Source organism: Acomys russatus, chromosome 14 (assembly GCF_903995435.1).
Source record: "Acomys russatus chromosome 14, mAcoRus1.1, whole genome shotgun sequence".
In the NCBI taxonomy this organism is placed as follows: Eukaryota; Metazoa; Chordata; class Mammalia; order Rodentia; family Muridae; genus Acomys; species Acomys russatus.
In genome coordinates, this window is record NC_067150.1 from 61,171,860 (window position 1) to 61,242,237 (window position 70,378).

General features: G+C 45.4%; 3 protein-coding genes across 6 annotated transcripts; 2 read left to right on the plus strand and 1 right to left on the minus strand.

Annotated features, from left to right (window-relative positions):
- Nucleotides 1–3,777: 3,777 nt before the first annotated feature.
- On the plus strand, nt 3,778–23,051 carry Bnip2 (BCL2 interacting protein 2). 3 transcript variants are annotated; one of them, XM_051156741.1, is made up of 11 exons: nt 3,778–3,982; nt 10,221–10,327; nt 10,924–10,991; nt 12,291–12,467; nt 14,227–14,403; nt 16,522–16,624; nt 17,385–17,492; nt 18,918–19,004; nt 19,108–19,206; nt 19,899–19,934; nt 22,962–23,033. In XM_051156741.1, exons 2-11 carry the CDS (start codon nt 10,278–10,280, stop codon nt 23,011–23,013), a joined length of 957 nt encoding a protein of 318 aa, XP_051012698.1. In that variant the 5' UTR covers nt 3,778–3,982; nt 10,221–10,277; the 3' UTR covers nt 23,014–23,033. The 3 variants fall into 3 exon arrangements, with proteins under 3 accessions (XP_051012698.1, XP_051012697.1, XP_051012699.1); XM_051156740.1 differs by having other exon boundaries at nt 3,781–3,982; nt 17,385–17,516; nt 22,962–23,051; XM_051156742.1 differs by lacking the exon at nt 19,899–19,934 and having other exon boundaries at nt 3,781–3,982; nt 17,385–17,516; nt 22,962–23,036.
- A 5,636-nt stretch (nt 23,052–28,687) lies between these two features.
- Gtf2a2 (general transcription factor IIA subunit 2) lies at nt 28,688–41,731 on the plus strand. Of its 2 annotated transcripts, none has more exons than XM_051156743.1 (5): nt 28,688–28,836; nt 32,385–32,503; nt 33,875–33,979; nt 38,073–38,199; nt 41,428–41,731. In XM_051156743.1, exons 2-5 carry the CDS (start codon nt 32,432–32,434, stop codon nt 41,451–41,453), a joined length of 330 nt encoding a protein of 109 aa, XP_051012700.1. In that variant the 5' UTR covers nt 28,688–28,836; nt 32,385–32,431; the 3' UTR covers nt 41,454–41,731. The 2 variants fall into 2 exon arrangements, with proteins under 2 accessions (XP_051012700.1, XP_051012701.1); XM_051156744.1 differs by lacking the exon at nt 28,688–28,836 and adding an exon at nt 29,233–29,336.
- Nucleotides 41,732–54,320: 12,589 nt separating this feature from the next.
- Nucleotides 54,321–56,579, minus strand: Gcnt3 (glucosaminyl (N-acetyl) transferase 3, mucin type). The gene has a single exon (XM_051156745.1). It carries the CDS (start codon nt 56,361–56,363, stop codon nt 55,059–55,061), a length of 1,305 nt encoding a protein of 434 aa, XP_051012702.1. The 5' UTR covers nt 56,364–56,579; the 3' UTR covers nt 54,321–55,058.
- Between the last annotated feature and the right edge of the window lie 13,799 nt (nt 56,580–70,378).

The following is a 70,378-nucleotide window of genomic DNA, read 5'->3' on the forward strand; positions in this document are numbered from 1 at the left end:
CCTGTACTTGGCTTTGTGAGAAACTTTCTTATTCTAATAGATAACCCTGATTTTGCCACACGGAGGCAGGAAGTACAGGAAGATCAGGGAAAAATGTGTGAATATATATATATGTTTTTTTTTTTTAAGATTTGTTCTCTTGCTGCACTTTATGTATGTTTTAGAACCTTAGGAAAGGGCCCAAGATCTCCCTCTTTAGGTGATTTCATTTGCTTCTTCATGGCCCATGACGCCAGCTGAGGTTGTTAGGACAAGAAGGCCAAACCTACAAGCTGGGACCAGATCATTCTGCCATCTTCCTGGTTCTTTGAACCCCACCTCAAATCTGGGGCTGACCCCTCTACCTTTGTTTAACCTGCCTGTGAGGCTCACAGTGATTTTCTTAGCTCTGTGAGCGTCGATGGCCTCAAATTTGCCAATGTAACCATGCCTCATTACTGAAGTCAGGGGGCCAGACAATGACTCTGGAGAATGGCCCGATGAAGGCTGGTGAGGGCCCGATGAAGGCTGGTGAGGGCCCGGTGAAGGCTGGTGAAGGCCTAGTGTTTGCCTCTCTTTGCAGCACTATTGACGCTTGAGAGCATCAGTTGGGATTTTCAAGCACAACCAAGATGGCAGTGTGGAAAGACTACTTATTTTTAAGTGTGTGTGTGTGTCTGTGTGTGTGGGTGTGCCTATGAATGCAGGTACCCATGGGGGCTAGAAGAGAGAGCTGAATGCCCTCGAGCAGGAGTTATGGGTGGCTGTGAGCCCTGGACTTGGGAGCTGGGGACAAAGGCAGTGTGAGCACTTATCCACCAAACCATCTCTGTCACCATTCACAAAAGCACTTTAAAGGAGTACAACATGCCCTTTTAGAACAGATTAAAAACACATCCCGAGGGGAGAAGGACCAGTGTCAGGAACAGGAAAGCGCAAAGGGGACAGAACACTCTGAGACGCTGCGTACTGCACGGTGGGTATGTCACTCACCCCGGCTGCCCTGGATGGGATGGCCAAGCAGAGAGGGGAAATGGACAGAAAACGCATAGACCAAGATCCTGGGGCCGGAGAGACGGCTCAGCAGTCAGGAGAATGTGCCCCTCCTGCAGATGACCCGGATTCGGTGCCCAACATACACACACACACACACACACACACACACAAACGGCAGCGCACGGCCGTCTGTAATCCTTGTCCCCTGGTATCTTATGCCCTCTTCTGGCCTCTGTAGGAGCCAGACACACACACAGTACACAAACACGCAGGCAAACACTCGTACACATTAAATGATCTTTTTAAAAATACATTAAATATTGCCTCCAAGGTTTGTGAACACCGGATTGAAATAGTATTTAATACTGTTTTAGGTTAACATTTGGATATATTGGTTTAAACATATTATATGTAATAAAAATACATTGAACATATTGTCTGAAAATGCAGCTGATGTATTATTTGAAAATAACTTAGCAGTCCGGTGTTTCTGATTTCTGAACGTTTTTGAAGTGTTTTTAACTAGGAAAAACGGAGTTACTTAAGTGTTGAGTAAAGGATGAAAATTAAGCATGGGGAGGAAGATTAGGACTTCAAACCCAGGCTTAGCTTCATAGCAAGGTTGAGGCTAGCCTAGGAACATAAGACCTTGTTGTTTTTTTAAAGTGTGCAATAAATGAGTGAATAAATAAGTGTGATAAAATTTATTTATAAACATGGAAAGGAATTCCTGATATATTTACTAAACCAAAGGGAAAGGAGTGCTGGGGCTGGAGCTCAGGGGTAGGGTGCTTTCCTGAGGCCCTGGATTCAGTTCCAAGCACCATAAAAATAATAATAATAATAATTAGGAAAACTAAAAACACATTTAAAAATTTAAACAAAATAAATTATAAACTTAACTACATTATCTGATTTTTTTTAGAAAGACATGCAATTAATACACGTGTATTCAAATCTAGAAGCTACATAAATGTAACCCTATTCATAATGATTATCTTTTTGGTTTGTCCATAGTTTTTAATGTTTCAACAATAAGTAGGGATAGCTCGTGAGACGGGGATGAAAGGGAAACGTGGCACAGTGGCTTACTCAGAACCAAACATGGATCTAGCTCATTTCATAATGAAGTTACTAAAATGAAAACAAACTAAAGACCAGGAAAACCGCACTCCTCTCCAGGATTGCAAACGATTTCCTGCCACCGTGTGGGGAACTCGGCACACTGCAGACCTGACATAAAACCTGGAACTGAAAAGGAAACGGGTCCACGTGGCCCAAGCGGTTTAACTACAGCCTGGCTGATGAGTTTCTTCCCCTCCGGCAGCTAAGAGAACTGCGTGGGGGACAGAGCAACGCCTAGCACGCGTGACAGCAGCTGTCCAGGCACGCAGAAGGACGTACTGCTCTGTCCCAAAGCCCTGTGAGGCGGGCGTGACTCCCTCCCCGCCCTCTAGGTAAGTCACCTGGCACCTGACTCTCCGCTGACAGAGAACGAACCTGGACTGCAGCTCCAGAGTGCCGAGTTTTGGGTCAATTTAAAGGGTTTTTTGTTGTTGTTTGAGTTTGTTTTGTTTTGCTTTTTTCTTTTCTTTCTTTCTTTCTTTTTTTTTTTTTTTTTAAACTTTACCATTCCCTTTAGGACGAATAGAATTGCCCAGTTACCTGCTAGAGCACTGACTCATCAGGTACAACTTCTAAGAGGGGTGGCTATGTCCTCCAAAGTAAGAGTCCTTAAAGCTTCTTAAAAGTACAGTTCATATAACTGGAGCCCTTCAGAAAATTGTGAATAGTCCAGACAGAAAAGTACAGAAAGTGAGATCTTTTGAGGCATTATTACAACAGCCAATTTCAGGGCTATTGATTGTGGCAATAAAATAATTTATGTCTATTGACTTCATCTTTTTTTTCCATTTTTCTATGACATCAAGATAGAACCCACAAATAATTAGGAAACGCGTGTTTTAAAGTAGCGGTTCTCAACCTTCCAAATGCTGCGACCCTTTAATACAGTTCCTCGTGTTGCAGCGACCCCGAACCATAAAATTATCTTCGTTGCTACTTCGTAACTGTAATTTTGCTGTTATGAACTGTAATGTAAACATCTGATATTTCCAATGGTCTTCGACAACCCCTGAGGAAGAGTCGTTTGCCCCCCACCTCCCGCCCCCCTGAGAGCTGCTGTTTTAAAGGGTGAGCAAATGAGAGCTCAGTATAGTGCGCTTACCTAGCAGACGGGACGCCCTAGCTTGTCTCTGCCACCACCTAAAACAGCGTGGTAACAAATCATGTTGGTGATCCCAGCGTTCTGGAGGCTGGGGCAGAAGGATAAATTCAAAGTTATTTCCAGACACACAAGCGAGGAGTTCAAGGCCAACCAGGGACACGTGAGAGCCTGGGGAGGAGGAGGGGAGACTACTCCCAGAAGCAGTACAGGGTAGAAAAGCTATTCTCACTGGAAAATTCTATCAAAAGTAGATTCTTCTGGGACCTGGCTACCCTATATAACACATGGGCTGTTTTCCACGCCCTTTTCATTCATTTTGTATTATAGTTAACGTAATGTTACGGAAAAGCAAACGGAAGGAAACTACTGGCCCTTTCAGAGAGGAAGGTGATGTCCCTACAGAGCTTTAGAAGCCCCCACGCAGCCTCTCCCAAGCCAACAAGCCGGGTCTGCAGCCGCCTAAAGACAGCAAAACTCGCACAGCCGCGCGTGCGCAGAGAGGAGGGTCGCGGAGGAGGCCCCGCCCCCACTTCCTCCCTCTGCCGCGCCCGGCGCCGGTCCGGAGGTGGTCACTTCCGCCGGGGCGTGTGCACTGAATCCGGGTCATCCGCTGCCGCCGGGGCTGCAGCTGTGAGCGGCCGGGAAGCGCTGGGCCCCGTCTCCACCACCGACCAAGGGCAGCGGGCTCTGCCCGTCGCCGCTTTCTGCGACCTGGCCGTCAGCCCCACGTCGCCGGCCTGGAGGGGCAAAGAGGACGAGGGAGCCGCGGCTTCCTCCGGGGTGAGCGCGGCCGAGGGAGCGGGCCCGGCTAGGGCGCAGCCCCGAGGCCTGCGGGAGGACCGGCGGGGAGGGCGGCGGCCCTGGGCTGGAGCGTTCGCGTCCCGGGTTCGAGCACTCCCGGGCCCCCGCCCCGCCCGCCTCGGGTGTGGGGACCAGTCTCGCGCCTCCTTCCTTTTCCCGTCAGTGGCTGAGCGCCTGGAGCGGAACCTCCCGGTTCCTGGCTTCCTTTTAGCCACGTTTGTTCCGTGTTCCTATCTGGCGTCAGTTCGGAGCAGAACAAAGACAGTTGGGCGTGTGGTGCACCCCGTAGCCTCGAGGGATGGACGCAGCAGACAGCATACACGGAACAGCATCCTATAAGTCATCAGGGCTCTCCTGCACCTTCCTGCGAGTGCTGTCCCGGGGTAGGGCGTGTACATCAATGCCCGGTGCCTGCTTGTTTTCAGACACTTGATTCATTTAAATAAACGGCCAAGAGACTTGGGATTTCTATATGCACCAGATGCCACTGAAGAATTCTCCCTCGGTCAGTTCACGTTCAAGTAGAAACTTACTTGATCTGTGTTACATTGCTTTGAAACTTTCCTTTGTCCTGGAAACTTTTTTGAGGACGCAGCTCTTGTAGTGTTTTTCAAGGTACTTCTAGTGCCTTCTCCCACTTGTGATCGCATGTATATTAGTGCTGCTTGCTTTAGCCTCACCTTAATTTTAGTTAGGATCTTTTCCCTTATACTTGAATTCCCACCCGTAATGAGACGCACGTTTTCTTAGGATTTATTTTTTAAAAAATCTTTTGTAATTGTAGAATTGTTTTTCCTCAAAAAGAAAAAAAAAGTTTAATGTGTCAGTGACGCTTGGTGTAGGTGACTAGCAAGGGCGTGGTAACCCCCTGGAGCTGGTGGCATAGGCTGGTGTGAGCCAGCAGGTATAGGTGGTGACAACTGAAATCGGGCCCTCCCTGGTCCTCACTCGTAGAGCTCTGTAATTCATCAATGGGTGTTTCTTCAAAGTTAGAATTGAAGTTATCTGGTTAAGTTATCCATACTTAAAAGTTTCCAATATTTGCTTGCCTTGCACATTTTTTGCTTGCTTCTTATGTCTTGGGTTGTTGTTTTGTGTCGTGTCCCCACCCCCCAACCCTCACCTAAATGCTGTTCTTCGTCTTCAGGTCTTTTATAGCTGTAGCTTGTTGTTGTTGGACTAAGAAGTGCGACGTGTGTGTGTGTGTGTGTGTGTGTGTGTGTGTGAGAGAGAGAGAGAGTGTGTGTGTGTGTGTGAGAGAGAGAGAGAGAGTGTGTGTGTGTGTGTGTGTGTGTGTGTGTGAGAGAGAGAGAGAGAGTGTGTGTGTGTGTGTGTGTATGGAGTAGGAACTAAATTACCGTAAACAAACATAATTACATTTTTAGGCATAACAGTGCCTTTGACACTAAGTATAACCGTATCTGGTTTTACAGACCTAGGTGTTTGTGGAGACAGATCTGCTGTAGATCTGGGAATCAGATTGTTGGGTCTGTCTTTTGCCTCTTGTCTAAGATAAAGGGCTGGTAACATCACGTTCTATCTTCACACATTTGTTGGTCATTTGATGCACCAGCAAATCATTAGTGATTAGTGGGTATAAAAATGGTTAGTACAGGTGAAAATACCCTTTGAGACAGTGGTTCTGTTTGTTCTGTCTGGAAGGAAGCTGGTGGGGGTGATGAGAGAAGAGGGCATCTGAGAACAAAACCAAGTATGTCTCTCTAGCCCCAAGACTGGTTTTGGCCGACTGCAGGCAGGTCTTTTGTTAGGCTTACAACCTATGAAGAAGGACAGTAATATTACCTAGTCCTGATTTAACATTACAACCAGCTTACAACAAAACAGACTGTTGGAGATCCCATGTTAGCTGTTAACCTACTCAAAGGTCTCAACACATCTCCAATATCTCTGCAGACTGATAATTTAATAAATGTGTTCTTATAGATGTGTATTTATCCTGTGCTATGTTTTCACAATTTTGAGAGATGTTAGCACCATTCTAGTTTGTTGATTTTGTGTGTGTGTGTGTGTGTGTGTGTGTGTATGTGTGTGTACACATTTTTGTAGGTGCCGTTCATTTCATTCTTGAAAAATCTACATGATAGTAATAGGAGAGTTGGCTCAGCCAGTTAAGGCACTTGCCCCGAAAGCCTGAACCCCTGAGTTTGCCGGCCCCGCCCCCCAACCCAAATAAAAAGCCAGCTGTAATCCCAGCAGTACTGCAGCGAGGAAGGAGGAAGAACAGGAGAAGCTTCTTGAAGTTCATGGCTGCCTCGCTGGGAGCATGAATCACGTGAGGACATCAGAAGAGAGACCCTGCCTGAGAATGAAGTGGACAGAGAACCACGCCTGGAAACTGACCTTGGACCTCCGCTCTCCCGCCAAGGCGCACACCTCTGACCCACTCACCCACCCACCTGTGCTCCAGGGTGTGGGTTTTTAAAAGATACGATTTAAAAAGAATACAATTGTACCTTTGGGGGCTGTGAAGGGCAACGAGGAAGGGCTTTTCTGGGGTTTTGTTGTTGCTGTTGTTGATCCTCAAGGGCATATAGGCTGCTCATAGTGAATGAAAATAAAACAGCAGGGCCTTTTATGTCCTGTTCTAGCAGCCGTGTTTAAACTCGGCGGTAAAGTTGTTATGGAGAGCTGCCGGTCACAGCCTATGGAGGTCAAAACAGGGTCTAATGCTTACTTTTTCTCAACTGCTAAACTGCTTGTGGCTTTCCCCCTCTTCAGCTTAGTTGGATTTACATCTTTCGCCCTCTCAGGTTGTGTAGGGAGGAGCCCATCATCTTTGATTTTTAAACTGACTAAGGTCAAAGGCTGTTGACTTCATTAGGACTGCCATAGACTTGACGATGTGCTGTCAAGATGTCAGATTATTTCTGTGAAAGTGCGTTATTTTGGCAAGTAGCGTATCAAAGTACTATTTCCCTAGTCTAACATTTTAAAGTTCTAAAAGCAAAACTGGGAACCGAGCAGCCTTGTGAGTCAGCGGCATCCGGGTCCTTCAGAGTAATTGTGCTTATTTCAAGTCCGGTAGTTTCCTGTCCCTGCAGCTGCCTGGTGATAAAGTGCTTCCAAGAACAGAACTCGATTGTTGACTTTGTTTTTATCTACCTAGTCTGCTGTCCCCAAAGTTCTCGGTGAAATGGTGTAGTTTCTGTTTCTGTCTGTCCTTTCTTTGCCTAACTAGCTTAGATAATCGTCCCCATAGTTAAAACTCCGTGACAATGTGTGAACATCACATGACTGAGAACATGGGAGTAAAACTGAGGAAGCTGGCTGCAAGGTCTCACGGATTTGGGCTCTCCGTGTTTGCCTGTGCTGCTGAGAATTGAACCCAAGTGCTGAGCAGGCAGTCTCTGAGTTTTCCTGCTTTATTCTGAGACAGGGGCTGACTCAGAGGCTTAGGCTGGCCTTGAACATGCTGCTGGGATCACAAGCCTGTGTATAGAGAGCTCCTTTTCTGTTGCTTTAAGACAGGATCCTGCTATGTAGCCCAGGCTAGTCCAGAACTCCTAGTAACTCTCTTGCTGTAGGCCCCAGAGTACTGGGATTACAAACCTGAGCTTCCATGGCAAAATTTTGAGGGAGTTAATTTTTTAAGCAATAAAGCAATTAAGAGCCATTTCACAAGAGAAGTATTTCTTCTATTAAGGAATAATTTTACCAATAGTAATTGAATTGTGTACATTTATGTTCTCACAAAGTATTTTCATAACATTTTTTAAGGGAAACTCATAACACAAATCCAATTTATGTAATTCAGAAAGCAGAGTTAAGACGTTGAGCAAAGGCTTCCCTGGTGAAGCCCGCCAGTGTGCCGAGCATTGTGCTAAGATTAACGCATCGATTGCCACTATTAGTCCTAGCTGTTATTTCTGAGATTTTTTTTTTTTTTTTCTGGTTATTTAAAAAAGACATCGAGAATGTTCTGACTCTCTCCCTACCCAGCAGGCAGGTGAGACAAGACCGTGGGAACTGTTCCAGCTATTGACCCAGCAAGTAGTTCAGTGACAGAAAGTTGGCATCTTATTTTTATTTTTATTTTTCTTCTTCTCATATTTATCACTGATAAATAGACTTACAAAAATATAACCCCTTTAAGGCCTTCCCAAGTATAAATAAGTACTCAAACTGAGAGGTACAGACCTCTGGTCATGAGAGGAAAGAATTTGCTATATAAAACTTAACGCTTGAGGAATTTAATTCCCCTTATGGTTTGTCTTTGGAATACCATTTGAGATGAATGAGAATGGTTCTTATTTATTCAGAATTTTTTTGTTTTTTGAAAGTTAAAAATGCCTAGTTTTAAAGATCAAGCAGTGCAGCAGGGCGTGTGTGTGCTGTGGGAGCATGCTCCCCTCTCCTGTGTGCCAAGCACTCGGAACTACTACTACTAGTACTTTATTTTAATTTACTTATTTTTGTAGTTGCAGTTATGCTCTGTAGCTTTTAAGAATAATGTGAAGGGGCTGGAGAGATGGCTCAGCAGTTAAAAGCAATGGCTGTTCTTCCAGAGGTCCCAGGTTCAATTCCCAGCAACCACATGGCAGCTCACAGCTCCTCTTCTGGGGGCTCTGATGCCCTCAGGCCTGCAGGCAAAACACTAATGTACATAAAATACAAATAAGTTAAAAAAGAAAGAAAGAAAGAAAAAAAGGAAAAATGTGAAGCTAAGCTTCCTGGTGGCCCATGCTTGTAGTCCCAGAAGGCGAGAGGAACAGGAAGGTCACAAGTTTGAAGACAGCCTAGAGTGACGGGCAAGAACATGCTTCAGAGATAGAGACAGAAATGTACGTTAGTGTTGGCTGGAGTGTGTTAGAGTTATTTTCATAAAACTGTATTTGTTTCTCAGTTTCTCTCTTAAACTGGCTGTCACACAAAAAAACTTTCACAATAAGTTCCACAGCACAATAACTGAGCATTTATTACTCAGGTTTTTTGCTTGGTTGGTTGTTGCTTGGTTTGTTTTGTTTTGTTTCAAGACAGGGTTTCTCTGTAGCCTTCGCTGTCCTGGACTTGCTTTGTAGACCAGGCTGGACTTGAACTCACAACGATCCTCTAAACTAATCTGGTTTTCTCACAGAGATACTGAGATAACTTAAACTTGGTAGCTTTCCTGCTCCAGTTCCTCTCTCCTGGTGTTTTCTTGGCCCCCTCACAGGCTCCATCCCCCACTTCCTCTTCTAGCTTCTCCTCCCCTGGCAGGCAGGGAGTCCAGCCCCACTCCCCCCCCACCTCACTGATTGGCTGTAAGCTGCTTTATTGGCATATCAGGACAATTGGGGAGCAGGGTTGACACAACAGTGAGACAGGAGATTCTGAGAACAAAGACTGTAACCAGATATTGGGGTACAGAAATCAGCATTTGAATTACACAGCAGCCTTGTGCCCTCCGTGGTAACTTGCTCTGTTGACTCCTCCAGTGTGCGCCTCTCCCTTCAGTGATTTGTCAGCTGTGCCTGTTGTGCTGTCTGCTGATGATCATCATGCTTTCTAAAGATTGGTGTATTTTTTATCCTATGTGTGAGTGTTCTGCCAACACGTCTGTGTGTCACATATATGCTGTGCCCTTCTAAGTCAGAAGAGGATGTGTGGTGCCCCTGAAACTGGGTGTCAGGTGGTTGTGAGCCATCATGTGGGTGCTGGGAACTGACCTGAGCCATCTCTACAGCCCCTCTTCATAGCTTCTTATATTGTACCTCAAACATCCATTCTGTCAGTCGGAAGGTGAGTCGATACGGAAAAACTAAAATTAAATTTTGGGGGCTTAAGTCAAACTATAGTTGCATATATGAAAGCACCAGGAACTAGAGCTCTGGACTCTGTGAGGAGGCTCAGCACAGCAGTAAAGCTCATCGGAGATTAGTACACTTCACTTATGGGCACGCTCCTGGATAGACCCGGAGGCTTAGGAATGGTGCCAGGGGCTGTGCATACTGCATGGCCAGGCTCTGGTGAGTGTGCATGCACGTGCCATTTACCAGTGCGGTTTCTAGAACCCACCCTGTCCACAGGACAGGAGGCTTAGTTATTATTCTGAGATGGATAGGGTCAAATTTCAACCTGGTGACTAGATTTCATAACCCGACCCGGCACAGCCTCTGCGGCTGCTGGGTGGAGCTCAAGCGTGAGGTGAGGCAGCAGCACCTTTGCAGCAGATGAAGGGCAAAGTGGAAGTCAGGCTGCTGTCCGTCCTTCTCCCCAGGGCCTCGGCTGCCTGGATTGCCAGGAGCTGGAAGCTGACATTGAGTCCAGGCTGAGGATGGAAGGTGTGGAGCTGAAAGAAGAGTGGCAAGATGAAGATTTTCCAGTGTGAGTAGTACTTTCTAGTAAACAGATTTGGAACAAAACATCACAATTGAAATGTCGGCTCACGAATGCTGGGTGTCTTTAAAAAGAAAGTTACAAGTGATCGCTGGATACTGGAAAATAAGTTATTTTCACCAAATATGAAGCTTTCGTACTTGTTTTAATCATTTCAGTTTCAGGTTTTTAGGGAGCTGTGCTTTAAGCTAAGGTCTTAGGTTTTTGGAGGAATGGGATCTCAGCTGTCTGCAAGTGTGAATAGCGTGCCACGCATGATGGGGAACACTGGGGACAGACACCAGACCCGTGGGACTCGCCAGCTGGCCAGCCTCAGGCCAGTGAGAGATGCTGCCTCAAATGGACAACAGCCCCTGAGGAGCATCTGAGATTATCTTCTGACTGCCTCAAAACACACACACACACACACACACACACACACACACACACACACACACACACACACACACACACACACTGATTTGTAGAGAGCTTAAGAAACACAGCTTTAGTCATAACTGTGAGTGATGTTTTTTAGTGGATCTTTGATCTTCAAAAGAATTATTTTTAATTTCTGGTTTAAAGAGCATGTCTGTGTCTTCTAGACCTTTACCAGAAGATGACAGCATTGAAGCAGACCCACTAGATGGAACTGGTCCAGACAGCCAACCTGGTGAGAGCTTCGTTTATGTTACGTTTGAATACATTTCTTTGTCGGGGTGGGGCGGGGGGCAGAGAAGCCAGCATTGAACTGTTATTCTGATAGAAGGAGCCAAAGGGAAAATTTTTGGAACCCTTGAAAATTCTAACTTTATAAAAATCTACCTTTAATTTTGGAAAATTTTACAAGGAGCAAAAGAGACCATATTTAAGAAGCAACTATAAAGTCGGCCTGTTGTTTAAAGGGACACTGGTGTGTGTTCTTGATCTCTTGGCAAAGAAGCAGTACTAAATCATTCCCTTAAGAAGAGGCTCTGCAAGCTGGTGTGGTGGCACACGCTTATGATCCCAGCACTCGGGAGGCAAGGGCAGATGGATCACTGAGTTCGAGGCCAGCCTGGTCTACAGAGTAAGTCCAGGACAGCCAGGCTACACCAAAAAACCAAAGAAAAAAAAAGAAGAGGCAATGCCATTCTCAAAGTTCACCTCCAACATCTCACAGTGCTTATAATTTCCAGTGTCCTCTTCTGGACTCTGTGGGCACTGCACTCGTGTGCACATACCTACACACAAGACACTCATATGCACAAATTTAAAAATAAAAATAGGGTAGTGGTGGCATATGCATTTAGTCCCAGCACCCGGGGAGCAGAGGCAGGTGGAGCCTAGTCTACAAAGTGAGTTCCAGGACAGTCAGGGCTGTTACATAAAGAAACCCTGTCTCGAAAAACAAAAAATAAAAGTAAAAGTAATTGGGTCTGGAGAGATGGCCGAGCAGAGCAGTTCAGAACACTTGCTGCTTCCGCAGAGAACCTGGGTTCAGCTCCCGGCACCCACACCCCGCAGAGGACCCGGGTTCAGCTCCCGGCCCCCACACCCTGCAGAGGACCTGGGTTCAGCTCCCGGCACCCACACCCCGCAGAGGACCTGGGTTCAGCTCCCGGCACCCACACCCCGCAGAGGACCTGGGTTCAGCTCCCGGCACCCACGCCCCGCAGAGGACCTGGGTTCAGCTCCCGGCATCCACATTGCAGCTCCCAGCCTTCTACAGCTCCAGTTCAGGGAGTCTGATGGATTCTTCTGGCCTCCTCAGGACTGCACACACGTGGTACACAGACACACATGCAGGCAAAACACATAAATAGAATAAAAATATATCATTTTTAACAAGCAACAGTAGTGGTCACAATCGAGTTTCATGGATTCTCCAGAATTTTCTTTTAAATATTTTTCTCCAGAGTGAAGTGACTAAAATGTTTCTCTTTCAACTGGGACATCTGAATAATCCAGTCTTCTTTGTGTTCAATTTCAGGCTCATTAGAAGTTAATGGAAACAAAGTACGTAAGAAACTGATGGCTCCAGACATCAGCCTGACCCTGGACCCCAGCGAAAGCTCTGTGTGGTCAGAGGACTTGGATGAGGGCGGCGAGGCTGAGCTGGACGGCTTAGACACCCCGTCAGAGAACAGTGATGAGTTTGAGTGGGAAGGTAATTTACTGGTTTTTACATTAGCCTTATGAGTGAATGTTTATCATGTATGGTGTTTGCCATGTTGTTCCCTTTAGGAAAAGTAGGATATGTTCAAATTTTAAACATAAAACCTGCTGAAATCCATTGAAGGGTTTTGTTTGAAATATGTTCCTAAGTTCGTTACTATAATAGAAGATTCTGAAAATACCTGAAGTTTTCAAGACTATAGATTGTGCAAGTAGCTTTTAGTTTAGTTTTGTTCTGTTTTTCCTTTTACTTGCCCAGTATTGTAAAGTTTTGATTTTTCATAGTTGCTTCAAAAGTATTGTCTAATATTCCAGGATATTCTTTTCAATTGGTCTCGTAAGGAAAAAGGTCTTCTAAAGAGATATATGGTGAATATCCTAAAAAACACCTAAGGGGCTGGGTGTGTGTGACCTCACATCCTTTCCACCCAAGCACTGGAGAGGCAGGAGGGTCTCCTGAGTTCTAGGATAGTCTGGTCTACGTAGCGAGCTCAGTGACATCCAGGACTCCGTGGATCCTTCCTCAGATAACAGCTACCTACTACATGAGCGTTGGCAGCGTGGGGGCAGCTGCTGGGGAAGCCGCTGCCTTGAGCCCAGCCTGGACTTGCTGTCCTTCTGCTGCCTGGAGGCCTCGGTGTGTGCTTTGCTTTGTGTGCTTTCTAGAACTAGGCAGTAGTTGATTGTAATGTTTAGACATTGTTAATAATATTTTTGTTTCATCTTTAAAGTGACTTTTGCAACAATACTGTACTAAAAAGCAGTAGGTAATAAAGAGTGATGCCCTGTATCTTCTGTCCCTCTTTTCCTTCCCTGTTTAACGGTTCAATAAGCAGCCCAGTAAGAAGCCATCTTTTATAAAGACACTGAAATGGTTTTCTGCCTATGTGTTTTGTCTCTTCTCTCCTTAATGCTGCTGTAGTCATGTCCTGGAAGGATATTTTGCGTTAACAGCTTTGTCTTGGAAACAACTAACATGCAGTAGGTTTCCCCTCCCCCCATCTTTTGGTAAGGATTATCATACTAAAGTTTTGAAAATCATTGCTTCATTTTAAATCAACTAAACTGCAATCTGCCAACATAAATTATATGCAATCGTTGGTGCTTTGGCTGGTGGTGATTTACGTAAATTTTTGCATGTGTTCTTCCGAAGTATATGTCTGCTGTATAAAACCGATCAGACGGAAAATGAGCGCTGAGTAGTTAACCACTTTCTATCTTGTATTACAGCGTTTTAAAATTAGCATATGTGCTAAAACAATCGGACGGTTACTTGGCGTAAGCTCTGTTAGTCGCACTAGTGGGCGCTGCCGTCCTGTATGGCTACTGGAAAGGCATGTGAGGCCAGCTAGTCAGGTTCTGATGGCTCTTGTCTTTCCTAAGCCTGATGTGAGTGGCACACTATAGCTTGGTGCTTTGTTGAATTGGGCAGTAGAAAGTTCTAGTAAGCTGATTTTAAAGACATAAATTGGCCTTACATAAGAACAAGCCTTTTGTTATAGAGATGATTGTTTCAGCTGGTATGTTGAAAATCCTCTCTAAACAGTTGAACGTGGTGGTGTGCGCCTGTCCTCCCAGATACTGGGAGACTGAGGCAGGGTCACCTGAGCCCATGAGTACAAGGCTAGCCCAAGGAGCACAGCTGGGTACCAATAAGCTGGCAACAATCTAGATAGTAAAGTGGTTAACATACAATTTTGATTTTTATTGTGTAAATAAGTTTGTGATTCAAAAGCCTTTTATTTTAACAGATGATCTTCCCAAACCCAAAACTACTGAAGTCATTAGGAAAGGCTCAGTTACTGAGTACACAGGCACAGAAGAGAAGGAAGATGGCCGCCGCTGGCGCATGTTCAGGATCGGAGAGCAGGACCACAGGGTGGACATGAAGGCAATTGAGCCCTACAAAAAAGTTATTAGCCATGGAGGTAAGGGTCATGGAGAGCCCTCGGCACCTTGAGATGCAGTGTCCAAGGTCTAAATGCTGTCAGGAGACGGATGTAGAGGTGGTAGCTTATTTGGGGGGAGAAATACTATTTTGAAAAAAAAATGAAAAGATAAGAAAGGTTTAGCATGTTGTTTTAACTTTTCATGTGGGTGTGTGCTTTGCCTGTATGTGTGTCTGGGCACCACCACTTGTGTCTCCATGGAGCCAGAAGACGGCATCAGATTCCCTGGAACTGGGGTTACAGATGCCTGTGAGCTGCCATGTGACTGCTGACCCTCGAACCTGAGTCCTCTCAAAGAACAGCCATTTCTCCTTATAAAAGGTTTGAAGTAAAGTGACAAGGACAACTGCAAATTACCCAGAAAGCAGCTGGAGAGACGGGTCAGCAGTAAGAGCACTGGCAGCTCCCAGGTTCCGTCCCCAGTGCCGGCTCACAGCTCACAGCAGCCGGCAGCTCCAGGCCCTTCTTACGGCCTGTGGGGTACCATACAGATAACTTTAAAAACTTCTTATGTGTTTACTGTAAGTTTAAAATGGATAATAATTTCACCCTGTGTGTTCACTGCTCAAAAGGACTTAGTTTATTGAATCATTTGCAGCATTTACACTTTATTTACTTAATACATAGATGAATTTCAGCAAAGTACGTACACACATCATGCGCAGACAGAACATTTCACTCTCTCCAGGACACTGTGCCTTTCTAGTGAGTCCTTCCTCTCAGATGGCCACCACTCACAGCCTGCCCCCGTCAGCCCTGTCTGTCAAGAAGTTCCAGGTGCCTGGTGTCACACAGTGTGCACTTCTGTGCTGTCAGTCAGCATATTTCTGAGCTTCATGCAGGTTGGGTGTCTAGTTTATTCTCTCTCACTGAATAGTTCATTGCCCAAATAACCTGCATCTGCGCGTTCTCTGCAGTGCTGGGCATGAGTTGGTGGCAATTTGGTATGTGACTGGGGCTGCAGCAGGGTTGTACAAGCCTCCTCTTGAACTACAGCGTCCCGTTTACCGCTTGCACAGCTCACCTAGCATGGTGGAGCACTGTTAACGTTATTTATGGGATACACAGAAATAGTTCATTCCTTTTGGAGACTTGTAAATCAGTCAAAAAGCTATGAAACTGCAAACTATGACCCCACTGTTCTAACTGTACCATATAGGAATTCTCCTAAGTGCTGTGCAAATAATGTCAGCATCTTTGTGGTCAGAATGCAGTTTACCCTAAATAAAATATGTCATATAGTCTCAAGTCCCAACCCTGACCAGAGAGGCTTTTCTTTCTCATGAAATTGTTCCCACTTAATTTGTTTTGCCAGATGCATCTCTTGGTAATTCCTACAGTCTTCATTCATCTGGAAGCTCTGCACGCACGCGCACGCGCGCGGAGACACATACACACACACACACACACACTTTAAAGTCACAGTCCTTCATTCATCTGGAAGCTCTGCTCACTCTCGCTCTCACGCTCTCACACACACACACAATTTAAAGTCACAGACCTTCATTCATCTGGAAGCTCTGCGCGCGCGCGCTCTCCCTCTCCCTCTCCCTCTCCCTCTCCCTCTCCCTCTCCCTCTCCCTCTCCCTCTCTCTCTCTCTCTCTCTCTCTCTCTCTCTCTCTCTCTCTCTCTCACACACACACACACACACACACACACAATTTAAAGTCACAGTCCTTCATTCATCTAGAACCTCTGCACTCTCTCTCTCTCTCTCTCTCTCTCTCTCTCTCTCTCTCTCTCTCTCTCACTCACACACACACACAGTTTAAAGTCACAGTCCTTCATTCATCTGGAAGCTCTGCTCACTCTCGCTCTCGCGTTCTCACACACACACACAATTTAAAGTCACAGACCTTCATTCATCTGGAAGCTCTGCTCTCTCTCTCTCTCGCTCTCTCTCTCTCTCACTCACACACACACACACACACACACACACACACACACACTTTAAAGTCACAGTCCTTCATTCATCTGGAAGCTCTGCGCGCGCGCGCACGCACGCGCACACACACACACACACACACACACTTTAAAGTTACAGTCCTTCAGAGTAAAATTATGCCAAAGATTTTACCCTTCTTTTTTCTTCTCAGGCTATTATGGAGATGGTTTAAATGCCATTGTTGTATTTGCTGTCTGTTTTATGCCTGAAAGTGGTCAACCTAACTATAGATATCTGATGGACAATCTCTTTAAGTAAGTATTCTTAACAAGATATTTGAACAAAGCTCTTAGCTAGCTCACAGTTTATACAAGTCTTGTAAAAACCAGAAAGGACAGGACAATAACCCAGCTATGTCAGAGGCTGAGGGAGATGGATCACAAGTTGATGGCCAGTCCCAACCACACACAGATTAAGGATAGAGCCAACCTGGGCAACTTAATGAGACCTTGCCTCACAATCAGTGTAAAGCAGGACTGGGGATACAGCTCAGGGACTGCTCTGCCTGGCATGTGTAGACTCCACTCAGGTGACAACAGGACCCAAGTGCAAAAATCACCCTATTTCTGAGTCGCCAAGTCTTTATCCTTTGGCATTATGAAACTGTATTTTCAAATTTGATAGAAAAAAATGCATTTTAAAATTATTATCCATTACCTGTTGCAACTTTATTATTTGGTAATAATATGACTCAAAATTATATGACTAAATTACATCCATTCCTGGGGACTCAGTGCAGTAAGCTGCTGACAAGGTTTTCTTTCATCTCCAGTCACTCTTCTCAGCGTAGTGCATTTTTCACTTTTTCCTGGGAAGCTCTCAGGCATACACAGAAGAGCAGTGTGTGCACACCCCGGTGCCGCCTTTGCTCTGGCCACACACTGCGCCGGTCAGTTTGTATGGATTTGGTATGACTTTCTAAATGTGAAAGAAGGAAGGGGAACTGTTGATTTGGGAGCTTGGTTCCGTCCTGAACGGTGACGGTTTAGACATACCCTCGATTTGTTCTTGTAGATACGTCATTGGCACTTTAGAGCTGTTGGTGGCCGAGAACTACATGATCATTTACTTAAACGGTGCAACAACTCGAAGGAAGATGCCCAGTCTGGGATGGCTCAGGAGGTGCTACCAGCAGATTGATAGACGGTGATGTACACTTGGCTGAGTGATGTTTTTCATGGTTTTACTACATTAATATATACTTTCTGTTGCCATTTAAAGATACCATATCAGTGCTGGGCGTGGTGGCGCACGCCTTTAATCCCAGCACTCAGGAGGCAGAGGCAGGCGGATCTCTGTGAGTTTGAGGCCAGCCTGGTCTACAAAGTGAATTCTGGGCAGCCAGGACTACACAGAGAAACCCTGTTTCAGAAAAAAACAAAAAGACAACATATCAGTTTCTTCAGTTGTAGTTGCTGAATGTTTTTATTTGTTTTCTAAAGATGGCATTGTACAATGTCATGGAAAATAACTTGAGGCTGTCTGCTTTAGTAATTCTTCAAAATACCCAAAATTGCTCTCCATTCTTTCTTACGCTGTTTGCAACAAATTCTTTAATAGTCAACTTGCGAAAAGATGGAAGATATCCTTGTATTGTTTACCATATTGTGGGGCCAGTGCAGGCACACAGGCTCTGTGTGGAACCTGGTGCAGGCGCACAGGCTCTGTGTAGAACCTGGTGCAGGCGCACAGGCTCTGTGTGGAACCCAGTGCAGACGCACAGGCTCTGTGTGGAAGCCAGAGATCAACCTATGCTTCTTACTCAGGTGCTGTCTCTCCACTTTGTTTCATGAGACAGTTGCTGACTAAGACCTGAAGCTACTGACTACGCTAGTGAGCCAGGTGCCTAGAGAGTTCTAGCACTGAGATTACACACCTGCCACAACCATACTAAGTTCTTTTTTCATCTGAGTTCTGGGGAATAAGACCCAGGTCCCATGCTTTCACAACAGGCACTTGACCTATTGGGCTATCTCCCCAGCTCTTCACAGGACTAGCCCAGCTATAGTTTTTCAGAACAAACATTAGAAGTGTGTTCTCTTGAGAGTCATTTGCTTTAGCTGAGTCAAGTGGTTCACTTAAACTTGTTAATGAGCCTCTGTTTACATGCGAGCATGTTAGCTGTCCTTGGTGACACACACAGATATCTTAAAAAGACGCTTTTTAGTGGAGATTTTTAAATCTCAAGAACGTGGTCGTCTGACTCCTGTGCTCCCTGCTTTGGTTCTCTCTGCCTCTTGTCCCCTTTATAATTTAGCGCTTATCATGGTATTAGAAACAAGTGCCAGATTCTCCCTAGGCTCGATCTGGGAGCTTCTATGCTCAGTGTGGTTCCTTTCCTGCTGGGTCAGTGGGTATGCTAGGAGACATTTGAAAACAGCAAATAAGACACAAATCTGGCCAAATTAAGTAACATTTATTTCACAGCATAGGAGGGCCGTTTAGAATTCAAGAATGCATCTTCTGTATTTAGAAGTGTTCTACCTAAGTGCTTTTTGTGCTGCAATTTGTAGAAATGTCTATAATTTTTATTCTCTTCATCTCTAGATTAAGGAAAAACCTAAAGTCCCTAATCATTGTCCACCCCTCCTGGTTTATCCGAACACTTCTGGCTGTTACAAGACCATTTATCAGGTGATTTTTTTGGGGGGGCACCCTTAAAAAAAAGTCCTTGTATTGAAGTGTGGGTTTAGTGTGTCAGAGGTACTGAGATAATTGTTTGGGTTTTCTTCCTTAGTTCAAAGTTCAGTCAGAAGATTAGATACGTCTTTACCTTGGCAGAGCTGGCGGAGCTCGTTCCCATGGAGTACGTCGGCATCCCAGAGTGCATCAAACAGTACGTCTGCCCTGCCGCGCTCTGTCCCGCCCTCTCACCGTGTTCTAGAACACAGGGGTGACAGGACGTCTCTGCCCCTGCTGTGCTCTGCCCCTGCCCTCCCACCGTGTTCTAGAACACGGGCCTGTAACAGAGAGGTAGAGGAGGAAACTGTTCCCCACTCCTTCCCCCGTCAGCACCACTTTGGCATTACTAGAGGTGATGGCTGGTCATGGGTCCTTCTGTATGTCAGGTGCTGTTCACAGTCTGACAGATGACTTCCTGGGGGTCCAGGCTGAGGGATAGCTTCTCTACTTGACACCTTCCTCTTCTCAGATGGAGTGAGTTTATCATTTTACTGAAAGAACTCTAATTGTTGCTTAAATCAAGTTGGTCTTAGTATTCTCCGGAGACTAGGGTTTTCTGTGTCACAGTTACTTCTCACACGTGCCTTCTCAGAGACTTGGGGAGGCTGTCGATGTCAACACTTAGCATCACAGTTCTGTGGCACAGGAAGCTGGTTCTCCTTGCTGGTCTCAGGGCTTAGGGTTAAGTGTACCCAAACCAGAATTGACGGAGTCAGTTTTTATTCTCTACATCCCGTTAAATGTTAGCATTTCATACTTGGGCCAGCACAATTACACTTTCAATATTTTTTTTCTTTTCTTTAATCTCATAATGTGCATTTACTGAAATAACTCTTCCCCACCAAGGTATGAAGAAGAAAAGTTTAAAAAGAGACAAAAAAGGTACATGCACACCTTGACTGGGTTGCATCTAGACTAGTCCATTTGCATCGCACAGACTAACCCTGCTGCCGGTTGGTTAGCTTGCAAGCTGAGAGAATAGCATTTGTAAATATAAATGTCTCCCAGAGCCCAGTACAGGGCAAGCCCCAAGCTCCTGCTCATGTGAGCGTGCGTAATACTGCTCTCAGCACTGATGCTGAGCCCAGGGAAACCACTGAGGGCTGCAGCTTACAGCCCCCGGCCACTGAGGACTGCCCCTCACGTTGCTTTTGAAATAGGTAGGCTGTCATTTCCCAGCAACAATTTACCCCCTCAGGGTTTGATGGTTATATTTACAATGCATATACTCTTCGGCTAACCAACATTGATTTTCTTTATATGCTTAAATTAAATAGCCTGCTAACCAGTCAAACTCTACATGTGATAAAATACCTAAAATTCAGTGTACATTTAACAGTTAAACACTCTGCTTTCCATTTAAATTTAATTTTGAACACTTGCTTTGAGTGTAACAACCTTTCATTTGTTACTGTCTTAGCATAAAGATGAAAGGCACAGTATAAAATAGTTTACTATTTTATATAGAAAAGTATAAGCCTTGGGCCTAATTAATTCATAGTTTCGTTTTGGGGGTTTTATTTTGTTTTGGAGAGGCTCTTACTCTGTAGCCCAGGCTGGCTGGCTGCCTCCCTCTCTCCTCTCCTCTCTTCTCCTTCCCTCTCCTTGTCCCTCTCCCTCTCCTTCCCACCCCCTCTCTCCCTCCCTCCCTCCTCCCTCTCCCTCCTCCTCCCTCTCTCCCTCCCTCCTCCTCCTTCTCTCCCTCCCTCCTCCTCCCTCTCCCTCCCTCCTCCTCCCTCTCCCTCTCTCCTTCCCCCCCTCTCCCCCTCCCTCTCACCCTCAGTCTTCTGCTTCAGTGTCCAGATGTGACGGTTGTGGCTCTCTACCAGCACACCCACTATTAATAGCTTCTTTTTTTTTTTTTTTTAACTTTAACAGCAGCATTAGCAAAATATCACTTAATATAGTCTTAAGGACTAAGATGTGAGATTTACATGTGTTACTTTAATCATCTGTGGGACCAGTTAGAACCTTTGCTGGTATAATCTTAATTTTGAACACTTTGATTCAGCTAACCATGTAAGAGTTATTTCTGTGTGGCACTCTGCAGTTTAACCAAGAGTCACTCAGTGATGTAAGCAGTGGCTTGGTAGTAGGCTCTGCTTTCCTCTCTAGGTAGTGTTGTGTCTGTGCCTGACAAGTGGATGAAAGAAACGTATTTATCACCGATAATTGTTGTTTGAAGGCACCTACCTTCCAGACTTTAAAATGACTTGCCAGGCGTCGGAGCTGGCAACCATCTCTAGATCCAGCACTTGAGAGGCAAAGACTAGCAGATCTCTGTGAACTGCAGCCAGCCAGGTCTACACATCCAGTTCCAGGAAGTGCGTGGGGGCCAGAGACAGAGAGAGACCCTGTGCCAAAAAAAAAATGTTGTTTCTGTTGAGGAAGTATATTGGTAATGCCCTTTTTTTAAAAAAAAGGTTTTAGTATTTAATCAATTGTCAAATAATTTAGGCATCATATAAAAAAGTGAAACTCAAATTATTTTTGTTTGTTTTTCAAGACAGGGTTTCTCTGTGTAGCCTGGGCTATCCTGGACTCACTTTGTAGACCAGGCTGGCCTGGAACTCACAGAGATCCGCCTGCCTCCGCCTCCTGAGGGCTGGGATTAAAGGTGTGCGCCACCACGCCTGGCTGAATGATTTTCATTGTTTGAAGCCTGTTGGAGCTATTTCATCTTGGATTCCCCCCCTTGCTTGTTTTCAGTCCTCAGTATGGTCATTACACTTACATTACACACACTGTTCAGCACTTAATTCTTATAAAACTTTCTTTAGTATTAAAACGTTGATTTGAACAAATTTTTTTTCAGTTAGCTCTAAATACAGAACTATGTTTAAGACAACTTGAGGTGGAGGATGCAGCATTCATCTGTTAGGTGGAACCTGGAGACAAGGTTCAGTAGGAACTAAGGATGGAAATAGTTCTTTTAAGTGATTTGCCTGTTTCCTTTCTGCAGTGTGATGTCACGTGACCAGACAGGTTTCATCAGTGCCTATAAGAACGTCTTAATAATAGTTCATAGTTGAAAGATTGGTTGTATAATATAGGCCTTAACAGGAGTACCTAATCTTTGATGCCAACATAATATATTTTTACAACAGACCAGGGCTTTTTACTTTTAATTGACAGATATTCAGGTGATCATAGACATGGAAACAGGTGTGAAAAGTACGTTCCTGCTTTGCAGCAGTGTGACTCACATGTCCCACATCAGCTGTTTGAACTACTACAGAGTCAGCACTGTTGTCACATTGTCATCTCCATGTGCCTAAACTTTGATAGGACTTTGGCCAACCCACCGTTAATCCAGTGAGACCTTTAAACTCATAACCTATTTCTGATTGTTGAGTCAATATGGCTTAATGGACTTCCACAATAAATGGAAGCCATTCACACATAGTGTACCAGTGAATTCTAGAAAATAGCTGCCATATTCTGTAATACACTGTTTGCTTCTGTATTTTAAAATGTTAATTGGTCAGTTGGTGCCTTGAGTGACTCATCTAAGTTAACAGTCTTTTTGAGAGAGTTCATTTTCTCTCAGCACTCTCACCCACTAACCGTCTTGCTGTCATGAAGTTACAAGCCATGAGCTCTAGGGATGCTTATGGCTATGAACGAACATAAAGTGTCCTGTGCTTTTTAAAGAAATAGCGACAACGTTTGTATCTTTGCCAGTGTCCTGTTGCTTAAAAAAATTCTGTTTCTTTTGAGAACTGTTTGTTTGATTTTCTTTCTACTGTATCTGCTTTGTTTGCAAAGCTTTGGAGTTTTTTGTTTTGTTTTGTTTGTTTTGTTTTGTTTTAACAGAATAATCTGCTGAAAGTAGTCATTTTCAGGAAGAAGTCATCCACTTACCAGTGTCATGATTATTTTTAATTACCGGTATTTTTCATTGGACAGAGTTGATCAAGAGCTTAATGGAAAACAAGAACCACCGAAAAGTGAGCAGTAAGTTCTGCGTCCTGCCCAGACAGACCACGAGCACCGGGGAGGCAGAACGTGGAGCACCATGCTGCGTTCACAGCTCGAGTTCTTACGTAATCTGTTACAAAATTTACTTGACTTCTTTCCAAATGGACTCTTGTATAAGGGACTGTTCACTGCTGTCATGGTTTGCAATTCTTGAATTTAGCTCTTTAATGACTAATTATATTGTAATCATTTTATATTGCTAAATAGCAGAGAACTACACTTTATATAAAGCAATTTTTGCATTTATTTGAATGATGCATCTTCAGTAAAGTATTTATATACATAAATGACAAAGGAAAGAAATAATATATATTTTTTATGTTGGGGGCAATATTTTTTAGTGTGTACCTTTTCTCTTGTGAAAGAATACACAGGTAAATAAGACCACGATTTTAAATGTAAGCACATGTAAGACTGTGTTCTTGTCAATGGTTGGATGCAGTTCCTGGGTAACTCAGGCCGGGGTGTCCTTACAGCCGGACAGTTAAGCCGACACCACGGACCTACGGTCGTGCATGTGACCTGGTCAGTAGTCCCGGCCACAGCTTCTTCTCAGCTAGAGCACACTGCTCCTAAATGTGGCGGAAGTGCAGGCAGGTGAATGGTTCGCTTTCCTCTCTAGAGACCTGTGTGAGAACCGGAACCAGAGATCTTGAAAAGCTGGTAGTTAGGGTTTGTATATATGTATATAAGGGACATTTTATTTTACCCAAAATCAGAACTGTTAAAAAAGAAGAAGAAAGATAGAAAGGAGCCTCTCAAGATGTGCTCACTGATGTGAGGTGAGTTGTGTCCGTGTGTGAAGCTGCCCATGGTGAGTGCTGATGGTCAGCCACATCTGTGGAGCGGATGGGCTGCTTTTGAAATGCTCTCACAGTGGGGCACTTCACCAGAGAACTTCCTTGTCAGCTAGTTGGCCACAGTGGTATTTGACATAAGCAGATGGTGTTGACGTTGCTGATGGATGGTGTGACAGTGCTGTACGTGGGTCAATTCTTTAAACACTGATGCACCACTTGGGTGCACTCAGGATATTTGCTGTATATAAGTCTTTATTTCATGTGGTTAAGTACCTTGACTGAACATGGAAAATAAATATTATTTGTGCCTCCAAACAGGGTTTAATTACCTACAAAACCATTCTAAACCAACAAGTTTGTCTAGTCTTGTGTCATAAGCCTGCCTGGCATATACATACCTAGTTCATGTGTGAGCGTCACGCCACCCAGTCCTTCCTGCAGGCTGTTTACAGGAGTGACCATCAAAACAGAGTGGAGCAGGTGTCAGCTAAGCTTAGCCTGCTTCCTCCCAAACTGAACACAGGACTTTCACCATTGTCAGTTTTTAAAAGTCAAGCTTCAATTGCAAAAGGGAATTTTTCTTTATTTCTTTTGATCTTCTCAGGCATAAATTTAACTTGCTAAGTTAAAACCAGTTATGGTCAAGCTGGCGGACTCTGGGGTAACACATTCCCCCGCAAGCTCTCAACCTGCGTGCAGCACTCAGGCAGGTCCTGCACTGGTGCCATTTGCAATACATTGAGGAGAAACCATTTGGCTGTGTTGGCGAGGGAGCTTTGAGGATGGCTGTGTAGAGCCAGCTTGTGGAATGCCTTAAGCCTCTCACCTGGCTCTGTCGCAAGATGGGCTGAGATTTGTTACTGGTTTTCTTCCACATTAAGTACTTAGAACTTCAATTTCAAAATACAGACAATTGCTTCATCTTTTTATTGTGTTTACTTTTTGCAGAAGTAGTTGTTTTGTGGTTTTGTTTGGTTTTGTAAATTTTTTAAAAGTAGAAGTGGCCTATATTCAGTTAGAACATTGAGGTTCAAGAGGGACTGGCTCAGTGGTCGTGAGAGCACTTCCAAGTTCAGCTCCCATGCCTGCCTTTAATCCTGTCTCCAGGGACTTGATGCACTCTCTGGCCTCCGGGCACCTGCACACACGGGTGTGATGCACACAAACTATATCTTTTAAAAATGAATAAAATTCAGAAGGGACAGCCAAGTATCATGGCATATGCCAAGCACTAGGGAGTCTGAGGCAGGAGAATTCTAAGCTTGAGGCTCATCTGGGCTGCATAGCAAGCCCCTGACTAAAGAAGAGGAAAAGGGTAACAGTGCTGACATTTGAATTGTGGGAGGAAACTGCTTTAACCTGCACTCAAATGGAAGGTGGTGTAGAGATGTGCCCACAGGAAATGTAGACATACCTGTCCAACTGGATTGATTAATCCAGCTAGAGGAAGAGCCATACATTTTAAATTAACTTTTATTGGGGGGGGGCGGGGTTGGGTTGGTTTTGTTTTTGTTTTTTGAGACAAGGTTTCTCTGTGTAGTCTTGGCTGTCTTAGATTCACTTTGTAGACGAGGCTGGCCTCGAACTCACAGGAGATCTGCCTGCCTCTGCCTCCCCGAGTGCTGGGATTATAGTCATGCGCCACAGCACTTGGCTATTAAGTTGATTTTTAATTGGTAACAATATAACATTGTCCTACATTGTTGTATTTTAATTTTCATTACTAATTGAGGTGAAAATGCATAGAATAGTTCTTTGAGTTTGTTTTTTTGTTTGTTTGTTTGTTTGTTTGATTTTGTTTTGTTTGTTTTTTGCTGAGGTCATGGATAAACTTGATGGTTTTATTTATGTTTTTGTTACCGTCTCTGTTACAGTTTTCTTGACTGCCCCCTTTTTATCAAGTTTTTCTTAGAAAACAGTGTGATTCTGTGTTCTGCTTGTTTGTGTTCCTGAAAAAGCACCAAGGGACGCTGTGAAGCCTTTAACTCTGGGAGGCAAGAGGTGCCAGGAAGTGTGGTGCCAAGCAGAGTTAGAAGATAGTGAGAAATAAAGACTTGGTTATTACCTATGTACCACCTAGTGTCCCTCTTAAGGGGAAAGTACACTGTATGGCAGCAGGTGATTCCATTTCCTGTATCTATAAGGAAACAGATCACATAAGGTTGGGTTGAGAAGGGAACTGCTGATGGCCCTTGTGATGACAATCTTGTTCTCCTGTCCTTTGCGTCTTCAGATAGAAGACCGTCCGAATGGTGTCCAGGTTGAGACCCAATCCCACCCTTCGTACTTGGTAAATGTTAATGTTGGCTTCTGTGCCAAGTGTCGTGACTTAGTATCACAGCTTCTTAACAGAGGACTTGTGTCATGTCACTGCAGCCATTTCTGTGAGTGCTCAGGGAGTGTGAAGAGACAGTCTCACGTAGAAGTGTTGGGAGTTAGAACTAGGGTACATGTTGCAGAGCAGGCCAGTTTCTTGATAGAATTGGTAGATAGATCTGTATGAAAGGCAACAATAGCTTTGGCATTCTTTGTCCTGTATTATAAGTAGAGAAGTGTTGCCGGTGGTGGTGGTGGTGGTGCACACCTTTGATCCCAACACTCAGGAGGCAGAGGCAGGCAGATCTCTGAGTTCAGCGCCAGCCTGGTCTACAGAGTGAGTTCCAGGACAGCCAAGGCTACATAGAGAAACCCTGTCTCGAAAACGCAAAAGGGAGGGTAGAAAGTTGTTAACACTGTTAGATCAGATACGCAGAGGCAGTTGACTACAGAGATGGCCACCCCATTCTGCTTTGGTTTGGTCTCCCCACAGAAATAGATCAGTCAGACTTCAAAGGGCTGGAGTAATAGAAATCCATGCACTCACAGGCTAACACAGGCTCATAAGGGTTTACCTTGCACTAGGGAACGGAATTGTGAGGGGAGTGTTGCTAAGACCGTCAAGAGCTGGTGGAGCAGCAGGGCAGTGTGTGCCCAGTGTTCTAAGCCAGTAGGAAATGAGTCACTGGGGAGCCCTTCCTCTCCAGCTCTCCTTCTGAAAGCCTGAATAAATTCAGAATCAGGCCAGCAGAAGGCCAAGTAATGGAGCCTTGAAGTTCTAAGCGGTAGGTAACTGGAACAAAACAGTATGAGAAACAGTAAAAGGCAGCCATAATTTGAATAGATGGTTTGCCGCTATTACGTGTGCCATGCAATGCTCATGGGTCCACATTGAAAATGCTATGACAAATCCGCATATGTCGCTTGAAATCAAGGACCAGATTTTAAAAAATTAAATAAATAGCTTTTGGGTCAAAGATGGTGGCACATGCCTATGATTCCAGCACTGAAGGCTGAGGCAGGAGGATTGGGAGTTTGGAGCCAGTGTGGATTACTTAGAAAGTTCCAGAACAACAAAGATGGGTGCACACAGTGAGACCTGGCCTGGCTTTGGGGATAATGGTGGAGCAACACAGTACATTCAGATTAGTAAAAAATGATATGAAGCTATTTCAGATAGCTGTCTAAGACTTGCTAAAATAGTTTAAAATGTTGGCGTTTGAGCATTTGTATGTTTGTATGTCCAGTTTGAAAAGAGAACTTGGTAACTGTCGCTACTCCATTGTGCTTTGTGTATATAGACTTCCAGAAGGTTACTGTCCTGTAGCTGCTTCATTGTTTACTTACAGAAACCAAACAAGTAAACACTGATGTTCAGGACTGCTGGCTAGCACAGCCCTTGGGGCGCTGTTTGCGTAGACACAGTTCAGAGTTCATCAGACACTGCTGCACTTTGAGTCACACTTCAAAAGTATTTTCATTGTGGGCTCACATGCTGTCATTTAGAAAAAAATCACTTGTGACCTTCTTGCTGTTCTTACATGGTATTGTCCCTAGTACTGCCATTTCAGCGAGACTTGAGTCTGATGAGCCTGATGAGCGGTCTGCAGGATACGGGTGTGGTTCCAGCTAATGAGACGCCCCCGAGCTACAAAATGTGCCTGCTATTTTCTCTTCCTTGGACTTGTTATGAATACAGTGATGTGTCCTGACTTGCTGCGCATATTACTACAACATTAGTGCGTTTTAATAAATTAGTTGGAATTTACATTTGTGTCTTGTTTTCACCTTTAATTATGTTAACTCTTTATATTGAACTGTCTGGTAAGCCTTTCACTGTCCTGCACTGTGGATGCTTCCTTGTCTTTTGACTGATAAGTTCAGCCTTTTTAAAATCTTAACATTATTTGGACTTTAATCAGACTTGTGTGTCATAGTTTAGAATTATTTTAACTAGTCTGGGATGCAAGGATGTGGTTTTATATATTCCCGCGCACCCCCCCCCCCCCCAAGGATTTTCTCTTGCAGTCCTGGCTGTCTTGGCCTTCTGTAGACCAGGCCAGCCTTGCACTCACAGAGATCCACCTGCCTCTACCTCCCGAGCGCTGTGATTAAAGGCGTGTGCCACCACACCCGGCCAGGATGTGGTTTAAAAGGCTACAAAGGGAAATGTACAGTGTGGCACAAAGGAGAACCTGCTGTCATTCCCAGACCTCGGGCTTCTGCATTGACTCCATAGCCACAACTCAGGTACTCATTCCCATTGCTGTGCACGAAACTGCTGTTTTGAAAGCTGAAAACCAAGCACCAAAAGGAGTCAGATTCTGAAGTTCAGAATATCCAGTTATTTTCTAATGTATTAGGCACGAAGTTTACGCAGATCTTCCAAATGAAGCGGATTAACGAGTCACAAACCGCTCGCTGCGCTCAACTGCAGTCCCACGAACTTTGTCTAGCCAGAGAGACTCCCCACGGGCTCAGGCTTCCTCCGCCCAAGCTGGAGGGACCACGCCCCTTCTCGGAAACGGGGGGGCGGGGCGCCCGCGGCTCTCCTCGCGTCACCTCCGGGTCGCGCGAGCACTTCCGGGTCACCGGCTCATCGCTGCGGTTTCCGCGGCCGAGGAGGTGGTCGCCGCGGGCTCGCTACCCGGCTCTGCTACCGCCGCGGCGGAAGCGCCTTCCCTCAGGTAGGCGGCGGCGGGGCCGGGAGCGGGGAGGCCGCGATGGGGCAGGCGGAGCCGAGCGCTGTGCCCGCCGGAAGCCGCCCCGAGCGGACGCGCGGGAGCAGCCGCCTTCCCGCTCTCCTCGGGCCTCGCTTCACGGACCCGCGTCTGCCTCAGAGACCGGACACGCAGCTCTTCCCGCTTCAGCTCCACAGTGAGGAGGGGACTCCGCGGTTCTGCAGCTGCCGCCGCCACCTTAAAAGATTGGAGATGGCCGAGGCAGCTAGTTTCAGCCGACGTTGAAGTCGCTCCTAGCTGTTTTCTAAATAATGCTTAGATGTCACATGGAGCGTGACATGGTTCCCTGCTGGCCCGTCTTAAAGTTTGTATCTCCCTGACCTTTTTTTTTTTTTTTTCCTTTATGCTCCTTCTCCACACATGCGTACTGGTTGGGTTTTGCCTTCAACGGACTAAGTGTTTCGTTTGACTCCGGCCGAGGGTCAGGTACTATTCTCGGCCCGCAGGTTAGTCAGTGAACAAAACACAAAGATCCATGCCCTCGTGGGCTTTACATTTTGTGCAGAAAGTAAATAAAAGACCATTATGGAAGGGTGCCATCAAAATTTTTGAACGAGATAAAGGGTTTGGTTAAGTTCCATAGTGGATGTGGGAGTTCGTAGTGCGGCGGTCAGTTTAGGCGTTATTGCGTGGGAGCTGTTTGAGCAATGATGGGTTTTGTGTGTTAGCCGATTAATATCCTAGCAGGAACATTTCAGGCGGAATTCAGCCATCAGAAAGGCTGAGCGAGCGTGACATGCCTGTCATGCTCAGGGAAGTTGGGAGTGCGAGGGGGAGGCAGGTAGGAGGTAAGAGCAGACAGAAAGGGCAGCCAGATTGTTAGCAGTGATGGACGCTGTGGAGGAAAAAGGCTTGTTATAGCCATACATGGGGAACACGTGTAGAATAAAGGAACTCAGGACACCATTTCAGTGATCATAGATGACTTGTGATCGTGGAGATGTGGAGAAATGGCTGGATTCCGCATCCATTCTGAAGGTTGCACTTAACGAGATGTGCTAGGAATTGGGCATCTTTGTGGTTCACATGACTTTGAAAGCAACTTCAAAGGCCCTTCTCTAAATCCACAGAAGCGGTGTGTTGCTTCATATGACATAGAGAATAAATTAGTTCTGGAACTGAGAACTGTTAGGAGGCTCTGTGAATTTGGGAATCACCAGCTGACGTTTGAAGCCATAAGAGTGAATGTTACCACTGCCCCTTAGCATGACCTGAGCATGCATGACCTGCAGCATCCATTTCCTGGCTGTTAGAGCCCAAGGCCTGGCGTGAGTTTATGGGGAAAGGGGAGACTAGGAAACAGTCCAGATAACTCTTTAACTTTTGTCAAACAGGAATAAAATGTAGGTGGCAGGGCAAGTGGCTTTGAGTTGTGGTTGGTGTTACTTTATCCACAGTGAGGAAAGACGCTGCCAGTTTGTTTGTTGGTAGAAATGATGGACAAAAGGGAAAATTTAATGATGAAGGAAAGAAGGAACAACTGGGTTGTTAGACAATATCTTTTCTGGACTCAAACTCACAGAGATCTGCCTGCCTCTGCCTCCCGAGTGCTGGGATTAAAGGTGTGCGCCACCAAGCATGGCAGATCTTCCTGAGTTTGAGGCCAGCCTGGCCTACAAAGTAAGCCCAGGATAGCCAAGGCTACACAGAGAAACCCTGTCAACGAGGGGAAAGAGGGTATGTGTGTGTGCCACCATGCCTAGCTAACAAATATTTTTTGAATATGTGCTACATACATTGTCCTGAGTGGTACATACATAGCTGAACTAGAGTCCCTGTCTTCATGTAGCATGTAGTCTGATAGATGAAGACAGGGTACCATGTATGTGTCAGCCTTAGCTGACAGGAGTGAAGCTGTGTGTGTGTGTGTGTGTGTGTGTGTGTGTGTGTGTGTGTGTGAGAGAGAGAGAGAGAGAGAGAGAGAGAGAGAGAGAGAGCGCGCGCGCGAGAGAGAGCACCTCTGTGTGGGTGCTCGTGGAGGCCAGATGAGAACATGGGATTCCCTGGAGCTGAAGTTACAGCCAGTTGTGATCTGCCCATTGTGGCTGCCTCAGAACTGAACCTGGGTCCTGTACAAGCTCTGCAATTGCTCTTACCGCAGGAGAGATGTCTCAGCTATTTGATTTTTTTTTTTCAATGTAGAGTAAGACTATTTTACATATAGATACAAAGAGAGGCATGAGGGCAGGAGATTCAAGTATAAGAGTCACAAACCCAGAGATAGGATAGCTAAGGGCAAAGCCTTAGCCTTAGGGTGAGTCAGGAGATGGAAGTCAGGAAGCTGAGGAAGAATTGTCAAACAAACAGGAAATACAGTAGTTCCACGAGCTGGGAAGAAAGAACTGAGAGTGGTGTCCCAAAAGCTGACCAGAGTGTCTGAAGGTCACAGAAAGATCTGTTGGATCAATTGCTGACCAAGTGCACTGTGAAGATGGCTAGTCCTTATTTTTTTGCAAGTCTCGTCCATAGCACTCCTTCCTGGAGGGGAGCACCTTAGGATTCAGAATGCACCCCATCTTTATGTGCATCAGTGTTCTGCCTGCATGTGAGGGTGTCAGATCCCCTGAATTGGAGCTACAGACAGTTGTGAGCTGCCATGCTGGTGCTGGGAATTGAACCCAGGTCCTCTGGAAGAGCAGCCAGTGAGTGCTCTTAACCACTGAGCCATCTTTCCAGCCTCACCAAGTCTTATCTGATGATGATTGTTTGAATGTTTCCTTCTGTCCATCTCTGGACACAAGAGCAGGACACAAGGAGCTCTGGGTCACAAGAGCAGGATTTTCTGCCTTTCTTGCCTAAGTGTTGTGTCAAGGGCTTTGTTACCCACAGTCGTCTTGTGGAGCAAACCCATCCTGTCCTCTGCATCAGCCTCACCTCCACTCACAGACTTACACACACATGTCTCTGGCTTTCCGCACCCTCCTTTGCCATCCTAGAGTGGCTTTCCTCGTTGGAGAGTGGGAAGTGTCTCTAAGCCAACTCAGTCCACAAGCAGCCTGCATAATACAATGTGTTACTTCTTTTTACACCAAATTTAACCTTTTTGTGTGTCCATTACCTTTGTAGACAGATTTCAGGACCAGGAGTTCATCTTTATTCATCTTCCTGTCTGTTTTCTATCAGTGCCAGCCTTTTAGTGAGAACTCTAATACAGTTTTAAGAAAACAGAAAAATTAAGGACCCAAATACAGATGTCACATGATAGCAGGTAGAATATATGCTTTATGGAAAATTCTAAACTAAGAGAAACCTGTGGAAAAAATAAAGATGCATATTTTAATGAATATGTCAGCATACTAAGTTAAAAAGACAAATGACCATACTGTTATTAAAGTAAGAAAAATCAACTTTGAACAATTATTTTAAATTATAAAATAATTAATAAAGTAATTTTTAATTGAGTTTTAGTAGTTCCATGTTAGAATACATGAAGTAGTAGACTATTATATATAATTTACATTGTTACAGGTTGGTCTTTTATATTAAATTTGTAGGACATCAATGCAAGCCTGAAGAAATATTAATTGCTTCCTTTTAAGCCATGGCATATCAGTTATACAGAAATACGACTTTGGGGAACAGTCTTCAAGAGAGCCTTGATGAGCTCATACAGGTGGGGCCAAACACTAAACATGATCTATATAAGTCTTCAAAAGGTTTTCTTAAATTTTTTTTTAAATTACTGGTTTTCCTCTCTGATGTTTAGTGATGAATTATAAAGATAATTCCTAGAAATAGTCTTCTCATCTCAAATTTAGAAAAAAGGCATATTCAATCACTTGAAAAGTAATTCTGTCCAATATAATAAAGCTTTTCAGTATTTGAGTTAGAATTTTAAATTTCTATTTCAGTATTAGAAGAATTAGTATCTTACTCAAGTCATATAACTAAGAACGTGTTAAATACTTCACCAGGCGTGGTGGCGCACACCTTTAATCCCAGCACTCAGGGAGGCAGAGGCAGGCAGATCTCTGAGTTTGAGGCCAGCCTGGTCTACAAATTGAGTCCAGGGCAGCCAAGGCTACACACAGGGAAGTCCTGTCTGGGACGCGGGTAGGAAGAAAATGTTAGCTATTTCTATTTATGTTCTGTTGAGGTCTAGAGGGAAATGCGGGAGTGAGGTGGTTTTGGTTTTTTTGAGATAGGGTCCGGGCTGTCAATGCTCTGGAGTTGAGAGTGGCCTTAGGGTCCTGGTCGTCTGTCCCTGCTCCCCACCTTCTGGGATTGCATCATCATGCCTGCCTCATCTGTTCTGGCATTATTATATAGACTTTGTTTTTTTGTTTTTTTGTTTTTTTTGTTTTTTGTTTTAAGATTTATTTATTCTTATTATGTATACAGTGCTCTGCCTGCATGTACACCCACAGGCCAGAGGAGTGTGTCAGATCACATTACACATGGTTGTGAGTCACCATATGGGAGCTGGGAATTGAACTCGGGACTTCTGGAAGAACAGACAGTGCCTTAACCTCTGAGCCATCTCTCCAGCCCTTATTTTGTTCTTTATATCTAGGTTTCATAACCTTTATTAAGAAAAAACGGAGCCAGGCTGTGGTGGTGCACACCTTTAATCCCAGCACTTGGGAGGTGGATCTCTGGGTTCCAGGCCAGCTTGGTCTACAATGTGAGTTCCAAGACAGCCAGGGCTACAGAGAGAAATCCTGTATTAAGAAGCCAGGAAAAAAATAAAAGAAGAAAGAGCAAACTTGGCTTTCCATTTGTTGCATACTTTGTCCAGCCACTGAAGGAACAGCAAGAGTTTTTCCTGGCTTTGCAAACTCCCCACAAGTCTCCTTTTGCTGTCAAGATAGTGTAGTTAGTTTTTCTCAGGCCTGACTTCATCATCAGGTGACACAGGAGAAAGAGGACCTCTGCTTCAGAAGGTCTGGGTAACGTTAACTTTAGACTGTAATTAGTATACTTTACTTATTTTGTGTTTAACGTTCTTCCCTTAGCAAATTTATGATCTTCATTTTTTTCTCAGTCTCAACAGATCACGCCCCAGCTTGCCCTTCAAGTTCTATTGCAGTTTGATAAAGCTATAAATTCAGCCCTGGCTCAGAGAGTCAGGAACAGAGTCAATTTCAGGGTAAGGATATTTTCCTGTGTCTTGCAGTCTGCACCCATTAACCCTGAGCCTGCCTGACCTGACTCACCCTAACAGGAAGAGGTGCTGAGTCTGGTTTGGGAACTTACGTAGTAATTGAGTGATAGGCTGTTTCTACGCCAGCTGTGCTAAGTGCATCCACGCTGTGTGATGTAGAATTGCCTTTAGATTGCTGTTTCATTGTTTCATAAATCTTCCTGTGTATATTTGGCTTTTTCCTCCTTGGAGAATTACTCGGGTTTCAAAGGCTGAAAGTACTAACTCCAAGATGGAAGGTAAGTGACAGAGTAACTCTTAGGTTTAGTTACGTTTTTCAAACTCTGTCCTGACCGGGAAGGTCAGCTGTCTGCAGTGCTGTCATGCTGCTCCCATCTGCCCTCAGACAGCTTGCCTTACAGTGTCTGTGCTGCTAGCTGGGCATCTTTTGAGTCATCTCTGCTTTGAACAAAATTGCCACTTGGTGTTGGGGTGATTTGGGGTTAAGAACTCATTGCAAGCAGGCATGGTGGCGCACACCTTTAATCCCAGCACACAGGGAGGCAGAGGCAGGCGGATCTCTTTGAGTTCCAGGCCAGCCTGGTCTACAAAGCGAGTCCAGGACAGCCAGGGCTACACAGAGAGACCCAGTCTTGAAAAAAAGAACTCATTGCAAGATGTGGCAGAACAGTTTACCATGTGGTGTTGTAGAGAGTCGTGTTTCGTGTTCGCTGTTACCTTGTTACATTTCTCTAGTATCTTACGCTATGTTACAAGATACAACCTGACTGTAGAAATAAATTTAAAATGTACAAAGGCCAGTATAGGAAGAGAATCTATGAGTTACTTTACATTTAAGAAAACCTCAGTGTTGAGCAAGGGGAATTCTTTTTTTTACAAAACACAGAATAATGTATTATTTTTTAAGCACCTTCGTGCCTATTCGGTAACGCATTGTTCTAGGTGCTGGAAGTGCAAAGACAGACGAGGTCCCCTTTGACTTACATTTTACTGAAAAGATGAAATATGTGTTTGTGTTATATATAAATGTCTACCAGTGTACATGCTTAAGAATTACAAGCATAAATACACCTTTAATCCTAGCACTGAGGAAGCGATCTCTGTCTCTGTCTCAGAGGCCAGCCTGGTCTACAGTCTGAGTTCCTGAACAGCCAGAGTACACAGAGAAACCATGAAAGAAGAAGAAAAAAGAAAAGGGGTCATATCTCTAAAAGTATAAAATTTGACAAGTGAATTCTTGGATTTTAGCAATAGTGGTTCTGACAAAGTTGTTCTTTGTAGGAATCTGCCCAGTTTGAAATTTCAACTTTATTTTAAATTGATCTGTGTTAAGCTGTATAAGTTTTGGCCATTTAGAAGATAAGGTGGGCTGCTTATCAGATGTTCACAAGGCCTGGTGGTCTGCTAACTGCTCTGTCAGAGATGTCTGCTGTGCATCTCTTTGGAAGAAGGGTCTTTGGATGTTTGTATTTCTCATGCATCGTGTTCTGTGAGTCTGTCAATTTTCCAAGAGTTGTAATGACTTGGCTCTGCCCAGGTTTTAATTTTCCAGATTACTTTTTCTTTTCCTGTTGCTACTGCTGCCCCTGGATTACAGCAAACTATATGTGCAAAGAGCATTTTGTTCAGCTTGGTGTACCATATAGGAAAGAGATCATATATTGCCACTACTTAAATTTTCAAGTCACATTGATTGATTGACTGATTGCATATAAATATGTATTTTTATGTACCATAATTTTTTCTCCCAGTAAGATTGGGTCTACCTATTTAAGGAAGAGTGATCTTACACAGCTTATAAGCCGATTTTTGGTCTCAAATCCTTATGTGTGTATTCTGAGTAAGTGATTCTATTCAGTAAGGCACTGCAAGAAACACAGTCCTTGAATATGAGGACTAATGCTTTACTTGTTTATATGTTGAGATGTATCAGTAAATAGTAAAAATTAAGTGGCAGTAACTTAAGGTGGGTTTTTAGAAAGTAAATTCGTATAGACTTAGTACATGTAACTAGGCTTTTAAAGAGTCGCTGTGTGCACTTACGAGGATGTCTGCCCACAGAAGAAATGGCTGCCTAAACTGAGCTTTAAACAGTAATAAACATTATCCTTCCAGTTCTTACAGGTAAGGTACTAGGTTCTGAGTTTCAAATGAAATACAAGAAAAAGCAAGTTATCTAAGTAACTAAAAATTATATATAGTAAAGGTTGGTTCACTGTCCTTTGAAACTAAGTCTTTGAATTTAAAAAAAAAATTTTTTTTTTTTTTTTGGTTAGGTTTTTATCTAGGAGCAGGAACATATCCTTGGGTATGTAAGGAGGCATTTTAAGTATGAAAGAAGTATTAGGTTAAACAATAAACTAGAATCAAAGCCTAATATACATTATGTATGCATGCATACATTCACATGTGAAATTCTGCACAAGATATTTAAACAGAAAATCTTTAAATTATTCCTACAGTATTATCTAAAAATAAGGATGATTTTTAAAAACTGATAGCTATGAATAAATTAGTTAATGAACTTCGTAGACATGAATAATTGATGTGTGCTAGACTCTGCTGAGCTCTAAGCGTATGACAGAAAGCAAGGTCTCTGCTACCCACATAGTTCAGCACGCAGACCGTAAAAATCATATGCTAACAGTGTTCGGAGACTGTTAGTTGGTTCAGTGGGAGTACAGCATGTATGGAGGGCCGAGGACTGCACTCAGCCGGAGAGGCTTGAGTCCTGAAGACCGATGCGGTCACTAGGGAGGGAGGGACTGGGGGAAGGAAGGCCACACTTGGAAACAACCCTCCAGAGGCCGTAATGTGAAGGGGACCTCAGAGAAGTCAGCGCCCCAGCAAGCCCACACCTCCTGCTGGAGTTATTAGGGGGTCAGTGAAGGGCTGTTACGCTCAGCAGCCACACAACTCAGTGTGCCTTTGTGGTGTTGACGTGAAGCCCGGGTCACAGGGCCGTGAGGGTAGAGGCACAAGGTCATGCCTCCCGGCCAGATGAATCAGAAGGGCCCAGTAGCTTTGCTCCCGGCCAGATGAATCAGAAGGGCCCGGTAGCTTTGCTACACTTCTAACAAGGGATGGCTAGACATGGAAAGACTTGAAAAGGTGCAAAAAGGTACATCTGATGACATTTGACAGCTATGAATATGAAAGACAAACTGGTAGTTTTCAGTTTTCTGGGCTGGAGTGACAGTAGAGTCTCAGAAAAGGCTGATTTGGAAGTAGCCTTAACAGGCAGTGACAATGCTTCCAAGCCAGTCACAGGATTCGGCGTAAAGTAAGGAATCTCGGCTTTTGTACAAGTTTGGAGAATGAACACGCAATGAAATATGGAGCTCTAAGTACATCTGTAAAAAATTTTCAAATGGAGCCAGGTGCATGCATTTAATTCCAGCACCCAGGAGGCAGATCTCTTTGAGTTGGAGGCCAGTCTGGTCTACATAGCAAATTCCAGGGTAATCAGGGCTACATAGTAAAACCTGAGCTCAAAAGACAGTCAAATGTGAGGGCTGGAGAGAGTTTAGTGGCTAAGAATACTTAAATGCGCTTGCAGAAACATGTGGGTTTGGCTTCCAGCACAACTACCTCTGACTGGGGATCAGTCTCCCTCTCCTGGCCTTCACAGGCATCTGCACACCTTTAACCCCAGCACTCAGCAGGAAGTAGACATTCCCAGGACAGCGTGCTCTACATAGTGGGTTCCAGGATAGCCAGGGCTCAAAAGAAATGAAATGGACTTTCATTATTTGTCAAGGGCAGTAGACATGCAAAGTTAAGCTTTCACATAGCTCTTCATTTCAGGTAAGTCATTTGCAGATTGTTTTAGAATGCTAAAAAATAGTCGGCTAGCTAAAATGTTTTTAAAGTCTTCCCTGAGCTGACTTATCCAGGTTTTTTCTTGCTTTGTTCTAAGTAGATGAAATTATTTGATCAACTAATTAAATAAATTAAGCTAAGCATATTGGGTTAGCAGCTATATACTTAGTAGCTAAGTTCTCTTGGGTTGCTTTGAAATAAAGCAGGAGCGGAAACAAAGGCTTCTCACGGTGTCTCTCCATCTTTTGTTTTAAAGGGCTCTCTAAATACGTACAGGTTCTGCGATAATGTTTGGACTTTTGTATTGAATGATGTTGAATTCAGAGAGGTGACAGAGCTGATTAAAGTGGATAAAGTGAAAATTGTAGCCTGTGATGGTAAAAGTAAGTGCTCACCTAATACTGTGAAAGCAACATTTGTTGAATTTGTTTTTTTCCTCTTTAGTTGTCTTGATCTGTCTGAAAGCCTCAGGGGGAAGTGGCCAGGTGATCAACCCTCAGATAAAAACCTAGCTTTTGCATTCTGTATCTGTCCTCTTACTGACCTTACATCTGTGAGCTCAGGTGACTCACGGACACTTAACACACATTAGATTCATGTGCAAAGAAAATAAGCTAATTCCATCCAGGACAGCCAAGATAACAGAAACTCTGTCTCGAAGAGAAAAAAAAAAAAAAAGCTAATTCCTAAGTTTCCTATTTTGAGTTGCTTATTTGAAGCAGTCATTCGGCTTCTCACTGCCACCTTTCTCTCTAAGAAAGTAATGTAACTGATCATTTATCTTCAGAGTTCTGTATTGCTAGATGCCCTACACTTTATATAAAAGATGCTAATTATTTTAAACTGACTTAAACTAACCATGAACCTTGCTGTTGTGGGACATACCCATTCCTCTGGCTTGTTACATTTATGCAAGGGAATTTTTCACAGCCGACCTAGAAGTGTTTCCAGGTTCTTAGACATTTTTACAGTGGCGCATATCTGCCCCGTGCTCTGTGACTGGTTTTGTCTATTTTTAAATAGAACCCAAAGGCTTGTACATGCTATATTTGTGCTCTAATACTGTCATGTCCTAGCACTGTGTTTTATCGTGTATTTAGTTTAATTTATAGTCTGAACAGCTTGTGTTTAAAGTACTAGTCCCTGAAGTATAAAAGACCGCCATACTCCAAGAAGGGGCATTCTGAGAAGCAGAAGAGAAATACAGAAAATAATGCCTATTTCTTGTGGATTTTGTTTGTGTTTTCTTTTTCTCCTCCCACCCCCAGACAGGGTCTCTCTGTGTAGACCAAGCTGGCCTTGAACTCACAGAGATCCGCCTGCCTCTGCCTCCCGTGTGCTGGGATTAAAGGTGTGAAGGACTATGCCCAGTGTTTTGTTTCTCTTTTGAGACAGGATCTCTGTAGCCTTAACTGCCCTGAAATTCACTATGTAAACCAGGCTGTCCTCAGACTCAGAGATTTACCTGCCTCAGCTTCCTAAATGCTGGGATTAAATGTGTACACCACCGTGCCTGACTGTAGTTTGGATTTTTAAAGAGACAGTCTAATCACCGAAGAAATGTAGAGAATACAGAAACGCTTCATATATAACCCACCTTTGCATATGACTGTTCACCTTCAAAAGTAGTCTTTCAAGTCTTAGGGATCTATTTTTACAGTAACACATCTGTGCACAGAGACATGTTTACACATATATCATTTTCCACATAGATTATTCTTTTTAATCTGATTTCTGATGGCTACTACAATTTTCACCCCTTGATTGATTGCTTTTGATTTTTCAAGACAGCGTTTCTCTGTGTAGCCTTATCTCTCCTGAAACTCAACCATGTAGACCAGGCTGGCCTCAAACTCGGAGGTCTGCATGTTTCTGCCTCCTTAGTGCTAGTGTTAAAGATACAGGCCACCACTATACTTGTTCAGGCCATTTTTGTTGGTTTGGTTTGGTTTGGGGTTTTTTGTTTGTTTGGTTTGGTTTGGTTTGGTTTTTTAAGTCTTACAGGTGTTAAAAAGTCTTAAGAAATTAGCACCATTACGCTGACTTTCTCATGAGAAGTCTAACTACTAGGAGTCCTTAGCAGCAGTCCTAGTGACTTCTCAGTGTGACCAGCAGCTACTTCAGGTCTTTTATTTTTGCTAGGGACAATGCACATCTGGGTCATCTTTTGTTTTCCATTTCTGCAAAGGTGGTACTGTTTCTTGTACTACAAGATAACATTTGAAATAACATCCTTAATGCACACAGTTTACTCTGTGTAGTCCTGCATGTCCTGGACTCACTTTCTAGACCAAACTGGCCTTGAGCTCACAGAGATCCACCTGCCTCTGCCTCCCAAGTGCTGGGATTAAAAGCTAATAACACCACACCCAGCAACTCTTAGGCTTTTAAATGTTTATTAGACTACAGAATTTATGCATTAATTTATAGTTCTTAGATAATTTTTAATGAATTGATATAATTGGGTCAGGTGGCACAGAATTGTAATCTACATTATTTGGGACCCTGAAACAGACAACTTCAAGGCCTGCCTAGGTCATGGAGTGAGCTCAAGGCCAGCCTGAGCAACTTAAGTCCTGTCTGAAAGAGGAAAAAGCAAGCTAGAGATAGCACACTGATAGAGGGCTCAGCGTGTGTGAGGCCTTAGGGCTGATCCTTAGCCCTGGGGGAAGAGCCAGCGATAGCACCAGTGCTGTTGAGAACTTCTGTAATGACAAAAATGTTCTGTGTCTCAAGCCCTTAGTAGTCATGATGGCCCTTGAGCACTTAAAGTATAAGTAAGGCAACTAAAAACTGTTGTGTCTTATCTCATTAGCGGATTTGAATTGATTTAAATTGTAAACAGCTCCATGTTGCTGAACAGTGGCTGCTGTATTGAGCGGGGTAGATGTGTCAGGATCAGTCATCCAAACCAAAAGAACAAAAGCCTCTGAGCACCTTCACAGTAGCAGGAAGAGCCTTGTGTTGTGGGTAGGAGGGCTGCTCACAGGAGCTGCTTCTGCCTGGTAGTCCTCGGTGCTGCTCTTGTTTAGAGGTACAAGATTGCTTTCCAACCTCAGACGATAAGAAGTAGCCAGTTACCCATGTCTACTTCAGTTAGGTGGTCACTGGGAGCTGCCCTCACGTAAGGGAAACCATAGTAAGTGGTCCTCAACAAAGATTTGAATGCTTAAGACATGGTTGTGGTGGGTTCCATTTTTTCTGTTTCCACAGAAAAAAAAGAATTCGTGGACATGGATAAAATAGTTTGTCCCTTAAACATTGTTTAGTTAATTAAGAAAAGTCCATTCTTCAGGTGTTGCTATAAAATAGTTGCACTCTTCTAAGAGCTAGCATCCTGAAATTAATTTGTATTCCCAATAGAGCAGCAGAGGAAAGGGCAGCAATAGCCAGAGCTGGACGGCCACTGTATTTCCCAGCAGGATGTGCCCTGGAAAAGCCCTGACCTCCTCTTTGGGAAGGAAGCTGTTGACCTTGGCAGGGCCTTCCCAGAGTGCCCCTCTCCACCTGCCACCTCCTCCCACACACCACAGCCAGTTCTTTTCCTAGATGTTCCTTAAGTACTGATGTTTAGAACCTGCTCCTTGAATTGATCTCTTTCCTGTTTCTAGATACTGGCTCCAATACTACGGAATGAGGAGAGAAATGCGACTTTTATGCCACCTTCTGTTACTTTCATCGCTTTTTGAAGAGAAACATAGAAGAGACTTTTTTTTATTTATTCTCACGGTGCAGAAATGACAACACTGTGCTATATATATACTACCCAAGTGTCCCGCAGAGAGAAGCATGTGACTCTGTTCTCTTATGTCACCTTTAGTGCACAGCATAAAGAAATGTAACTTTTTTTTTTATGACAAATCAGAAGTGGTTGCCTTCATAAGAATATTCTTCAATAAACTTGTTTTAAGACTTGTTGTGAGTAATAATTGATGAAGTGTTTGGTGGGGAGTTGTCAAGATACCAGATAAATTTAAGAAAAATGTCCTTACATAAAATCATGTTCACCTTGTCAATTGTAATTTTATCTGTTGAAAATACCAATGGCAGACCTGAAAGTGGGTGGGATTTTACTAAGAAAATCTCACACGCTTTTTTTTTTTTAAAGGAACAAAGTCAAAGATAATTAACAATGTGAGCAGCCTGAGCTAGGAGGGGTGAGATAAACCAAGGCCCTGCTTCAAAGAGCATCCTGTGTGGCATGTCACTTATCTTTTGACCTGCCCCTTATCAGTGTTCATATATTTTTAAATGATCTACATCTTAGCAATTACTGGGAATAGTTTTTATCCAAAATCCTGGGTCAGGAGAGATGGCTCAGTAGTTAAGAGCACTTGTTCTTGCAGGGGACCTGGGTTTGGGTTCTAGTGCCCACATGGTACCTCACAACCGCCTGTAAGTTCAGTTCCAGGGGATGCGACACCCTCTTTTGACTTCTGAGAGCTGTAAACATGCGTGTGGTAAACATACACGCATGCAGGCAAAATACAAATCATTCGTTCAAGTCCTAGTACAATTGTATGACATCTGTTTCTACGTCTTTGTGTACTTGAAGAAAAGGTACCATTTGTCAAGCTAGGAAAATACAGTGAAGAGCACGGACACTGTTGAAACCAGGCGCCAGGTGCTGGGCGCAGAGGGAGGAGGGGGGGGGGGTGTTGGTGCAGCCTCTTGTGAACAGGTGGCCCTTTCCTACCACTCAGCCCCATTTCATGTGCAGCTTAACACTTGAGCTAACACTCAGGATGAAAATTAGAGCTAGGGAAAGGGACCTAGAAGATAGCCAAGGCTGGTCCTGTTTTCACATCCTGACAAGCTGATGTTGAACCCTGGCCCCAACTTTAGTCATAAGACATCAGGGTTTTGGTTTTGTTTTGTTTTAAATACTATTGTTTTGGCTGGGACAATAGCCAAGACTGATGGCTTGTCCAGATATGAGACATCCACAGTCTCAGAAAGCAGATAGGTCACCAAGAGCTGCAGCTGTGTCTCTGGTAGCTACATTCCAGACAGGGTGATCTTTCGTTAAGCATTCTTTTTGTTTTCTCTGTGTTGCCCTGGAGCTAGCTGCTAATAATATGTGACCTAACAAAGGAGTCACATCCTAAAAAGACTTCATCTCCACTGCAATTTACACAAGTTTGTTTTTTTTTTTTTCTTTTGAAAGACTTGTTAATTGTGTTTGTTATTTAGGGTCAAGGACGATGTGTGCCATAGCATGCCTGTGGAGCTAAGAGGACAAACCTGGGATGTCTTTATGTGGGTTCTGGAGATTGAATATAGGTGGTTAGGCTTTTGTGGCCAAGCCATCTTGCCTGCTCCTTATGTCATGTTTTTGACACATTACCTTTGTGGGCTTTTCTAGAGGATCAGGGGAAAATAGACCTTAAAGAGAGATCTGGCCCACCGTGGTTTGGACATACTCACGAATGTGCACTTCTTAAGTGTTTTCATACAACTTTACAATCTACAGTGCAGAACATGCTATACTCCCTTTGGGACTGCTTACACTTGTACAGCTCAGCCTGGGGAGGTGGCTCAGTAAGTTGCTGCTGCTCAAAATGAAGGCTGAGAGTTTGGATCCTCAGAACCCACACAAAAGCCTCTTGGTGTGGTCCTGCAGGCCTAACCCTGGGTAAGCAGAGACAGGATTCCTGCGGCTTGCAACCGGCCAGTCTAGCCAGAGTAGCAAGCTCCAGGTTCAGTAAGTCACTGTCTCAAAGATGAAGAGTCGAGGAAGACCTCTTGATGTCAGCCTCTGGCCTCCACATTAATGCACACCCCTCCCCTGCCCCCCCACACACAAGCATTACATTGCATGCAAAAAAAGGGGGGGGGAGTTCCAGGAGAATTCTTTTGTTTGACAGGAACTGAGAGGATGCTTTCATAGCAAAAGAGTCACTTTCCCTTTCCTGAGAGATTAAGTTGGCAGAAATGTTCAGCAAAATAGGTTTTCATAAATGTACTAAAATATCCTTCCGTGAGGACCTGGATTTCCTCCACAGCACCCATGTTTGAAAAAAAAAATAAACAAGGCTCTCACTGAGGCCTGAGACTGACCATGCAGCGTACGTACACTGTGTGGCCACCTAGTCCTGGCAGTCCTCCTGCTTCTCTAGCCCTGAGATGTCAGCTGTGCTTTGCCTGATCTGGCTCGTTAAGTGCATTTTGAGGTCAAATGGGTCCTCATACTTATTAGGCAACAAGCTCTTTACCTCCTGAAGTCTCTCCTCAGGCCCTTACTAATTTGTGGCTTCTTGTAAGGCAGCACACACATGTAGTTCAGCCCAGATTTCTGGTCAGAACTGTGTACAGTGGCACGATCTGTACTTAGGGTTTTGCACAGAAACTGGGTGAGTGGCCTCTGATAGAACGCATTTTTATTTCAGGTCATTAGAGTAAACAGACAGCTACTTAGAATGGAATACCCAACATGAGTCCTGCATTTCAACAGCTGGAATTCTTGTACGGGGCTTAGTGACAATACATACATGCTTTTGCCTCCAGCAGATTATATTATTTATAATTGTTTTGATAGACTATACATCATGTGACCAACACTTGCTCTGTGGTGTGACTTTTGTCACTACATTTCTGTTTATTTGCTGTGGAGGTCACATGTGAAGTCACCTGTGGAGGTCAGAGGACAACTTGTGTTTTCTTCCACAGTTTAAGTCAAAGTAGGGATCAAACACATGCTGTCAGGCTTAGCAGCCTGTGCTTTTAGCTGCAAAGCCATCTTGCGAGCTCGCTGGTATTTAATGCCCCCATAGTGTTAGTGAGGCCCTCTGGGCCCTCCTGGAACTAGAGAAAGGGTCACACGAGAGCCTGTACCTCAAGAGCAGGCTCCACGGATTGGCGTTCAGCTGTCTGTCAGTGCACAAGAAGAAAACAACCAGCTCATCTGCTTTGAGGAGATAAAGCCGTGCTTTTTAAGATCATGTAGTTATCTAGATGCACGGTACTTAAGATCCAAACAGTAGACAAAGAATTGCCTTTTCTATGGATTTAATAACAGTGGTTGGTTGGTATTTGTAGTCATCTAACTTGAGTCAGTTTGAGGTGTTGTCTTGGTTACTATTCTATTGCTGTGAAGAAACATGATCAAGGCAACTTTTTTTTTTTTTTTTAAGAAAGCAAGTAGTTGGGGTTTTCCTTACAGTTTTAGAGGGTGAGTCCAGGACCACCATGGCAGGGACCAGATACGTGTGACATTGGAGCAGTAGCTGAGAGCTTTACATCCTAATCTACAGGCAGCAAGCAGAGAGGGAAAGACAGAGAGAGAGAGAGAGAACAAAGAGAGGGGAGGCAGCTTTACCAAGAGAGTTTTCCAGAGAGCGGTTGAAGGCAGAACAAGCCAGAGAATGAGAAGGAGCCAGAAGATTAGAGCAGACTGCTGGAGTTAGTTTGAGGCCAAGCAGAGCAATTTAGGGGCCGAGAGAGAAGCCAGATTGAATAAGGCAGCTGGAAGAGGAGTTTGAGCCAGAGCAGCTGAGTTGAACCATGCAGCCCAGAGCTCAGAAAGAACAAGAAAGGGTGAGCTTAGTAAGCAGTCAGAGGCTGAAAACATTCTAGGCCTATGTGAGATTGTACAGAGGTTAGAAGCTTCCAGGACTAGGCCTAGGCTAGCAGACAGAGGCAGTGACCTTCTGAGACAACAATTGAAACAGGAAAATAAAAGTTCCTTTTACAAGGGGTAGGGAGGAAATTGGGCCTGGCTATGGGCTTTTGAAACTTCAAAGCCCACCCCAGTGACATACCTCCTGTAACAAGGCCATGCCTCTTCTCCAACAGTTCCATTGCCTGGGAACCGCTAAGCATTCTGGGGGCCATTTTCACTCAAACCACCACAGTGGTAAATACTTCTCTTAGTAGTCCTTAATCATTGAGTTCACAATTTGTCATTAACCCTAAAATCCTGAAAATCATAAAATATACACACATGAGAAACTAAATGTACACAGGCGTTAAACACGTATGTGTGTGAGCTAAGGGAACCATTTGCAGCATGCTGAGGATTTGGTGAGATCAGAATACACTGCAAAGGGAAGTAGAAAACACTTTTGGTTTTGGTTGTTGGTTGGTTGTTGGTTTTTCAGGACAGGGTTTCTCTGTGTGGCCTTGGCTGTCTTAGACTCACTTTGTAGACCAGGCCGACCTCGAATTCACAATGATCCTCCTGCCTCTGTCTCCCGAATGCTGAGATAGATTAAAGGCGTGAGCCACCACGGCCAGAACACTTCATTTTTGTACACCCAGGAGAATCAGGGTAAATTACAGGAGACCTTCAAATCTTAGTCACTTGGCTGGCTTGCTTTTTCTTTCTTTTGTATTTTTAAAATTTTATTTAATTTTTAAAAATTGAAAAAAAAATTGTATTCTTTGATGGAAGATCTATGTCCCTGTGTAGATAGATCCCTGGCTGGCCTGACACTTGATGTGTAGACCAGGCATCCTCCTGCCTAAGTGCTGGGATTACAGATGTGCATCACTACACATTTAGGGTGTGTGTGTATGTGTGTATGTGTGTGTGTGTTGGTGTGTATGTTGGGGAGGTGTATGTTGAGTGTGTGTGTGTTGGTGTGTGTGTATGTTGGTGTGTTTGTGTGTATGTTGGGGAGGTGTATGTTGAGTGTGTGTGTGTGTGTGTGTGTGTGTGTGTGTGTGTGTGCGTGTACCCTAGTGCCTGTTCATAATGAGGCCAGAGGAGTTCAAACGCCCTACTCTAGCCTCTCGACCTTGTTCCCTTGAAATAGAGTCTCTCGCTGAACCTTACACTCTCCACTTTGCCCAGTCTCCCTGGACCTGTCTGCCTCTATCCAAAGTCTGGTCCTCACTGAGCATCATCTCCGCAGCCCTTGAACACCCAGCCCATCACGGAGCTATTGGAATGCCTTGTGGATAAGAAATACAAAGGGCAAAGCTGAAATATTCAAAACCACATTTTTATTTTTTAAAAAAGTATTCAGTCAGGATCTTAAATTGGGCTTAGGAGAATAATTACAGAAATGAGAGAGCCCCAGATGAAAGAATCTTCCATGAAAAATCAGCAGAACTTGCAGTTCTGCTAAGTAACAAACACGCTGCCATTAGGACCTACTGGACAAGACGCCAGCTCGTGGTCACAGCTGCAGGTCACAGATTAGAAACATTCAAAGCCGATGGATCCAGACTCCTCATTAGAGTGCGCGAAGAAAGTGAGACCCTGACAGAAGTCTGCTTTTTACAATCACAAATTCAGTCATGAGTAAACTGGTCATAAAAGCTCAACAGCTAAAAATGGGTGCATGGAAAATCCCAGCTATCCTTGTGGCATTGCTAATTATGGAAGCATTTTTTTTTAAGATTTATTTATTTGTTATTTATACATTATTCTGCCCACATGTGTGCCTACATACCAGAAGAGGGCACCAGATCACTTTACAAATGGTTATGAGCCACCATGTGGTTGCTGGTAATTGAACTCAGGACCTTGGAAGAACAGCCAGTGCTCTTAACCTCTGAGCCATTTTTCCAGCCCTACAGAAGCATTTAAAAATCCCTATTGCTACTCACCAAGGGAATATGGAATAAAGTGAGAACCCACTGGATTAGTATAGGCTCTTACTACTAAAAAGTAAAATAAAATTTAAAAATAAGACTTGGTGTCTACCAGTTCAGAAAGCATAAAAGAGTGGATATTAAAACTGGACCATGGATTGATAATTGTTTAAATAGTAATAAGTAGATGGAATTCACACTGGGCATTAAACTATCTGTTTCAATGCTTCTTTTTGACAGTCTCATGTAGCACAGGCTGGCCTCGCAAAGAATGACTTTAAACTGACCTTTCTGCCTCCACCTCTCAAGTGGCCAGTGTGCACCTGCTTTTATGTGGCCCTGGGGACCCAGCACAGGCTTTCAGGCATCCACAACATTCAGCCTGAAAATGCCCAGAGCTTGCTTATTCTCTGGCCACGCTACGTCAATACCACAGCACGTATGAGGCTAATCTACATAACTGCTTGCTCTCTGCTGCTGTGACATTCCAGGGGACTCCAGGATAAATTGATTTTGTCGATCCATTCTAAAAATACCCTCTACTTTGGTATTTAAAAAAAAAAAAAGGTCTTAAGATTTTTGCGTGATATACTAAAATGGTTTCTTTTCTGAGTGCATAGGTGAGTGGAATTGGCCTGGGATTGGGAATGAGCAGGGTGTTTTACCTCACAAAAGGGGCAGGACCTTTGCAACACGTTGAAAGAACCAAGTGGCCTTAGCTGTCCGGATCACGGCGCGCTCTACTGAATGTTCTTCAACTCTGAAGCTCCCAAAGTTTGAACCCAGGAGAAATGGGCTTTAAAACCGTTCTTCTGGGCTGAAGAGGTTGCTTGGTGGCTAAGAGCATGTCTGCTCCTACAGAGGCCCGAGTTTGGGTCCCAGCACCCACATCCGGTGGCCCACAGTTCCCTCCGCCTCTGGCTTCATGGCGTCTGAGACCCTCTCCTGCTCTCTTCCAGCCCTGGCAGGCAGAACACTGGACATGTTGGTGAGACTGCAAAGCAGCTAGTACCCATGTACCCTGTTGATAGGAAAATAAAATGGTGTGGTGATTTCACTATGGAAAGAGCACAGAAGCATCCTGGGACGCTGGTGGTGTTAGGTCCTATGATCTGGGCTCTACTTATACAGGTGTGTTTACTTTGTAAATCTTCTAAAGCCATATATAAAGGCATTTTGTACTTTTCCATATGTATATTATACCTCAAATGGTATGTTAATGAGAGGTGGCTAAGGAGATGGCTCACGAAAGTAAAGTGCCAGCCGGGCGGTGGTGGCGCACGCCTTTAGTCCCAGCACTCGGGAGGCAGAGGCAGGGGGATTGCTGTAAGTTCGAGGCTAGCCTGGTCTACAAAGTTAGTCCAGGACAGCCAAGGCTACACAGGAAAACCTTGTCTTGAAAAACCAAAAAAAAAAAAAAAAAAAAAAAAAAAAAAAAAAAGAAAAGAAAAGAAAGAAAGTAAAAGTAAAGTGCCTACCTGGCAAGGAGGTCCCCAACACACACATTAAAAAAAAAAAAAAAAAAAAAAAAAAAAAAAGCCAGATGCTGTGGCCTGTACCCATAGTTCCAGATGCTGTGGCCTGAATCCATAATTACAGCACTAGGGACGCAGAGACAAGCATCCCTGCGGGTTGCTGGCTGGCCAGCCTAGCAGTATGGGCAAGCTCCATGTTCAATGATACTCTGTATCAAAAAAGCAAGGTGGGAATAACCAAGAAAACCACCAAGATCGACTTCTGCTCTTCACGTGCACGGTGAGTACACAGGCAAAAGCAGAGCGGCGTGGATATAGTTAGTCCACCAATCCTTCCACAGCCACCCATCTACCCACAGCATGCTATTGTATATGGTATGTTAATGGAAACTTAAATTGTATATTGTGTGTTGGTAGAAACTCAAGATCATTTTGTTTGACATTTATTTAATGTATTATACATATACAACTTATTTGAAAAGGTGAAAAATAACTGCTATAACTTGTTCAGGATGGTCGGAGATAGAAATTGGTAGTTGATCACTTATAAATCTTACTAGATACTAAATTACTTAATTATAGAATAGGCTTTATTTAGTTTTTTTTATATGTTTTCAAAGGAATGGATAGATGATAGATAATATAGATAGATGGTCTCCAAACACTTCGGAGATCCACAGAAAATGGCATTTAATATAAAGGGCTTTGATGACAGAGAGACACATCTCTTCCTGGCAGCACCTCCAGCCTAATCATGCAGGCATCAAGAAACAATAGCGGCAGATAGCCACTGGTCTGAGGAACTTGGCCCATCTCTACTGCTGATGAGAGACTGACTGTCCACTATGATCAAGCCTGATCCTGAGAAACTGGCTGCCCAGCCTTGCAGAGATTCGGTGGGCCAGTCCTTCAGGATTCAGAGCAGTCTGTGAGATGCTTTGAGCTGGCTGGCTGAAGGTGGGATGCATCTACGAAGGAGAGATCAACCTGTTTTTGATATGATCCCAAGCATGGGACCGGAATGGTCTTGTGAGAACAGGTGAGGTTAATCCACTAGAAGACAAACCACCTCGCGCAGGAGCTTGAGCGTGCAGCCCTCCTCGTGGGGGCAGCTGCCCATGCCTCCAGTGAAGATCAGTTCCATCCAGTTCACTGGTGGTCCCTTTCTTCCTCACGTCCCCATCGCTCTGGCACGCCTGACTAGTAGCCCCACATTTTTGCTCTGATTGGCTCTTCACCATCCACACATGATCACTTTTCTAAACGTCAAGACAACGTCAGCTAACGGGGACCCCCCTCCTGCTTCTCTCTTGGCTTAAAACAAAATTCCTCAAGCAATCTGTCTGCACTCTTTGAGCCCATTTTGCTCCAGCATTCTCTATGAATCACCTTCAGCCGGGTCCTCACCTCCACACGCCACAGACACTGGTGTGCATCAAGGTCGCCTCCACACTTTTCCTTCCTGTGGGGCCATGTCTTTAGCCACACTGTCCTAGTCTCATTTCTGTTGCTGTGATAAAGTATCCTGACCAGAAGAGAGAGAGAGAGAGAGAGAGAGAGAGAGAGAGAGAGAGAGAGAGAGAGAGAGAGAGAGAGAGAGAGTTTGAAGGACGGAGTGTTTATTAGGCCTACAATCCTAGGTTACAGTTCATCACTAGGGTCAGGCCAAGTCAGGAGCTTCACACAGCTACTGACGTCACATCCACAAGCAAGAGCAAAAAACATACATGTTTCCTTCCTTGCTTGCTTAGCACTCAATTTCTTCACCCAGTTCTGTCCGTGCCACCCCGCCCCCCCCCCCCCCATCCTGGCCTACTTTTTTTTTTTTTTTTTTGTCTCCCTGTGTTGTCCAGCTGGCCTGGAACTTTCTATGGAGTCCAGGCTGGCCTGAAACTCACAGTTTTGCCCCTGTCTCCTGGGTTCTAGGAGTCCAGAAATCTCTCCACCCTTATATGGCTTAGGGCCTCCTTCCTGCTCAGAGAATGGTACCCACCTATGCTAGCCTGTGTCTTCCCACGTCAGTCAGCTGACTTAACCCCACAGACAATACCTACAGCACAACTCAGGATCAGCAGCACCTCACTCAAACTCTCAGGAAGTTCTAAGAGGTGGCCGATTAGAGCTAGTTATCACAATCACCTCGTTATCCTCAGCATGTTTGGGTACAGCTGTCACCTCCCTTTTTCCAGAGACACCTTCCCCTCTGGACTTGCAGAAGAGCAGCACCCTGCCTGGCCCCTCCCCGCTTTCCCCCCCACTGCACAAGATTGTATGTACATGAGTGCTTTATCTGCATGTACACCTGCAGGCCAGAAGAGGGCACCAGATCTCATTATACATGGTTTGTGAGCCACCATGTGGTTGCTGGGAATTGAACTCAGATCCCCTGGAAGAGCAGACAGTGCTCTTAACCTCTGAGCCACCTCTCCAGCCCTTGTTTTTTTTTGTTTTGTTTTGTTTCTTTGTTTTTTGAGACAGGGTTTCTCTGTGTAGCCTTGGCTATCCTGGACTCGTTCTGTAGACCAGGCTGGCCTCGAACTCACAGCAATCCACCTGCCTCTGCCTCACGAGTGCTGGGATTAAAGGCACGTGCCACCACCACCCGGCTTCGATGTCATCTTCTGGTGCCTCTGTCAAGCCTTGCAAGAGGCTTGTTATAAAATAATAAGACTGGCCCATGCCCCCCCTACCCCCCGACTCTGGCTTCCTGTCTCTCCTTCTGCGTTCCCACCATGATGCCGTGTCCACCAAGATCTGATGCAGCCATGAAGACACTCACCAGAGGCCAAAGTTCTGGGCCTGCTCAGTTGCTAAAGCGATACAACCTTTACTAGGAGTCCAACGGGTCTGCCTCTCCATTCTGTGCAACTAGCTTCCTTGCTGTTCTGAAACTTGGCGTGTGCATTCTTGCTAAAAGGCCTTGCAAGTCTCTCCTCTTGGCCTAGGGTTCCTCTCTCATTACTCTCCATGGCTTCTTCCCTTGCCGCCTTCAGACCTCTGCCGGAGAGTAGTGTTTTCACCGAAGGCCTCCTTGGCCATCTTATGGGACGTACACCACCCTCACACCACTGTGTACCCTCCTTTCCCAGGTCTTCATCGCGTCCTCCGATTTCTCTCTAGCACTCGGCACTTTTAATAATGAGTAATGTGAGCGTGGAAATTTTCACATTTTTGTTGACTATTGTATCCCCAGTGTCAAAAACAATGTGTGGGGCCAGCAAGGTGGCTAAGCAGGTCTTACCAGGAAGCCTAGTTCAACCCTGGGGCCCACATGGTGGAAGGAGAGAACTGACTCCCCCAAATAGTCCCGTGACCACCACACCCGAGCGACGACATGTGTGCATCCTGCCACCCCTCCCTCCACGCACAACTGTAGACGTGTAATAAACAATTTCAATAACAGTGTGTGGTATGCCGGGTGGTGGTGGCGCACGCCTTTAATCCCAGCAGTCGGGGAGGCAGAGGCAGGTGGATCGCTGTGAGTTCGAGGCCAGCCTGGTCTACAAAGTGAGTCCATGACAGCCAAGGCTACACAGAGAGACCATGTCTCAGAAAACAAAAAAACAAAACAAAACAAAACCAATGTGTGGTAAACACCAAGAACTCAGCGTTTATATGTGTAGAACGAATTATTTATTGGTTGTCAGTGCATCAAGATTCATGAAGTTAAGAATCATCAACTTATTCTGCCTTTGCAGTAAATAATGACTAAGTGAAATACATAAGGCTAGGTCTTGGGTTTGGTCCTAAGGCAGGCATGATTTTAGTCTCTTCACCTTTAAATACCTTATCTGACTTCTCCAACTAAATTATATGCCCGAAAGTTAGCAACTGCTTTTTCTTCTCACAATAAACTTTCACCAAGCCAAGAACAAATAGAACAAACAGCACATGGAAGGAAAACACAGTTATTAAAATACAGCTTGGTGATGGCCGCACATCAAAACAAGAAGGAAACTTAACCCTTGAAGGTGAGGCAGGCACAACCGCTCGATTCATTTATGAGGCTTTTTCTTTCCAGAGAAAAGTGTAAAAACAAAACAAAACAGTAACAAAACCCAGATAGAGCTGGGCATGGTGGTGCACACCTTAATCCCAGCACAAGGGAGGCAGACGCAGGCAGATCGCTGTGAGTTCGAGGCCAGCCTGGTCTACAAAAGTGAGTCCAGGACAACCAGGACTGTTACACAGAGAAACCCTGTCTTGAAAAGACAAAACAAAACAAAACAAAACAAGAAAACAGATAAGACTCAAGAAGGAAAAACCAACAGATGTGCTGGCTTACCCATGTGACCTTGAAAGTACTCCAAGCAAACAAGAAGCTTGATCTTTCTGATTACATGACCTCACGCTAGTCAAACAAACTAGCTCCTTTCATCCACCTGACTCAGTTTCTAAAGAAAATTTTAATGCTTGGAAAATTTCTAGAAACATATTTCCCAAAACATGACAGGTCCACAGACCAACAGCTTGAATATGTTTATATGAAAAGCTAGAGCCCAGTTCATATGAAAACTTTTAGGGAACTGACCATGAAGCCAGGGCCTGGCTTCTTTCCTCAGGATGTTGCTTCTTCTGCACACATCCCACAGGCAGTAGCCACTCTTCCTTCCTCCTCAGGGAAAGACCAGAAATAGTCACCGCTGCTGGCATCAGATTTCATGACACAGTCACCTCTGAGATAAAGCTGGGAGCAAGAGCCAAAAACATCAATACTGCAGCATTGAGTAGGTTTGTGGTGACAATGCTCTTTACCCAAGGAGCCCAATATTTATGATGATGATGATGGTGGTAGTGATGATGGTGAAAGAAGAAGAAGAAGAAGAAGAAGAAGAAGAAGAAGAAGAAGAAGAAGAAGAAAGAGACGAGAGAAGAAGAAGAAGAAGAAGAAGAAGAAGAAGAAGAAGAAGAAGAAGAAGAAGAAGAAGAAGAAGAAGATGAAGAAGAAGAAGAAGAAGAAGCTCACTTTCAAATAGACATTTCTTCTGGCATGGTGGCACACACCTTCAATCTCAGCATTGGGGAGGCAGAGGCAGGTGGATCTCTTGAGTTTGAGGCCAGCCTGGTTTACAGAGTGAGCTCCAGGACAGCCAGGGCTACACAAAGAAAGTCAGCTAAACCATATTCAAAGTTCGGCTTATAGCTTTTAGCACCCCTTACAGAATAGAATGCACACTCACCAACAATTAGCTCAGGGTCTTCGAGAGGAAGCAATTTCACTGGGGAAATGTGTCCCCATAAATTTACATATGTTAGCATTTATACGTATGTATTTATATATATTACTGTGTCCCCACAGGGAAATGCATGTTCTCCAGAGTGGCAAATAGTGAGCCCGATAGTCTCGTAATGAAATAAAGAGGCTTTGATTCAAGAGGCTGTAAACACAGAATTCCCAGGCATCTTGGGTTAGCAAGGCAGAGTCGACTTTCACTCCCCAGCCTAATTTCTAACAGTGCAGCCTCTACCCCTACCGCAGTGAGCTCCCGTGAAATGGCTGCTGATACAGGAGAGTATGCTTTGGCCATGATGCTACCATAGTGCTTCTTCTAAGAATGTAATCGGCAAACTGGTTAAACCCCTCTGTCCTGCCTCTTATGGAAAAGTCAGAATCTACCAATGTAAACAAAAGTAGAAAGGCTTACAGTAAGGACGGAGCTCTCCCCGTGGCCCAGTTGGCCATCTACACAGCCTGCCATGGAGGCGTTCCTGTGCTCAACACGCAAGCCTCACACATTTCATCTGCTTAGATTATTTCTGGGCTCATAGACAACACTGCAGGGGTGGGACTTTGGTTTAGAAGCTATTTATTTTAAGTTAGCTATACAAACGGGGAGGGCCTTACCACTAACGGTTCTCCACCACCACACCATGACCAACCCCAGGAGTATTTGAAACAGAGTCTCTGGGAGAACCTGACAGGACGGCTTCAGCCAAAATCAGAGTCCCTGGTCGAGTGTCTGCCCTTCTATCCTCCCAAAGGACAGTGTTCCTTGTTCTGGCTCTGTGAGAAAGACAAAGAGCGGCTGTTGGGGAGAGAATACAGCCACCTTCACTGGCAGCAGCTCACGAGGGGCCACAGGTCTACTTACCTGCTCTTCAAGAGCAAGCGCCTCGTCCTCAGAGACACATGGAGTCCAGAACCCCAGATGCCACCCCATATTGCCCCAGTAGGTCCTGGCATTTTTTTCTCTGCCACATGGGTAGCAACCGTCTTGTAGTGTGTCTCACAGTTCAGTCCCGTAGATGGCCTTGTGACGTAAATACTCCTCTAAACACTGAAGGACATTATCATCCACCTTAGGGTCAAACTTGTTGGCCAAGAGGTGGTGGTTCTGAAGTATCCAGTGCAGGTCCCCCGACCCGTAAATACAGACAGCCCGCTGGTGGGTCCCTGAGCAAGGTGTGTAAGGCGCCCCGTCCTCGATGTCTCCCTCGTGGCCCTGCCACTTGGTTAGTCTTGCGATGGCTCTCATGTCTGAGAGGTCGAATTTGGGGTGCAGGGGAGCTGATCCAGGCATCCACGAGGCACGCTGGAGGGTGGCCCAAAGGTGCTCATCAGGGCTGTAGGTGTCTTTTACCCATTCGATCAGTTGTTGGGCTTTGGAGTTGCTTAATACATGTTCAACGAAGCCTCGAGAAGCCACCATATAGGCGTTCCCAGTGAACATGGTCATGTTATTAGGCGGAGGGGTCTTCCTCTTGCCAGTTATGTATAAGGTGTCTCTCACCTCATAGTGATATGTCCAGCGGGACTTCTTATGTGCAGGTGGTATCTCCGACTCCATACTGTTCTGCCCATTCAATAGCTTGAGGGCCTGGACCATCTCAGCATTGGTCTTGATGGGAAAGTCTGTCCCACAAGTGTTCAGGAGGTATTTCCAGGGCACGGAGCTTTGGAGCAGGTCTTCCATGCAGTTCAGGTCAGCCTGCACCCTGGACCAGGAAGCATAGACCACTGACACGAGCTTACTAGCTATGAAGACATTTGGGAAGCACGAGACAATAGCCCTGACTGCCTGCTTGAACGTTTCTGGAGACTTCCGGTCCACATGGACACAGTATATGTTCTGAGGGGCGTACACAGCTCTCAGCAGCCTTTCAAAGTTCTCTATTTTCTCGTGAACCACCATGGAGTAAGCAATAGGGAAGTCAGCCTCTGCTTTGCTCAGTGGGAACTGTATGAACTTCCTTTTGGCCTTGAAGCTCTCACAGTCGGCTGCCATGCTAAGGTAGTTGGCCTCTGTGAAGGGCTGCCGCTTCTTCTTAACCTCCAGGTTATTCAGCAGGGCCTGGATCACCGCTCCGTGCTCCCCTCGAGTGACCCCCGAACAGTTGATGGACCTCTTTGCCGGCAGCTTCAGGGTCTTGTACAGGAAATCCCTGCAGTACTGGCTTCGAAGCTCCCCGTCCACGCCGCCGAAATCACACTTCAGTCTGAGGGACAGTTTTAAGGCGATGACAGCCAGCAGCATGTAGCAGCCCAGGGTCCACGCGTGATAGCTCCAGCAGAGCTTCCTCCAGGGGATCATCTCCACAGGTGGGGAGCAGAGGAGGAGGGTGGGTTCTCTGAAGAGAACAAAGAGCCTCTGATTATAAACTAACCAAACGCGTCGTTTCTCAAGAATGTCAAGTTCAACTCCAAACTGACAGCAGAGAGATCTCTTCTCTGGAAAAATCGCTTAGTGAAGGAAGGAGCCCATCCACCAGGCTTGTCCAGGGAGACTTAACACTGCCCTACAAAGCAGCTAGCTGGCCAGACTGCCACGGGGGGGGGGGCAGGGGGGGGATGGGGTGCCTGGGGACGGGGACTGGTTCCATCCTCTGGAGAGAGGGAAGCACAGAGCTAAACTCTCTAAGTTAAAGGTCCAATTAGCTGGAGGATGTCCCCACCTTTTCATCTCTTTTCCCTCTCCCTGACCCTTTGCTGTGCGGGACAGAACTTTTATCCAGGGTCTAGAATTTCTAGGTCTGAAAAGAAAAGCATGAAATTGACACTAGCATCGGCTCTAAAAGGAAATGATGTTTCTATTTGTTAATCTCTGCATTAAGACTCTCCTCGCCCCGTACCAGTCAAAACTCAGGTCTTGTTTCTGGCTAACCTTTCATTTTAAAATGTCCTTAGTGGAACATTAAATAGCTGGACATGGTAGCACCCACCTTTAATCCTAGCACTCAGGAGACAGAGGCAGACAGTCTTCTGAGTTTGAGGCCAGCCTATCCTCACAGTGAATTTAGGCTAGCCTGAGCTATATAGAGACCCTGTCTCAAACAACAACAACAACAACAACAAAACAAAAAAAAAAAAAAAAAAGGAAGAGAAGGAAGAAGAAAGACAGAGAAAGAAACATAAAGCAATTGATTACCCAAAACTAAAGAGCACTCAGTCAAACACTACATGTGGTTTAAAATATAGCTCTGATTATTACGTGCCCGGGACTTTACTGTCACCTGTGAACTAAGGTTAGTTCCTTACACTGTCCCATTTGATCGTCAGAACCAACGAGTCATCACTAGACTCCTTTTGTGAGAGAAAAACAGAAGCTGAGCTCTTCTCAAATATCACACGTGTTAGAAGACTGGAAGTTTCTCTCCACTTCTGCCTTCTGGAGTCTTTATATCTATGAGCCTGGTGCTTATTCCACAAGCCACGCCTACCTTTTAAGTACCACCCAGGGTCTTGAATATCTTCAAAGAAAACCAAATTTACAAGGGAAGAAAATGCCCTGAACAAAAAATTAAAACTATACAGAGCACATCCTTCCTTCCAGCAGGATCTTTTCCTCTGGTCCATTTCTTTGGACATAAGATTTTATCCACCAGGCAGCAGTGGCACACGCCTTTAATCCCAGCACTTGGGAGGCAGAGGCAGGAGGACAGCTGTGAGTTCTAGGCCAGCCTGGTCTACTAAGTGAGTCCAGGATAGTCAAGTCTACACAGAGAAATCCTGTATTGAAAAACCAAACCAAACAAGCAAACAAACAAAAGATTGTATCCACTTTAGTAACAACTCTTGGTAAGATTTAAGGAACATGAAGGAAGCTCTCACCTTTGCTTTCTCCAATGGCGTGAGTCTGTGGGATGAAGGCTGGTTTGGCTCTATGGAGGTAAAACTTAACACCAGAGTCCCTGTGTTCTTGCTCCAGAAGTTCGCCAGCCTCCAATGAGCTCCTCCAGGCTCCTCTTAAACCTATGCAAAGGAGAGAGCAGCAGGTGGCTCTGTCACTCACCTTTTGACTTCCTGGTCTCAGGAAAGGGAGTGAGCTTAGGTAAACCATTCGGGACTGTGTTCCCAAGCACGAGTCATTCTGGGAGGTGAAGGAGGCTGGCCACGTCTGAGAAAGCAAGAAAGCATTTCAACCAGAGGAGTCCGGTTCCAACCTATGCCCTCTTGCCTGACACTGGTCACTAGAAACTCAGTGCTCATGCAAGAAACTTGCAAGCCATTTCCTCTCCCACCCAAAACACAGGTACTCCCCATCTCCTTTTGTTAGGGAGTAAAAATATCATTCCTTGTGCTCCTGGGCCATCTCAGGAAACAGAGACAGTGTAAATATCCAAGGATTTTTTTTCTTATTTTAAACACACAGAAAGAGAGGAGAGGAGAGAGAGAGGAGAGGAGGAGGAGAGAGAGAGAGGCAGAGAGAGAGAGAGAGAGAGAGAGATGAAAACCAGTTCATCCTCGAAAGCGATTATCACTGGGACAAGAGGAAGAAATAAAAAGATACAAATAAAAATAAAAGTAAAGAAGGCAAATTGCCAAGTGATCTGACCCTACAAGACCTGAAACCCCACCAAAAGATTTCAATCTAAGAAATACCCTCAAGCAAGAAGGAAGATACAGAATCAACAACAAATCAGTGACTTTTCTGTGCAACTCACTGTGAAAAAATGTCAGGAAGCCAGTGCCAAGCACACTAGCCTCAAAACCAAACAAATCCAACTGGGACTAAAGCTTAGTTAGCCAAAGACATTAAAAATCTGGACAAGGAAAGCGATGAATCAGCTGGGCACGGTGATTCACGCCCGGCAATCACGGGGCAGAGGCTGGTGTATCTCTTCGAGTTCAAGGCCAGCTGGGTTAAATGGTGAGTTCCAAGGCTACGTAGCGGGAGTCTGTCTAAAAAACAAAGAACAAAAACAAAAGAAAGCAAGAAACTATGAAGCACTAAACATGTGCTAGAGTTTTGGCACCGGATGTATACAAAGAGGCATCATAAAGAAACTGCTCATGTGACAGCTCCATGGTTATGGGGAAGGTTTTTATTGTGCATGAGAGATAGATGACAGACAGAGACAGACAGACACACAATATTCAGAGTCTAGAGCAGGGAGAAAAGAATGGGCATGGACACACAAGAGAAAGTATCCAGATACGTCTGGAAGAGCTCAAAGCGGACAGAAGAAACAGACTGGACGCAGCCAGGGTTGTCTGCTAGAGTCGGTGAACAGCGGGGAGAAGGAAAACCCTGTCCCTTATTAAAAGGAGGGAAGCTGGGGAAAGGAGAAGGGCTGGGCTAGTTTGAAATATGTGACCGGCGCTTGTAACGAGGCACTGAGAGAGCCTGGAGGGCTCTGGAAAGCAAGCACAGGTCTATGTCCATGGAGCCTTCTGCCCCGTGCGCCAGGGGTAAGGGGAGCGGCTCCTTTTTGGCAGATTGGAACCTGCTTCCCAAGTCCCTGAGGAGTGCCGGGTTTCATCTGACCATCAGGAATCCTCCTGTAGTCCAGCTTTGCCTCGCCCGCCCGTACAGACGGCCTGACACCTACGTAGGCAATGTCTGAGACCTAGCAGTGAAGGAAGAAAGGCACAAAGCCGGAGAGGCTTCGTTTGTTTGGCAGAATACTGAGAAAGTGGCCATTTAGAAAAGTGATCTAGGCCAGGCACGGTGCTGCATGCCTTTAATCTCAGCACTCGGAAGGCAGAGGCAGGGGAATCTCTGTGAGTTCGAGGCCAGCCTGGTCTACAAAATGAGCCCAGGACAGCCAGGACTGTTACACAGAGAGACCCTGTCACAAAAAAGCCTTAAAAAAAAAGAAAGAAAGAAAGAAAAGAAAAAGAAAAAGGAAAGAAAAAAGTGATCTACAAACTGTAATCTTCATTTAAATCTAAAGAGAAAGGGGGGACCCTCTAAAATTTATATGGAAATACAAATAGCTCCAAATAGCCAAAACAGTCCCAAGTTGGGGGGGGGGGGAGGGCTGGAGAGATGGCTCAGTGGTTAAGAATACTGGCTGTTCTTCCAGAGGATCCGGGTTCAATTCCCAGCACCCACTTGGTGGTGTCTTACGACTGTCTGTAACTCCAGTTTCATGGGCTCTGACACCCACACACAGACACACTGTATCACATGCACATTTTAAAGAAGGAAAAGAGAATCCCAAAGTTAGGAATAAAAAGCAGCACTAGAAGTATCAGAATTCCTCACTTCAATGTACACGGCAGAGACACTGTGACAAAAACCAGCCTGCGCTTAGCATAAAAGCGACACGTGGAACAAGGGAGCAGAAGGCTTTTTGTTTTGGGTGTGACAGGCATGCCTTTAATCACAGCACATGGGAGACGGAGATAGGTGGGCCAGCTTGTTCTACAGGACTGCGTAAAGAGAGACTGTGTCAAAACAAAACAGAAATCTACACTGAAACTGTCATCGGATTCCTGATTTTTTTTTTTTTAAAAGGGGGCTAAAAATATGTATTATAGAAAAGACAGCCTCTTTCCCAGGTGGTTCTGGGAAAGCTGGGAAGGTGAAACTAGATCATTATCTCCCACCCCCTGTACAAAAACCAGTTCAGAACAGGTCAGAAGCCTTCACCGAAGACCTGAAACTCTGAAACTACTAGAGGGGAAAAAAAGGGCGATACTTCAAGGCTTTAGAAGCAAGACCAGGAATCAACAAAAAGCTTCTGCATAAGGGTGTGAAAGATGGCTCAATGGTCAAGAACACTTGCTCCTCTTGAAGAAAGCCAGAGTTTGGTTTGGTTCCCAGCATGCACAGCTGCCAGTTAACTCCAGCTCCAGGGGGATCCAGCGCCCTCTTCTGGCCTCCACGGTAACTTGCACTCACATGGCTTACACTCATGAAAACAGACACATATATACATAATAAAAATGCATCTTTAAAAATGAATTTAACAATAAATGGAGCATAGCTATAATAAGAAAACCCAGCAATTGTTGGTAGGGTTGGTGAACACTTGTACTTTGATGGTGCGAATGTAAATTAGTCCAGCCACTATGGAAACCAGTATGCAGATTCCTCAAAAAGGATAAAAATGAAACTCTTGTGAGCCAGCTATACCATTTTTGATTATACACCTGAAGACACCCAGGTCAAGTACTTGGAGACTCACATTTATCGTAGCAAAAATTTATGGCAGCCCAATTAAGGAACCCACCCAGATGCCCTATCAATAGATGAACAGAAAAGCAGGCTCATAAAGTCAGGTAGAACATGTTTGCTCTCCTGTGGACTCTGGTCTGGGGAGGGGACCCTTGGGAAAGTAACAACGGGCTATTAACGATATAGAAAGGCAAAGCAAATGTGGGAGAAAATACAGGGTAATAGATAAATATAATCAAAGCATATTATATATAATATATTATATATAAGCTGTCATAATGAGACTCTTGACCTTGTACGTGTACACTAGTTTGAAAAACATATTTGTCCCTATGTTTGTCTGTGGTGGCTGTAGTAACCTGTGGGTCACAGAAATGCCCACAGCTGTCCAGAGACTAGATCTCACCATGACATCTGACAGCTGAGCGCTGCTGACAGTCTGAAAAATGGGTTGTACTATGGGGTGTCTTCTTCAAAGCTGCCGCCATTTGCCTCATTCCAAGCCACCGCTAGCGAAGACCAGCATCCCCTAGCAAATATCTGAACAAGACAAATATAAGGGACTTATCTTAAGAGGTTAGGAGCACAGATCTGCGCTAGAGCGCTTATGTAGCATATGTGAAATTCTGGGTTTAATCACCAGCAACTCAAACCCAACGGAACTACGAATAAAATAGTAACTGATAATGGAGGTGACATTCAGGCAGGAGCCATTGGAAGCAGCTGCTGCTCTTCCACTCCTTGGCTGGAGAAATGGAGAAAGGAGAAAAGCCCAAAATTGAAATTTGGATAGAGAGCCCCTAGAAGCATAAACTCAGACCTCTGAGCAAGGGAGCATTGCTCAACTCGAGCTGAGGTCTCCCATGGGCCCTAGGCTGAGATCCAGACCTCTTAGAGGCAGCAGGGGTTGTTCCTGTAAACGGGCCACAGTGTAGGTACAAAAGTAAAACGAACGACCTCTGATTCCGTAGGCGTTGACATGGTGAAACGGAAACAGGAAGAGAACCGGAAGTCTCCCCTCCAACCTGGATGTCTCTTACTAGCGCCCCCTATTGACAGAGCCTAGAAAGGATGCTGCCGCCAGGCGAGGTTGCCCACGCCTTTAAACCCAGCAGAGACAGGCGTATTGCTGAGTTCGAGGCCAGCCTGGTCTACAAAAGCAAGTCCAGGACAGCCAGGACTGTTGTTACACAGAGAAACCCTGTCTCAAAACAACAACAACAAAAACCCTTTAAAAAAAAAAAAGAAAGGAAGGGCGCTGCCAGCCAATCAGACTGATTTTCTGCCGTGCTGCTAGCATCACAAAGATCTGCAGCGCACACCTTTAACCCAGCACTCAGGAGGCAGAGGTAGGTGGGTCCCTGTGAGTTCCAGGACAGCCTGGTCTACAAAGTGAGTCTAAGGCCTCCAGTGCTGTTGCACAGAGAAACCTTGTCTCGAAAAACCTAACAAAAACAAACAAACAAAACAAAACAAAAACAAAAACAAAACAAACAAACAAAAACACACCAAAATCAGGTCTGGAGAGACCATCCTGGTCTGAGTATTGTAAATGTGCATTTCCACTACCCTCAGTGCAGGAGCATAGATTCCCCCCCCCCCCTTGTCTTCCCTGCACTTTCTGACTGGAGATGGAAACCCACCAAAAGCAGTGGAGATGTTGAGGGCTCTCAGCATCCCCTTCTTTCGTTGGCCGGGTTGCATGGGTTCTGTCGTCTGCCAGTTTCTGGGGTCTCTGTTCTCATGACGTTCCACTGTTGATCTGTTAAAAAAAAAATCTCTGGGGCAAAAATATTAAAACATAAACATCTGACTTCAAAAATCCAAGCCTATAAAACTGCATAATGGAGCCAATAAAGAGAATGTATTTTGAATATTTTATTCTCAAGACAGCTCAAATCGCCACTCTTACATGTGAGAATCATGTTAGTCGGCTATGAAAATATTTTGTGGAGATAATCTGTATGTTTATGGCACCGTGTGCAGAGCAGCTAAATGTATGTGTGTGACTTGGCTGAAAAGGCTGCGTCTGGGTCTTGATTCTGCTGGTCTCTGCCTGGAGCAAATGCTTCTGTCAGTCTGGGCCTCGCTGCCTCTGCCTCCTGAGTGCTGGGATTAAAGGTGTGCACCACCACTGTCTGGCTATGACTTTTTTCCCCTAAGATTTCCTTTTTCGCAAATTTTTAACATTCTCTCTCTCTCTCTCTCTCTCTCTCATGTGTGTGTGTGTGTACATGTGTGTGGGCGTGTGTGGGGGGGCGTGTGTGTGGGCGCGTGTGGGGGGCGTGTGTGGGCGTGTGCGTGGGCGTGGGCGTGGGCGAGTGTGGGCGTGTGCGTGTGTGGGTGTGTGTGTATTGGGATATGTACTTGAGTATAAGCGCCCAAGGAAGCCAAAAGAGAGTGTGTTACAGGCTCTGTGAGCTTCCCAGTGAGGCTGTTGGGAGCTGAATTCAGGGCCTCTGCCAGAGTGGCGTCTGTTTTTACCTGCTGAGCCATCCCTCCAGCCCCTGAAGATTTTTTTTTTCTTTCCTTAAGTACACAACTGTGTGTCTGCATGTGGGCATGTGCCTGTGAGCGCAAATGCCCTTAGAAGCCAGAAGAGGGTGTTAGATCCACTCGGAGTGGGGGCTACAGGCGGCTCTAAGATGCCTGATGTGGGTGCTGAAAGCAGACTTGGTTCCTCTGTAGAAAGAAGTAAATATGCCTTAGCCACCAGCTATGTCTCCGGCCCTGCTGTAACAATAACACACATGAAGAGCCTGGCAGATGCTGCCAGACACTGGCAATCCCTCAGTGAAGATTATCATTAAATTGGCATCAGTGTCAGCCCACAAAGGCCAAATTGACTCACAGAATAACTCAAGAAGGGTATAAATAGCACCCGTGAGTCTACAGTGGTTCTTGAGCTATAGGTCATGGCCCATTTGGGGTTTGAATGACCCTTTCATGGGGGTCACGTGTCATACATCCTACATGTCAGATACTTACATCACAGTAGCAAAGTTACAGTTTTGAACTAACAGTGAAAAAGAGTCATAGCACTAGGGGGTTGGGAAACACTGGTCTAGACCACACTGTAGTATCCGTCGCTGTGATACAGTGGGACAAAAGACCCAGAATTCACCTACCCTACTCTGGAGAGAAAGCCAGGTGTAAGCTTTCACTGTCACACACACACACACACACACCCCGCCGCCCAGAGGGCGGTGCAGGAGACGGGACAGGATGTGTATGTAAGGACATGGGAAGATGGGGACCAGGACACCTGCAAGGATCAGGAAGACACGAGGAAAGATGGCCAGAGAGTCCCACGTCTTAATCCCACGTCGGCTTTAAAGTGAGGATATGAGACTGGCACGAAGGAGAAGGGGCCAGTTTCAAGTTGGAGTCCCAGGCACATCTCAAGGCAGAAGCAGTCAGAGCCTTAAGGATGAGGCCTGTCACTGGGCTCCTTCGCCCCTCCGAGGACTAACAATAGAACTCAATGAGCCTTGTGGCGCGGGGTGGGGGTGTGGGGGTGTGGGTGGGGTGGGTGGGGTGGGGTGTGTTCTTCCAAGGTCCAGGAAAACGGGAAGGTACTTAGAAACTTTTTTAAAGACATGAGGGCATGCACCACCCTGGAATGTCCTAAGTGAAAGCTACGTGTGGGCTGAGACTAAGGGCCGGTGTCAGTTTCCCACCAGGGTCACCTCTTTGGTGCTGTTTCTGGAACATTTCCCAGCCACACTCCCAAATTCTTACCCCCTCATCCTAGTCCTAAATTCAGTCTGTGTGTCAGGGAAATGGCTTTGAATTACAAACCAGTGTGTTTCTGTGGGAGTCTCACTCCAGTCATAAGGAGCGGAGGCAATAAGCCAGGATCATCATGGGGGACCCAGGGAAGCAGTGAGGTTTAGTGTCCGCTACCGACCCAACAGAACTGCAGCCGAGAAGGGCCCAGGCATTGGGATCTAACCAGCCAGCATTGACTTTATATATATTTCAGCAATCGCACATTTGCCTGGGCCGGATGTGAGTCCCGAGGTCATAGGCTTTGTTTCTGCTCCCTCTCAGAACTTAGTCATAGGCAATAGAGTTCGGAGGCTTTTCAGAAAAAAAAAAAAAAAAACGGTTGTTTGCAGGGTGGGTCATGGGTGTCAAGGGTCATGGTAGCACAGACAGTCCCTGTTGTCTTTACATAGGAGGCTGTGACTCAGGGAGGCAGCACCTCAAGCCAGATAAGCAGGAAAGCCAAGTTAGTGTGTTCCTGCTTAGCCTGGAGCTGGAGTTCCCAAGAGGGTCAGATAGCAAAGCGGTGGGGAGGGTGTTTTGAACTCCGATCTTTTGTTTGTTTGGTTTTGGGTTTTTTGTTGTTGTTGTTGTTGTTGTTTTTTCGAGACCGGGTTTCTCTGTGTAGTCTTGGCTGTCCTGGACTCGCTAGACCAGGCTGGCCTTAAACTCACAGTGATCCACCTGCCTCTGCCTCTGCCTCCGCCTCTGCCTCCTGAGTGCTTGGATTAAAGGCATGTGCCACCACCGCCCCGCCTGAACTCCAATCTCAAAGTCTCAGGACTCAAAGTCAACAGGCCCAGTGAGATCTGCTTTGCTCTAGGCAGAGTTGTAAGATGTAAAATTGCAAGCTTGGGGCAGGAGTGACAGATGGCTCAGTGGTTGAGAGCACTAGCTGATCTTCCAGGGGACCCTAGGTTTCAAGTCCCAGAATCCACACGGCAGCTCATAAACTGGCCTGTATAGCACCTTCTTCCGGCCTCTGTGGTCACTGCACACAAAGTGGTGCACAGACATATATTCAGGCAAAATTACCCATACACATAAAATAAAGAAAAAAAATGTAAGGAGCACAATCAGTTGTCCTTTGCTGAACCTCAAGGGCACCTGGTAGCCCTTCCTCCAACCTCCACACTCTGTAGGCTTTGTCCACTCCAGGACACACTCCACGTACAACAGGGGGAGGAGCCTTCAAGGGAGGAAAGCACCAAAGTGCTACACATCTCAGAGAGTATCTGTTCCCTGCACACAGAGGAGCCAAGGAAGCAAGAGAGCGATTTTTGGGTGGCCCAAGCCAACCAGTGCCTTCTTGTCATACACTTGGCTAGAGTCACTCGTTTACTGGGTGATAAGGGGCCTTATGTCCTCCCTCTCCCTCTCCCTGCCAAGGCTGGACTGTACTCTTCTCAGCTGCCCCCCCTCCCCCATGGCTTCTCACGCCCCACACCCAGATGGCACTGGTCCTTTTATTAGTTACTTTTCTCGTTGTTGACACAAAATACCTGATAAATGTAATGTAAGGAAGGGAGGGTTGTTTGGGGGAGTCACAGTTTGAGGACGTGGTCCGTCATAGCAAGGAGGGCACGGCAGTGGAGCGCAAGGCATCGGGTCACATTGCGTTCACAGTCAGGAAGCAGAGAGAGAGATGGTGCTCCGGTCACTTTCTCTTCTTCATCCAGGGTAAGATTCCTCTCCAAGGGGTGGTGCTGCCGAAACTTAGGGCGAGTCCTGTCAACTCAACTAGCTTAATCTAAAATCTCCTTTGTCGACACACCCAGACATTTGTCCCCTCCTCCTGTCAGCCTAAGCATCTGTACTACCCCTCATATGCACCTCAAATGGTGCAGCTTCAGCTCAGGGGCTGTGAGCCTGACCTTGGAGGCCTGATCACTGCCTCGGGCCTCTCTGGGAGCTCTGGGAGATTGAACTGGCATGTGGCCTTGGTGGGAAGCTGGAGCTCACCTTGTAAGGCTGTGGCCCTTGGAGGTTCAAGACACTCTTCCTGCATCTGCCACCTAATCTATGACTTACAGGGGTGTATTGATACGCATGTCGCTGGGGTACAACAGGCCACAGATGCTGCTGGGGTACAACAGGCCACAGATGCCACTGGAGTACAACAGGCCACAGATGCCACTGGAGTACAACAGGCCACAGATGCCGCTGGGATACAGCAGGCCACAGATGCCGCTGGGGTACAACAGGCCACAGACGCTGCTGGGATACAACAGGCCACAGATGCCGCTGGGGTACAGCAGGCCACAGACGCCGCTGGGGTACAGCAGGCCACAGACGCCGCTGGGGTACAGCAGGCCACAGACGCCGCTGGGGTACAGCAGGCCACAGACGCCGCTGGGGTACAGCAGGCCACAGACGCCGCTGGGGTACAGCAGGCCACAGACGCCGCTGGGGTACAACAGGGCACAGACGCCGCTGGGGTACAGCAGGCCACAGACGCCGCTGGGATACAGCAGGCCACAGACGCCGCTGGGATACAGCAGGCCACAGACGCCGCTGGGGTACAGCAGGCCACAGATGCCACTGGGATGCAACAGGCCACAGAATTATGGCAGGTTGAGAGGCAATGAGCAACACACAAGCAAACATGACAGCGCGCGTGCATGTGTGTGTGTGTGTCCCTGGGGATTGAATCTGGACCATCTAGCATGCCAGAAAGGTGCTCTGTCTCTAAACTTTACCCTCGGCCTCCACATCGATGTGGAAATTGTCTCTCACCTCACCCTCACTGCGGTGGGTGACATGTGTGAATGGGTAAATGAGTGTGTTGCCCAGCTCTGCAGGAAGGAAGGTTGGAATGTATTTCAGCCAGGCTTGGTGGCTGGCACTTGCAGTCCCCTCACTGAGGAGGCTGAATCAGAAAGATCACTGTGACTTTTTGAGGCTCGCCTAGACTAGACAGCAAGTTCTAGGTGAGCTTGGACTGTAGTCTGAGACTCTCTCTCAAGTGAGAATGAGCAAGTCCTGGCAAGATGGTTCAGTGAGTAAGAGAGATAGATGGCAAAGCAGATGATCTGAGTTTAACACCAGAGCCCACATGGTGGAAGGAGGGGGGTGGGGAGAAAAGCACACACCACCACTGATCTTGCAGAGGGAAAGCAAAGAAAGCAAACACATCGATCTTAATTGCCATAAAAGACTTTATTTCCTCCATTAAGAACTAGTTTATCTTGGCCAAACTGAAACAGCGCCTTGTGTGCTGGTGAAAGAAGATAGACTTGTGGGCTCTAATTGCATTCCTGCTTGCCGCGCACGCGAGACTGACAGGAAACTTACTGTGACCTGTGCAACCGCTCAAGAAATAAAAAGAAGTGAATGGCACAACAGCACAAGCACTAAGCTGTTACAAGTCTGGTGGAAAATTTAAATTAAGGATTGACTTGCTTGATGGTTCTCTATTGGAGATTAATGAAGAAGGGGGAGGGGAGGGGAGGAAGAGGAGGGGCTAGACAGAGCAACTAGGAGGGGCTGGTAAGATAGTTCAGTGGTTAAGATCACTGCCTGCTCTTCCAGAGGACCAGGGTTCAATTCCCAGCACCCATAGGGTGGCTCACAACACTGAGGAACTCCAGTCCCAGGGATCCAACACCCTCTTCTGACCTCCTTCACCAGGCACACACGTGGTGCACAGGCATACATGTGAGTGACCTGCTGCACCAGGCACACAGGTGGTGCACAGGCATATGTGTGAGTGAAACACTCATACACATTACAAAAAAAGAAAAGAAAGAAAATAGAAAAAGAAGTGTAGCTGGGAGGTCAGAGGGTTGAAGGGAAACAAACAGAGAATGGAGAATAAACAGGATTAAGAATGGGAGAATCAGGAAATGCCAACCGCACACAAACAAACGTGGCAGAAGGAGGGAGCCAAACTTTTCCAAGGGGGAAGCAGGAAGGAGCACTGCAGGATGTTGACTGAAACCAGAAAGCCCCGAGTTCCTTGGCACCCCATTTTTCATGCCTGTTAATGAGGACTTTGTCTGCCATGTACTTGCCGAGAGGAAGTGAACAAGGAACCAGATAAAGTCCGGGCTTTCAGCCCAGTGTCATTCCAGGGGACCTGTGTGCCAAGCATGATCAGTCACCTCTAAAAAGACTGGGGTACAGCTCGGGGACAGGTCATCTGCAAGGCCCCATGCTTAAGGCTCAGGATTGTAGAAAGAGAAAGAATGCACTCTTTCTAAGTTCCACACCCTCCACCTGCAAAAAACCGAACCTCCGGCGGTGAGCCCAGGGCACTACTTGCTTCTCTTCACTCTTTGATCCTGCTGCCCACATCCTTGTCCCAGGAGTATTGTGTCACAGCCACAATTTCAGAATCATTTATGTGGCAGCAGAGAAAGAAAATGCAAAAAGACCAGAAGCCGGGGGTGGGGGTGGAGGGGGCTGCCTGGGGAGCCAACGCCTAAGTCAAGATGGACATGGAGTGAGGAGAAGCAAACAGGCCACCCTGGGGATGAGAGGGAGATGGCAAAATGTGCAAAGGCACTGCTGAGGGAGTGCTGCAAAGTCTCAGGAGGCAAATCTGAAAACCTTTGGACCCCAAAGTTCACAGTGGCAACCTTGAGCTCAATGTCCAACCAGAAAGGGAAAGACACCTGGGGTAAAATATAACTTTCCCCAAAGCCAGAAATGTGACTTCCACAAATTTACACGGGGCATAGCAAAGGTTACCTTCACTTTACTGATGGATGAGACAAGCAGTTAGATAGTAGAGCTGGTTTAAAAGCACGCTGAGAAACCGGGTGTCTGTTGACAGTTATAGAGGAAAGTTGCTCGGTCAGATCCAAAGCTGATAAGTGTCCGATAGTATTACACAAAGCAATAATCTTTGGCAAAGTCCCTTCCACTGGGCAGAAACCATTTGCCTTTCTAGCAAACAAGACATAGAAGTTATCATGGAATGCTATTAAAGGGGGGGGGCACTCTGTCTAACAGCAAATGCCAAACAAAGCACATCTTCCAAGATGGGTGGCTCCCCGTTACCTGTCTGACACACATAATCACGCATAGGCGTAAGATGGCACACCGAGGACGCTCTCTAAAAGGTGACTAGAAGGCATAGTTTTGTTTCAAGCACGACCAACAAAAACCATTTCATGCTGGTTTGGCCTTCCTAAGTCTTTATACCAGAATGCGCTGGGAAAACTACTGAATAGGAGCTGTCCAGATTTGGTCGTTACTAAAGACGAGGGCGCTTCTACCATTGTTCAGAGATGAAAGTACATGGAGCTAGGCTCCTCTGGCGTCCACATGCACTTCCACATACATGAGAGCACACATACATATACACACCACACACATAGACACACAAAATAACTCCCTTAAGTGATCCCCAGCAAACATGTTGCCCATTGTTTATTTTCATTTTTATCTTTTAAGTAATTACATTTTTGATTGGGAGCCTGGCTTTTAAT

Excerpts from the sequence above, each read along its gene's own strand:
- Bnip2 (XM_051156740.1), top strand. The coding sequence starts at position 10,278 with ATGGAAGGTGTGGAGCTGAAAGAAGAGTGGCAAGATGAAGATTTTCCA. Across the intron at positions 12,468-14,226 it reads TGATGAGTTTGAGTGGGAAG|ATGATCTTCCCAAACCCAAA; the intron begins GTAATTTACTGG and ends TTATTTTAACAG. Across the intron at positions 19,935-22,961 it reads TTTAAAAAGAGACAAAAAAG|AGTTGATCAAGAGCTTAATG; the intron begins GTACATGCACAC and ends TTCATTGGACAG.
- Gtf2a2 (XM_051156743.1), top strand. The coding sequence starts at position 32,432 with ATGGCATATCAGTTATACAGAAATACGACTTTGGGGAACAGTCTTCAA. Across the intron at positions 32,504-33,874 it reads GCCTTGATGAGCTCATACAG|TCTCAACAGATCACGCCCCA; the intron begins GTGGGGCCAAAC and ends TTTTTTTCTCAG. Across the intron at positions 33,980-38,072 it reads GGAACAGAGTCAATTTCAGG|GGCTCTCTAAATACGTACAG; the intron begins GTAAGGATATTT and ends TTTGTTTTAAAG.
- Gcnt3 (XM_051156745.1), bottom strand. The coding sequence starts at position 56,363 with ATGATCCCCTGGAGGAAGCTCTGCTGGAGCTATCACGCGTGGACCCTG.